Below are 65,366 nucleotides of genomic sequence, written 5' to 3'. Positions count from 1 at the left end.
TTTATGGCCAAGTCTGGTCAAAGTGTGCATGTGACAACAATATCCCATGCACTCCACAAATCTGGCCTGTATGGTAGGGTGGCAAGAAGGAAGCCATTACTCAAGAAAGCCCACCTTGAATCTCGTTTGAAGTGTGCAAAAAAACACTCAGAAGATTCTGTAGCCATGTGGCAAAAAGTTTTGTGGTCTGACGAAACTAAAATGGAACTTTCTGGCCTAAATGTAAAGCGCTATGTTTGGTGCAAACCCAACAAAGCGCATCACCCAAAGAACACCATCCCTACTGTGAAGCACGGCGGTGGCAGCATCATGTTATGGGGATGTTTTTCATCGGCAGGGACTGGGGCACTTGTCAGGATAGAAGGGAAAATGAATGGAGCAAAGTACAGAGAAGTCCTTGAGGAAAACCTGCTGCCCTCTGCAAGAAAGCTGAAACTGGGCTGGAAGTTCACCTTTCAGCATGACAGCAACCCAAAGCACACAGCCAAAGCTACACTTGATTGACTAAGGAACAAAAAGGTAAATGTCCTTGAGTGGCCCAGTCAGAGCCCCAAACTAAATCCAATCGAAAATTTGTGGCATGACTAGAAGATTGCTGTCCATCAATGCTCCCAAGGAACTTGACAGAGCTTGAACAATTTTGTAAAGAAAAATGGTCAAGTATTTCCAAATCTAGGTGTGCCAAGTTGTAGAGACCTATCCCAACAGACTCACAGCTGTAATTGCTGCCAAAGGTCCTTCCACCAAGTATTAAGTATATATATATATATATATATACACATACACTAAAAGTGAACATTACATGAATAACCTTCAATGTGTAGTTAAGATTAAGATTAGTTTGGTTTAGGGTTAGGGTTTATTTAAATCTTAGCCTGGCCTGTCTTTCTGCATCTATGCCTTGGTGCTGCTAAGAAAATTGATTTTGTTTCTGGGTTATAACTTCTAAAACATGGAGTCAGAAAGGTTCACTTTCCAGAACTCTTTTCAGGTGTTTGTTCAGTAAGCAGGCTGGATGCAGGTGTATTGTTCAGTAAGCAGGCTGGATTCAGGTGTATTGTTCAGTAAGCAGGCTGGATGCAGGTGTATTGTTCAGTAAGCAGGCTGGATTCAGGTGTATTGTTCAGTAAGCAGGCTGGATTCAGGTGTATTGTTCAGTAAGCAGGCTGGATTCAGGTGTATTGTTCAGTAAGCAGGCTGGATTCAGGTGTATTGTTCAGTAAGCAGGCTGGATTCAGGTGTATTGTTCAGTAAGCAGGCTGGATTCAGGTGTATTGTTCAGTAAGCAGGCTGGATTCAGGTGTATTGTTCAGTAAGCAGGCTGGATTCAGGTGTATTGTTCAGTAAGCAGGCTGGATTCAGGTGTATTGTTCAGTAAGCAGGCTGGATTCAGGTGTATTGTTCAGTAAGCAGGCTGGATTCAGGTGTATTGTTCAGTAAGCAGGCTGGATTCAGGTGTATTGTTCAGTAAGCAGGCTGGATTCAGGTGTATTGTTCAGTAAGCAGGCTGGATTCAGGTGTATTGTTCAGTAAGCAGGCTGGATTCAGGTGTATTGTTCAGTAAGCAGGCTGGATTCAGGTGTATTGTTCAGTAAGCAGGCTGGATTCAGGTGTATTGTTCAGTAAGCAGGCTGGATTCAGGTGTATTGTTCAGTAAGCAGGCTGGATTCAGGTGTATTGTTCAGTAAGCAGGCTGGATTCAGGTGTATTGTTCAGTAAGCAGGCTGGATTCAGGTGTATTGTTCAGTAAGCAGGCTGGATTCAGGTGTATTGTTCAGTAAGCAGGCTGGATTCAGGTGTATTGTTCAGTAAGCAGGCTGGATTCAGGTGTATTGTTCAGTAAGCAGGCTGGATTCAGGTGTATTGTTCAGTAAGCAGGCTGGATTCAGGTGTATTGTTCAGTAAGCAGGCTGGATGCAGGGGTATTGTTCAGTAAGCAGGCTGGATTCAGGTGTATTGTTCAGTAAGCAGGCTGGATGCAGGGGTATTGTTCAGAAAGCAGGCTGGATTCAGGTGTATTGTTCAGTAAGCAGGCTGGATGCAGGTGTATTGTTCAGTAAGCAGGCTGGATGCAGGGTTATTGTTCAGTAAGCAGGGAAAGTCTTAAGTGATCGTCAGCAGGTTTTTATTCACATACAGTTCTCTTTTGCAACGCTTTTCTTTTCTATTGTTTGCAACACACAGACAAAATGATTAGGGAAGTGGTTTTGCTTCCTCTTGACCAGAGAGAGAGAGAGAGAGAGACTTTTAATTGTTGTTCTTACAAAATATTTTTTTATCTTAGTTTTTTTCTAATTATACAATTAAAACCACATTTTTTATCTCTTTTAATGTCTGTGTTGTTACATGTAGTATTAATTTAACGGTTAAATTGTTCATTTGTCTGATGAATGCACTATAGAAAAATGAGAATTGTATTTAAACATTTAGCTAATATTTGAAGTAAGCAGGCTGGATTCAGGTGTGTTGTTCAGTAAGCAGGCTGGATTCAGTTGTGTTGTTCAGTAAGCAGGCTGGATTCAGGTGTATTGTTCAGTAAGCAGGCTGGATTCAGGTGTATTGTTCAGTAAGCAGGCTGGATTCAGGTGTATTGTTCAGTAAGCAGGCTGGATTCAGGTGTATTGTTCAGTAAGCAGGCTGGATTCAGGTGTATTGTTCAGTAAGCAGGCTGGATTCAGGTGTATTGTTCAGTAAGCAGGCTGGATTCAGGTGTATTGTTCAGTAAGCAGGCTGGATTCAGGTGTATTGTTCAGTAAGCAGGCTGGATTCAGGTGTATTGTTCAGTAAGCAGGCTGGATTCAGGTGTATTGTTCAGTAAGCAGGCTGGATTCAGGTGTATTGTTCAGTAAGCAGGCTGGATTCAGGTGTATTGTTCAGTAAGCAGGCTGGATTCAGGTGTATTGTTCAGTAAGCAGGCTGGATTCAGGTGTATTGTTCAGTAAGCAGGCTGGATTCAGGTGTATTGTTCAGTAAGCAGGCTGGATTCAGGTGTATTGTTCAGTAAGCAGGCTGGATTCAGGTGTATTGTTCAGTAAGCAGGCTGGATTCAGGTGTATTGTTCAGTAAGCAGGCTGGATTCAGGTGTATTGTTCAGTAAGCAGGCTGGATTCAGGTGTATTGTTCAGTAAGCAGGCTGGATTCAGGTGTATTGTTCAGTAAGCAGGCTGGATTCAGGTGTATTGTTCAGTAAGCAGGCTGGATTCAGGTGTATTGTTCAGTAAGCAGGCTGGATTCAGGTGTATTGTTCAGTAAGCAGGCTGGATTCAGGTGTATTGTTCAGTAAGCAGGCTGGATTCAGGTGTATTGTTCAGTAAGCAGGCTGGATTCAGGTGTATTGTTCAGTAAGCAGGCTGGATTCAGGTGTATTGTTCAGTAAGCAGGCTGGATTCAGGTGTATTGTTCAGTAAGCAGGCTGGATTCAGGTGTATTGTTCAGTAAGCAGGCTGGATTCAGGTGTATTGTTCAGTAAGCAGGCTGGATTCAGGTGTATTGTTCAGTAAGCAGGCTGGATTCAGGTGTATTGTTCAGTAAGCAGGCTGGATTCAGGTGTATTGTTCAGTAAGCAGGCTGGATTCAGGTGTATTGTTCAGTAAGCAGGCTGGATGCAGGTGTATTGTTCAGTAAGCAGGCTGGATTCAGGTGTATTGTTCAGTAAGCAGGCTGGATTCAGGTGTATTGTTCAGTAAGCAGGCTGGATTCAGGTGTATTGTTCAGTAAGCAGGCTGGATTCAGGTGTATTGTTCAGTAAGCAGGCTGGATTCAGGTGTATTGTTCAGTAAGCAGGCTGGATTCAGGTGTATTGTTCAGTAAGCAGGCTGGATGCAGGTGTATTGTTCAGTAAGCAGGCTGGATTCAGGTGTATTGTTCAGTAAGCAGGCTGGATTCAGGTGTATTGTTCAGTAAGCAGGCTGGATTCAGGTGTATTGTTCAGTAAGCAGGCTGGATTCAGGTGTATTGTTCAGTAAGCAGGCTGGATTCAGGTGTATTGTTCAGTAAGCAGGCTGGATTCAGGTGTATTGTTCAGTAAGCAGGCTGGATTCAGGTGTATTGTTCAGTAAGCAGGCTGGATTCAGGTGTATTGTTCAGTAAGCAGGCTGGATTCAGGTGTATTGTTCAGAAAGCAGGCTGGATTCAGGTGTATTGTTCAGTAAGCAGGCTGGATGCAGGGGTATTGTTCAGTAAGCAGGCTGGATTCAGGTGTATTGTTCAGTAAGCAGGCTGGATTCAGGTGTATTGTTCAGAAAGCAGGCTGGATTCAGGTGTATTGTTCAGTAAGCAGGCTGGATTCAGGTGTATTGTTCAGTAAGCAGGCTGGATTCAGGTGTATTGTTCAGTAAGCAGGCTGGATGCAGGGGTATTGTTCAGTAAGCAGGCTGGATGCAGGGGTATTGTTCAGTAAGCAGGGAAAGTCTTAAGTCATCGTCAGCAGGTTTTTATTCACATACAGTTCTCTTTTGCAATGTTTTTCTTTTCTATTGTATGCAACACACAGACAAAATGATTAGAGAAGTAGTTTTGATTCCTCTTGACCAGCACTGCAGCACACAGCAGAGCAGATCCCAGGATCAGACACAGCTTCACTTCCTTTTAGTGTGTTAGTTATGGACGATACCACATATAATCTTATATATATATATATATATATATATATATATATATATATATATATATATATATATATATATATAGACTTTTAATTGTTGTTCTTACAAAATCTTTTTTTATCTTAGTTTTTTTCTAATTATACAATTAAAACCACATTTTTTATCTCTTTTAATGTCTGTGTTGTTACATGTAGTATTAATTTAACGGTTAAATTGTTCATTTATCTGATGAATGCACTATAGAAAAATGAGAATTGTATTTAAACATTTAGCTAATATTTAACTGGCCAGAGAAATCTGAAGTTTGTATGCAAATGAGCTCTACCCGTTTTGTGCTTTCACGCGATTTGATTGGCTCTTGTAATGCTAATCGGTGAATACGGACAGTTCATCATTACAAGAGCCAATAAAATCGCGTGAAAGCACAAAGCGGGCGGAGCTCATTTGCATACAAACGCCAGATAAATATTTAGCTATATGTTAAATCTTGTAACTAGATTTATAAATGATATGGTAATGGTACACATTAAAAAATATATTTACTGTATTTATTTTCACAACATTTATGAATCTGGTGGAAAAAATACAAGATTTAAGCTAAATCTGGAAAGACATGTTAAAATATTAACTCTTAAATTTTACACACCCCATAGCAGTTCGGTAGCGTTTCGGTTCTTTATATCCCATCTCATCATGGGTCGACACAGGAGAAAACAAAAGCTGTCACTGTCAACTTTTCTGAGGGTAACGAGGTTCCTGGTAAAAGCAATTTAAACTCTCCTTGTTTCTGGTCAAAAATCCGAGATTAATTCTAATCGGATCCGTGTACTATCCGGCCAATCGCTTTTGCATTCAGAATCGGAAAACCAGAAAACGACTCGTTTTTCATTTTCCAATTTCTGAGTTAAAAATACAAAAACGGATTCAGGCTTGTTTTCCCCATCTTTCATTTTGGTTTCTGCAACAAAACATTCGAAATGGAATAATCTGTAATACAGAAATAAATAATACACTGTAGGACGAAAAATGAAATCAGCCTCCAAGAGTCGGTGATACAAAGGTAGTCTTTAATCGAGCAGGTATCCGGAGAGACAACATTTCACAGGCAATCTGTCAGTGCTTCTCTAACAGCTATACTCTTAAACAATGCTAGGCATGCTAACGAATCGAAGAGGGGCAGACCCATTGAACCAAGCTCTGTAAGATGCTGACATTTGCTCTCTCCCTGCGCTTTGCAGCTCTTGCAAAAGAAGGGACTGCGATACAGTGTGAAACAGAATTCACCCCACCCTTCACCATATTCTGTGACAAAAGACCCCCCCCCGCAGCATGAAAACACCGCAACATTAATACCTTTAAAAATGATTGAGCTCCTTCAAGACCTTAAAAAACATGTTGACACGGCCAGCTTTTTAGCAGCTGTTACAAAATACTGTATTACAATGCAGCCGTAGGTCTACTTAATATACTAATCATCCTTGTATCACTCAGGTTTATAAATTTAACTGGATTATATTAGCATAGCACATTTGTCCAGAGTGTTCACGTAGGCTCCCCTTTCACACTCGACACGAGTACAACACAACTTGGTAATTTTTTAATGGTCTGTTTTTTTTAATTACAAATGATTACAGATAATTCCATTTCGAATACTGCGTTGCAAAAACCAATATGAAAAATGGGAAAACGATCCTGAATCCTTTTTTTGTATTTTAAACTTTGAAATTGGAAAACGAAAAACGGGTCAATTTTTTGTTTTTATAAAAAAAAATAATAATAATAAAAAAAACGTTAGGGAAAAACGAGTCGTTTTCTGGTTTTCCCATTGTGAATGCAAAAATGACTGGCCGAAGTGTACACGGACCTGACCAGGATCTCTGAAACCACCCGTTAGCACAAGTCTTGGAACATCCAATGTTAACACATGGGTGGGCAAGACTGGTTCTAACGGGGGTCAGTGAAACCAGCCGATGACGTAACACAGCAGATGACGTAATACAGTGAAACGCCACTGAAAACGCAACAGGAAGAAGAACGGGGCGGACTGTTGAGTTGCAAACGGAAGAGGGCGGGTGTAGCGTGGTAACACTGTATCCAATCCGGGTGGATGCGGAACGAAGGACATGTGTCCGTGTGACACACCGACTGAATTAATTAGAGTAAACTGAGCGAGAATGAAGAAGACATGAACGGGGTACGACAAATAGTTCTGGAAAGAAAGTAGGCGTGAGTAATTGCATGTAAGTAGATGGACTAGAAGAAACGAGTAGGCTGTTTGGAAAACTTATTTATAGTTGCAACGTTTACACATGTGCAAACGGATCTGGCAACCAAAGTTACCCTCTGAAAAAAGAAATAAAAAATATAGCACCATTTCTTTATATATATTTTTTGAAAAGCTGGAAAGTACGTATTATTCGTCTGTACTACTAGTAAATTGACCGCAACAAGTGTAGATAACACTTGAAAACACGTTCTACTGCAGGTAGCAAAATAATAAATAGTGCTTGTAAAAATACCGACAAGAAGACACGACCCTTTAATTAGCAACTCTACAGTGCCGTTATAGTTATATGGATGTACTGATAAAACGGCGTGTTAAACCAGTGTAAGTGAAAACTGAACAGGCTAACAAAGTCTGACCCCTTTTTATATGTGATTGCTGTTGAAAATGTGGGTTAATTTAATCTTTTTTTTTTTTTTTTTTTTGTTTAGTAAGTGTTTGTGTCTGTCGCGCTCTTCTGGACAGATTCCGCAACTGCAAGCTGTTTGTACAAATGGGGTTCCATTCAGCTGATACCTGCGGTGACAACAGTAGTATTGTTTCTTTGTTTAGCAAATGTATGTATTACCGTGGTTTCAAGAAAGTGTGTCTTTTCTGATAGACTTTTAATTGCCAAACATTTTTTCTTTCTTGGTTGAGTTTGCGCTATACAGACCGTCTACTCACTAAGTGCTGTTTATTTGAGCATTTTTAACTGGCCTCTACCTGCTATTTAAATGTACTCTTTAACTGTGTGGTTATGGTAACTCACTGTAGTTTTAACTACAAAAGTCAAGTCTAAACGTTTCAAATTCCATAAGTACAGCCTGTGTTGTGATTGTTTCAAAGGAAAAGGCATTTGGTGTTGACTGGGTTCACTTGTGTCTGGATGAACTCCTATGGCACTGCAATGTGTTCTTCTACATTGATTTCTCCCTGCATTTCTTTTCTTTCAGTTTACAAAGGTGTACAGCTGAACCCTGCTGGCTCTTGCATCGAAGTTAATGACTGTAAGAAACAGCATTCTGAAGTCTGAACACCTGTGCCTGTGAACTCGGGGGAGGGGATTAGCTGTGCTTTCTTGTTAATAATCTATTAACCTGTGTCTCTGTTAGTATCCGTTTTCTTACTCCTTGAGTTATTTCCAGTAATTCTGTCCCGCAGCAAGGCTGCGTCTCCCTCGCAATGGGCAGGGCCCCAGATATGTCAGACTTTGACAGGGGGCTGATAGTGGGTGCTCGGTTGGCAGGTGCTTCAGTGTCCAGGACAGCTAAAATCACTCATTATTCACGGGGCACGGTCTCCAAAGTGATGACGGCATGGAAGACCACGGGAAAAACATCATCGGCAAAGCACAGTAGCGGCCGCCGGAGACTTCTGTGCGAGTGGGAGCGGCAAGCACTCATCCGCATTGTCGCCAGAGACAGCATGACCACGGCAGCCAGAGTGTGCGCCGAGTTCAACCAGGGCCGCCAGCACCCCGTGTCCGTGAAGACTGTGCGCAGGGAGCTGCACTCGGCTGGGTACTACGGCAGGGCAGATGTCCCCAGGCCTCTCCTCTAGAAGTCCTGATACGAGCCCCCTGCCTGCTTATGGGGGACAGGCAAAACTGCCCTTTATTAGACACACCTGATATTCTGAGAAATGTGAATGAATTGAAAGAGCAGAGCACTGTTACCCCTAAACTTGACACTGCATTACAGATTTCTGAATTAGTGGGGTGGGGGGTCCCCACTGTCTGCCCCAGCATACAAGCTGCCATTTGGAGCGCAGGGTGAATCATGACTGATCTTGCCTGGGAACCCACAGGGAGATCTGCGTTGGGTTAGGGAGAAAAAACACATGGCATCAACCACTGCTGGTGAGGCTCCCCCTAGAGTTCAGGCAGTGAATTCCCAGGCTGGGACCAGGTCTGTGGGGCTCAGCAGCTCTTTAACATGCGTTGCTTAGCAGATGTAAAGAGGAGACTGGCCACCTTTTAATAATGTCATTGCACCCCCCTTAGCATTTTACTGAAGGGTATATTTTAATTTCATGAATGTTCTGTGGTGAGATGGAGATGTTGGGGCCCTTTTCATAAAACAATTTAGGCAAGTTTTGATTAATTTAATCAAGTTTTCAATATAGACTGTTGTTAGCTAGCTGTCAAAGCACTGTGTAGCCTTGCAGAATATATATGAACGGTCCTTAAGGTGTTTCTGAATTGGGCCCTAATAAGCAGCACATTACTTTTAGTGTCTTGTGCACGTTTCAGTAGTAAACAGCAGAATACATTTCTGTTAACGCCTACTTTGCTCAATGCAGTTTAAGGAATGCTTTTCTGGTGCTACAAGGAGCATGTTTGTGTCTGTGCAAACAACTAGAGTGCACTGTGGGGTTAGGCTGCTTTAAGAAATCTGTTTGAATGTGCTGTATGGCAAATAAAACATGGTGAATCTCACCTTTACCCTGCTATGATGAGATTGTGTTTAAAAACAAAAACAAAATCAGGAAGGCAACAGCTTGAGCCAATGGGCAAGCAGTGTCACATTGTGTAACCAATCAGGAAAAAGTGTAAAAAAAAAAAAAGTATTATTTGTAAATAGTTCTTCTGAGTGTAACTGTAACAGCAGGAACTTCCATTGGCTGCTTTGGATTTTACATTTTACAGTATCCTGAAAGCTGACATTGCTTCTGGTCTGCTGTTAGGTGCTCGCTGTGAGACGTCATAAGGAGTGAGGCGGTCTCAGTCTCGGATCTCCTGTTGTTTATCAAAGATTGCTCATTTGCACGTACAGGAGCGGTAAAGCTTGCAAAGTACTGTTTTTGATTGCACGTACAGGTCAGCTGCTGTCAGTCCTAAATAAATAGTAACAAAAGAGCTTTACGTGAATTGTGCTGATCCAGTCATACGAAAAGTTTCCTGTACTGTATATGTTTGTATATAATACAGGTAAAAGAATGCATAATAAGTGACTATTGTGTGTTTGTTTATTTTTGTTTCTGGGTGTGTGTGTGTTTTTTTCTTTTTAAACGAGATGTTCTCCGCACCTTCACAAGATTGCGTTCTCCTCTTTCTTCTGCAGTAATAATAAAAGAACCCTAGTGTAATGTCTGCAATGTGCCTGATCTGGGCACTCTGCCAGCAGGAGCCCATGTGAAAGGCTGTTTGCTTCCCACAGCTCACTGCACCTGTGTTAACCCTTCCAGTACTGCAGAGCAACAGACACCTGACTCTTCAGGAGTCTTGAATGGTGCCAGCTGCAGTAGGTCTTGCTGGCTGCCACCTTGCTTCAGGGATTGGCTGTTGTCTCTGGTTCCTTGTTCTTGACAAGCGATGCCACCTTTCAGAGTTGAGAGGTCACAATGTCATATGATTACTAAAGTCCAGGAAGCAAAACAGTTGCACAAGCACACTGTTAGACTAAACTGTTCAAAATGATGGCAAAGATTATAAAATTGTACAAGAAGGGTTAAAAAAAATGTGTTCGAAGCTCTATGTATTTGAAAAAGTATTGTTGTGGTAAATTTCAGTGTACAGTGTTAGGACCAACTGCTGAATATAAACTATATGTGTCTACATTGGATTTATCTCTCTCATATGGACATACTGTACAGTTAGCTAGATGCAAGCTGTTCCTGAGAAAATTGAATGGTGTTGGGATACCAGTGTATTACCCTGAGGTACTGTATGTGAAGAAATATTGCCCTGAAGAATAACAGAATACCTTGAATACCAGATGGGATGATACTAAACGCACTGTGTTCTGAGTGCAGTGCAGGTTGTGCCAGTCTGTATTCTGAGTGCAATGCAGGTTGTGCCAGTCTGTATTCTGAGTGCAGTGCAGGTTGTGCCAGTCTGTATTCTGAGTGCAGTGCAGGTTGTGCCAGTCTGTATTCTGAGTGCAGTGCAGGTTGTGCCAGTCTGTATTCTGAGTGCAGTGCAGGTTGTGCCAGTCTGTATTCTGAGTGCGGTGCAGGTTGTGCCAGTCTGTATTCTGTGCAGTGCAGGTTGTGCCAGTCTGTATTCTGAGTGCAGTGCAGGTTGTGCCAGTCTGTATTCTGAGTGCAGTGCAGGTTGTGCCAGTCTGTATTCTGAGTGCAGTGCAGGTTGTGCCAGTCTGTATTCTGAGTGCAGTGCAGGTTGTGCCAGTCTGTATTCTGAGTACAGTGCAGGTTGTGCCAGTAACTGATAAACAGGTTACTGAGGGGCTTCATCATACAAGCAGAGGTCTGTTTCACTGAGGGTTGGGCCATGTTAGTATTCCTGGGAACTTGCCTTTACAATTAACAAAGTTAATAAAGCCCCAAGCAAGGACTATAATGTTTGAGACAAAGAAGCACAGTTAAGCTCCAGGATTCAGGGATCTGGTGTCATTTGGCACACTGTAGTATAGAGAGCACCACAACGTGCACGGTCTGAACAACTCAGTATTGCCTTTTTTATTATTTATTTTGTTAAACAGGAAAAACCCAGGCTCACTTTCATTATTAGGGGAAGGGGACTGGCACTGCTTGTGTACTCAGTGTGATTGTCAAGATGCGAACAGGGTTGAAATGTAATTAGCTACGACAATAAACAGCCTGAAAAACACTTGTGAAAAGTGGGCGAGGGCTTATCTATTATACTAGCAATGAAAACATCTGCAGAGTGACTCACCAGGGCGGGGCACATACTGGAAATAAAGACCTAGGTGTGTTCTTAAAGCCCATTAATTATCTTTTAGTACCCTATCCAGTTAAGTAAGACTATGCAATGTATAGTATGTAAAACGAACGCTCACACAAGTGACTAAAACAAGCCGCTGCACAGCATACACGTTTAGGAGCAACTTCCCTTTTCCTGCAAATCAGCCCTTTTGAAGACGTTGAAAAGACTTCTAGTCGAAACGTTTGTCATTTTTTCACACATTGAAAGTGTTGAGTAGGTTGTTTAAATCAAACTAAAAAAAAATCCCATTTAAATGCATCAAGATTTCAGGTTGTAACACAACAAACTGTGAAAACGTCCAAGGGGGGCAAATACTTCCTATAGGCAATGTAAGAGAGTGGGTTTGGTCATCGAGTGTATATCTAGTTTTGTGAAAGCCATCTTGCCCTAGTAACTTCTCCTTCATGCTCTCTCTGTCAGCCAGGTGTTTAAGCCCTGGTTATGCAAACTCATTAACCTCTAATTTCAATAACCAGTTTTGGTTTTTCATTTCATTTCATTACCAGCCTCTTCCTCTCACCCCAGGGCCAGTTCTGTCAGCCTCTCCTTTCAAAGCCTGGTTTCTCCTGACAGCAGCTTGCTGATATATAACTACTCTCAGAATAAAGCCTGGAGACCTCTCTCAAACCTGGACATGGTTCCACGCTGCAAACAGACATAAATCTTGCCAGCATGTTTCCATCAAACTCTTACCTTGCTTTAAATTAAGAAGATATGTACTGTCTAAAATAGTAACAGTTGTGATTGTGGCTGTCCAGTACACTGCATTCTGGGTACAGTGTGGGAAATACAGCTGACCTAAATGGTTGGTCAAGTGACTCCACACCGTGACTGAGCTGTGTTGCTGTTAGGCTGACTTTCCAGTCCCAACTTGACAAGTTTTCATTTTTTATTTCCTCATCGCACACCCTGGGTTAGTCAGGCTTTTTTTTTCTCATGCAATTATTTGTACAGATACGTACCTGGTAGGCAGCCCAGGGCTGAGCTTCCCAGCCTGCACCTGCCTTTCAGGTTGCAGTCGTGTCAGGAGCACTGAGAAAACTGTCATTATTAAAGATATTTTCTTGCGTGTAATTTCTTCCCTGTTCGATGTAATTGTGTGTGTTCTCAGTTGTTGCTTCTGCATGCATGCCGAAAAGCTATTTAGCAAAAAATACTTCTGGAAAGGCGCCACATGGCTGATTTTGGGGAACTGTGTTACGCTGCGCACTAACCCTTGTTTACCACAGTATTTTTGCACTGTATTTTTGCAGTTTTACCATGCCTTTCCCATGGCTATACTGTGCACTTACCATGTTTATTATTATGCTTTACTATACCTCTGTTCTTCACAATGCTGACCTATGCTTGACCATGTTTCCACTGTGCTTTATTACACTTTTTCTGTGCCTTTTACAATGAGAAACTGTTATAAGGGAAGCCTATAAGTGAAGGACTGTGCAACTCCGATATTCTGTCCCTGACTTATTTACCCCTAGTCAGCCATGAAAAGGTGTTTTTTTTTATTTTTTGCAAGAAAAATTATTTAAGTGGTCTAGGATCATAAAGAGGTAAGACATTTGAAATGAGGAAATGTACTTCACATAACATGTATTTTTTAACCAGTGCTTTATATTGTGTGATGGGGAGTAGTGTCCAGACAACTTGCCTCTCTTATCCTGGAGGAATTTATAAATGAGTCCAACACTGGGCACTGGGATTCTTTTGACTAGGTCAAGAGTCCCAAAAGATTCAGGCTTTCTACTGTACTTTAATGTGTAATATTTGGTACATGATGTGATCGTTTCCAATCTGAGTGTATGGGAGGGAGCAATGTTCTCACAAACAGTCCTCTAATGGTAAATGCACTGAGCCCAGACAGGTACAGGTGTTGGTACATTGCTTTCAGCAGTAGGAATGAGGAAGTGGAAAAAGTAATTAAAAGGAAAAGCAGGATGAAAACAAGGATGTTTGTTCTGTGCCGCTCTCAGAACTGAAGAATAATCATTTTCTTCCCACTCTGTTCCCTTTTGTTTTTTTACAATTCTAAGGACCAGCAGCCAAGTAAAGGACAATATTGATTTTCATTAGACAATAGTTATTATTCAAATTCACATTTTATTTGTATACTGAACTTCTAGTAATACATATAATAGGTAATGCATTTATCTCATTTCTACAAGTATTTCCACAAAGTGTCTTTCTCCTTCATGTCAGAATGTTTTACTTTACATATGTATGTGTGTGTGTGAGGCAGAATGATGATGAAGTAGTTTGTAATAGAAGATGTTCCTAATGCTCTTTTCACTGTATCTAGAGGACTGCTGACTGTCAGGCAGTTGTGTGGGAGATGGGAGTCATGTGACTTAGCTTGCTGATTATGCAAGTTGTGGCACGACTGCACCACTGCTGACAGCCTGGCCCAACAGCCATCGCAAGGCAGGATCTCCACCCTCAGCTCTTTATTTGTTTACCTGTTAGCTTTATTGTTACCTGTGAAGACGCGTGTTGAAGTGTGCCTCCTGTCCCAGTTCAATTCCAGTGCTGTAGGCATGGAGACCCCAACTGACCCCACATGGTTCCTGGACTAGAACTTGAGTCTCGTGGGGTCAGCTGGGGTCTCCTGCAGCACATTGGGAGTGTTGTGCCAAAGAAAGTACAGAAACCAAAAAAATATGTACATTAATAATTAACTTTGAAACTGTTGTGAGCTAATGAAGACAGACAGGTTGGTCCGCCCAGCCCTAGATTTGGATATTCTCAGTAAAGGAATCAGGTTTTATTCGTTCTGAAGTGATACATGCAAAGGGGGATAATAGCTTGCTGGAACCAGTCTCATCCCTCTAGGGATTACCTGCTGCACCTGTCAGGAGGCAGGTATGCCAAGAATTCGTGGCTGAATGAGTGGAGGAACTCTGAGGCTCTTCGTTGACCCAGAAACAAGAGCTCCAATGTTGTCTTAATCTGATTCGGGGGTGGGGTGAAGGGGTCGTATTTCTCTGAATCAAAAAGTTTGTGTTTTGTTTCTCCTGAGGGACAGATTAACAGGCAGAGGGTTAGCTCTGACTGGGTTTGTTGTGTCTCTGTATCCCTGAGGGAGCTGCCACTAGCAAATGTCCCCAAGCAGCTCACACACTGCGGCTGCCAGACAGAGCTGTTTGGATCCTTGAGAGCCTGCAAACAGAATGAATCAGCCAACAGGAAAAACAATAACAGTGTATGTTGCAATTCTGTTTGTGCACAAATGAAAACACACCCTTTTTATGCAGGTATTTAAGAGCTTGTGTTCCACAGTAAAGATATGTTACAATATAGTAGTTTTTTAATAAAGTGTTTCAGTCTTGCCTTTTTTGCTGTTTTTGCATAAGATGCAATATATTCCAAACGGCATGCTGGTCCTTGATATGTTTTCCTATTAATTGTGTTTAATATACAGTACGCAACAATTTTGTATACCAATAGGTTTTCACAAAGGACCCAGTGTTTTATTGTAGCAGATTCTGTGATTCGTGTTTGTGTGCATCAGTCTGCAGACAAACGGATATTGAATATGCATTGTTCTTCCCTTGAATTCCTCTCAACACATGCTGTTATATGCCCATCTACCACATTTATTTTGCATACTTGCACAGAATAAGCACCTTCGCCTGTTATCTACCCTTAATAGCGTGTGTGAGATATTATTATTATTATTATTATTACATTTTTCCAGAGCTGAACCAGACTAGATCTTTTCAATCTGGGATCTTTCGACCTGCCTACAAAGCAGGGATACAAAAAAAACCTGAAAGAAAAGCACACAAAAGGTTTCTCCGCAGCATTGTCCAAGCGAGCGCTCCCACCCTGCTCTGATCACAAGGAGAGGGGCGCGCCCTGAGTGAACGAGAGATCCATGCTGCTGATTGGATCGGGAAAGGCCTTGCTGGCTGGCTGGGGAGTTGCCATTAAGGGTTTATCTGAAGAATTTAATCTAGCTTAAACAAAACGTTCATTAGCAAAATACTGCTCATCGACAGACTTTAGACAGTCAGAATTTAGACAGTTTCCTGAGCTGAAGACATGGGCGGGGGTCTAATCCCAGGGAGAGAGGTTCCAAATTATAAGAGATTCACGTTTTAAATTGCAATTCTGATCTCTTTCTGTTATGTTTACAAGACGTGAGTGATCGCTATAAAACGAGACCAAGCTCAAGCTGTTGATGCTAAAGCCCGTTACACTGTACAGCACAGCAGTCCACTGATCACTCTCGGCGTTTGTCATCTTGGCACCGCTGTATATATGTGTGTGTGTGTGTGTGTGTGTGTGTGTGTGTGTGTGTGTGTGTGTGTGTGTGTGTGTGTGTTAACCCTTTACTGCCCAGGATATGGTAATGCCTGTAGTGGTTAATACCTTTTTTCTTAATCTCAAATATATTGGACACTGGCCAGCAAAGTGTTATGAGACTTGAATCTTATAATTGAACCACTTCTAGCTAAAACCACTTATTTCCTGTTAGGTTCCTAATTTTTTTTTCTATAGCGACTAAACTAGACAGATGTGTAACCATGTCATGTTCAAGATCAGAGAATTTAAATTCTGTGATTCTCCAGCCGAAAGGGAAGGTTCTATTGGCTTTCACACTGCAAGGCTAACCATAGCTATCACTGTGTCACGGTTCTTACAGCTCATCATTATTGCATTACCTTAGGAACAACAGCAATTCATACAGAAATGAAGGCTGCCTGCCATTGTACTGGATAGTGCTGCTCATCAATGTATGTCTAACAGGGACAAGGAGGCTGATTGTCTAAACTGACACTTACCGCACTGAATTATTAATCACAACACATCTGACACAAATGAACGCCATTTGCAATTTTTGAAAACAGACGTGCAGAGTTTCAATGCCAGCCTCAGCTGGGTTCAGAGGCATCGAAGCTTCTGAACCTGTGTGCACTTCAATCTGACTGGTCGATTCCAGCGCGAAACTGCTTGACATGCAGAATTCATAGAGGATTGCACCCTGGCAAGAGAAACCACAGCTGGGATTCATTAGAGCATTGTACAGCATCAGGGAATCACCCTGCATTACATCAACTGCATGTATTACCATTATAATCAAGTGGTTGATGCAATCCAGGTGCTGTAAAATACTCTAAACAATTCCAGCCTATCCTGGCAGAGTACAATCCTCTATGAAGTCTGCCTTTAAACTAGTTTCCAGTTTAACCAGTATAAATGCCAGCAGGGGGTATTCCAGGAGGGGTATGCATTGATCAAATCAATCCTGAAGTCTACCAGACAAACCTTTCAACAGAAGATAAAACAAAGTCAAATGAAATATAAATTTCATTAAAAAATACTGCTAATTCCCAACACGCAATTTCAAGCATTAAAAGCATTTTTTTTAATACAGAAAAGGTCCTGAGAGACCCAGCATTATGAAATACTTCAGCTAATGACTGGGTGTCGTGGTGGACTACACTTGTACCAGCTGTAGAGGTCATTACTGTACGGCAGTCATGTTGACAAAAAAGGAGGAGAAACAAACAAAAGAAGTGTGCCTCCTAACAGCAATCGTGTTGCTACTCATCCAGTCCAGTATGCAGCCAACATCTTACCCACCTCCCACCCTGGGGGACTGTAGAGCTGATAACACCACCTGCTGCAGGACCCCTCCCTGTCCTAACGGAGTGTAAAACAAGACCACTAATTATAGCAGGGCTGGCTGAAGCGGGCCCTTCCACGCCTGGTCTTTGTTCCAACCCTGCTCTAAATTGTTTAAACCCTCCATCCAGACCCTGAAGTAGGTCATTTTACTTTAACCCTGGGGTGGAATGGCCCTCCAGGACCGTGCTTGGACACCCCTGCCTTACAGGAGACCATGTTCATCCAGAACTAGGTGAGAATCACCTACTGCATGTTGTACATATCTGTAAAGCTGCCTGCACTGGCCTGCCATTACAATATGCGTGCATTATTCGCTAGTCCTGTTCCAGAGCTGTTATCAGAAGCGAACCCCCCCCCCGTGAAAAGTTGACGTGCCTTTGTGGAAGCGTTTCCAGTAGCACTGGAGAGTGGGAGTGGGGTGTTTGCTCAGTCCCTGCCAAGCTGAGCTTGGTTATTGTATAACCTGGGAGCATGGCGCACAGGAGACCTGCCACTACAGGAAGTGCCTGCCTGTGACAGGACAGTGACGTTACAGTGGGCACTTCACAGGGCAGCATGCCACGGTCCCATGCAATACAACACAGGCAGACAGTTTTGAAGTTCACAAAGCAGAAGAAAGCCCTGCTAAAAGTTTACAACACAGCACAGCAGACTGCAGGGCAATAAAGCATGGTGCCTGCATGGTGACAGCATGGTGAATCCCATGAGTCCCACGCAGCTATGGGAATTCATGGGAAATGAAAACCTGCTATGCAACTGGACATTATTCTTTTAACTTGTATGATAAACTTGCCCAACACGTTTGTTTCTGGTTTCTTTTCAGTTGTATTCAAAGTATAGATATGTTTGTATGCGGACAACTAGCTTAAGTGACCAATAACTCTATGATAAAGTCCTGCATTACCAACTGCATTAGACTGGAAATATCTCCATTCCCTTGTTTTTTTGTTTTTTTTTTATGTAATCCTATTAAGTATTATTGTTGTTCTTAGTCGTGTGATGTTTTTTTGTGAAGTGTAGCTATTTTAAACTAGAATTTCTATTCCTAATAGATGTAAACCTGTAACCCGTGTATCATGCTATGTTCTGTATTGAGCAGAGATGTATGAAACCCAACACAATCAGTTTGGCACTAGTTATTCTACACATTTTATGATTCTGGGTATGTGAAATGTTTCCTTTATTGCATGAATGGACCTTGCTACAAATGATAACCATGTTGGATACTCAGATCAACCAAAGTAAGTATCCATTAATCGTGCTGCTGTCCTAGTACGTTTTTAGACAAGATTGTATTGTACAGTTTTAAATATGCCCAGATTTAATTTTACAAACACAAAACAATATTGCTTCACAAAAGGATTCTAAAGATCACATAATCCGTCATGGGCAAAGATTATTATACAACTTAAAATGGTTCAGGCAGGTGATTTAAATATTGTATTAGGTGAAGGTGATAAAAAAAAAATGAAAACAGGATAAGGCTACTTCCTGGGAGCCGTGAGCCAGAGAGAGAGAGAGAGAGAGAGAGAGAGAGAGAGAGAGAGAGAAAGAAAAAGTTTCGTAAAAAGCCAATCAGATTGGGTTACACAGTTGCGGGTGTCTGGACGTCACACTCTTACCTTTTGGAAAGAGCCAATGGCCTTATCCTCTTGGGAGACTGACTTAAATCACATGGGCTGAACCAAATGCAGGTAACCAAGAGAAAAGTCCTCAGCGCTTGTCATGGTGTCAGAGTGAAAGGGTCCCGAAGCGTTTTTTGTTTTGTTCATTTACCAGTCAGACCAGAAACTCGGGAACAGGAACACACGCACACGAGTCTGGACCAGGTAGAACATTCAGTCGCGCACTCTTCCTATTCTCTTTGAGAACTCTTCTTTTGGTTTTGCATTTAATTTCTAGATCTTTTTTCCCCCCTTATCACTTGGATTAAAGGTGACCCTCGTGTTGTTTTTTTTGTTTGGTCTGTGCCTGTGATTGTAGTTTTCTGCCTCTTGTGGTCCCCTGATGGCTTCGCACAATGATACTGTGGTGGTGTTCTTTGGGGCAACAGCTGGTGCAAATGGGGTTAAACTGGGTTCGGATGAGAGGGAATTAATTCTCTTGGTGTGGCAAATTGTGGACCTGCAGAACAAGAAGGTACGGACCACCTGAGCTGATTCATGGTTTATTTATTTATTTATTTATTAATTTATATATGTTAATTTATTTGTCTGTTTTTTACAATAGCTATATGTTCTTAAAAGTTTCACAATGGTTTGACCTATAACCAAAAGGTACCGTTTTCCCGTTCTTGCATTAATTGGTTTCACAAATTTAGGCACATGTGCGGGTAAATTCGATTTAGCTGTAAGATTTCGTTTTTGTTTTTTTCAATGTGAAAATATAATTTGTATTTTTATTTAGACGGTGTCACAGGTTAGCACCTTTTATTTAGTTTAACTGACACGAAAACTTCATTTAAAAAAAAAAAAAAAAAAAAAAAAAAAACTATTGTAAAAGGCTTTTGTGAAAAGGTAATGGGTGTATAACGCTATCTTTTATCTTTTAATGTTTTTGGTTATAGCTGTAAAGGGTTTATGGGTTTAAAACTGAACGTTAAGGTTAGCAACCCCTTCGTTTACAATTAACAGCTTTGCTAGCAGTTCGTTTGCTGTGTATGTGTTGCGCGTATCTTTCATAGTGGCTTGTGTGGTAAATAAAGCTGAATTTTTTCGGTGCTTTAAAACAAAAAAAAAACAGTTTTTTTTTTTTTTTTTTTTTTTTTAATTTCTGTGTATATATAAATATCTTAATTTATAGGTGGGGAAATTACACAGGTGCCTGGTAAAACCCGACAGCCTGGAACTAACAGAGCAGTGTAGAGAAGACACGGGTCTGAATTTGGATGACATTTCTAAAGCCGAGCCTTTAGACGACGTTCTGCAACAGGTGAGTCCACTGCCTCGTAATGACTGGGAGCATTAAACTGAGCGGGCACGGCCGCTGGAACAGAAAGTAAACCGCAGCGACGGCGCTGCTGCTTTCACACTAACACCACAGACCGGGGGTGGGGTTATGAATGGAATAACACCAGGAACTCGCGTTACACGATGGACATTGTTGGCATAGCTTACGAGTAAAAATGCATTTTATTCTGCAGTGAATGACACCGGCACGAAGGAACAGGCTTCTGATACAAACATCAAGCATTCTGTCTTTCCGCATGTAATCTCCGCACTGGTAACGAGGAGTGGTGAATAGTTAAAGTATGTTGTGACGATGTAGTTTAAATAATGAATGATCTGCTGCTTACAGAACATGTCTGTTTACATGCACAGGATTCACTATTATTGAAATAAGTCTTGTCAGTAATTAGTTCACGGGGTGTTTGTTTAAATCGTTTGGTGCTGCTATTACTGGAATTCTAAACTACAAAAATGCCACCTCAGCTGCTCCTAGTTTAGAATTGGAGGGCAGCAATTCATTAAATCTCTCATACCCTCGGACTACAAGAGACAACAGTAACCCTGTCAATGGTATGCGCCACACTTATTTTAGTCTGTTTGCTTCATGCTTTTGGTAAATGTAACTCTTTCAGCACAAAGTAACTTTACAGCAAGAATGCCCTGGTATAACTAATTGGTTTGTCAAACAAGTTCTACTTTTTTATACTGGGATGGTTCATAGGTATACATTGGCATATTAGGCTAGTTTCGAGTTTTGGGTGGAGTTCTCTTTCCTAGAGCTGTACACAAATCTGCACTGGTGAAAGAGTTAGTTAGTTTGGTGTTATGTGTTAGTCTCTTAAACCAACAACTGCGATCTAACATTTTTACTAATATGAAAATTCCTCAAATGAGTGCAAGCTTTGTGATAAGGACCTGATGTCCTGTTTATATTTTAGAAGGTTAGCTACAGGATTGTTTCACTGTTCCAGTATTGTATAGATCATGCAGTGTGTAGTTTAGAAATGTTTTACAGATCTCCCAGAGGAATACATTTGTGCTTAGTTATGAACCTTGCTGTTTCAGTTGGTGGGACTGTATGATTAGTATTTAAAGGGGGGTGTAGCCTATTGCACCATAACAGGATTATTCTAAAAACAAACGCAGAGTACGAGTAAAAGCCGATTCCTCTTAAAGAGCTCACTTTCTACCGTGGTATGCAAGACCCCAGAATATGCAGTTATCTAGAACAGACCTCTGTGTGCAGCATCCACAAGAAGCATGTTTCCTGGGTGTTTGCAGTTAGCTGGAGTGTGCAGTTATCAGCTATAGAGTTAGGCGGAACACTGTTTGTATCTAAGCAATTGTTCTTGGTGCTGGCGATTAGCACCCTTTGAGTTTCAGTCAGTTTAGCAGAACAGTGTTTGTCTTTAAGGAAAGATGTACGATAGGGATTGTGAGTTTGAATTGCAGCATTCGGTTAGTCAGTGGTGGTGATGATGACTCGATCACACAGATCACCAGCAGGTCCGGTCTTGTCCCGGTTTTCTACTTTGCAGACATCTGGAAGACGGAATGTTTACTTCGCAACACGCCCAAACTGTAATTACACGCTAGGCTTTTAAAGAGAGGGGGAGGGGGGTAGAATGCAATTGCTTGCACTTTTCAGTTATCAGATATAAATAATACCTCTCTCTCTCTTTTTATGACCACAGTATAGTTTATGATCATTAAATAATCATAATTACATTTTTTTTCTCCATCTTTTGTGATTTGCCTTACAAGTAAACTTGGATGGAAACCAGAATAATACCTGGATGGGCAATTGCTGGACAGTGTAGCAGGTATAGTTTTAAATGGATCTTTTTGGTCATCAATCAATCCTTTAATTCAGTGTTTCAGTTCTTGTATCCCTTTCATTTTCTGTGGATTGTTTCTTGGACAAGTGAGCAGCAATCCCAGCTCCTTTCACAATGTTATGGACAACCACACCTCTAAACTTCCATTGGGACACTTCCTTTGCTCATGGTCTTTAGCTTGAAGTTTAGTGCAGATTTTATTCCTTTTTACTCTTCCTTATTTAAACCCATACAAATTGCAAATATCTGTGTGTCTAAGTGGACCTGTCTGGTACATCCAAAATAATGTTCGATAGAAAAGTGTTCCAGTAGAGAAACTTGTTTAGAATTGTTATTGAGCAACAACATTGCGTGACTTGGGTACTGGATGAATGTGATTTCCTCTGAAATGAATATGATTTATAAAAAAAATTAAGTTTCTAGGTTTTATTTTACTTACTCAATTGAACATGATATCAAGGGCGCTGGAACTAGGTGGCTGTGCATGGCTTCTGTCATGTACAGGGGCTACAGTTTTGTTCAATGGCTTTCAGCACCTGCACTTTAAAAATCGTTCCAGTGCCACTGCCTGATATTGGCAGCTTATTTTTTCCTGGCCAGATTTGTAGTTCAATATTAGAAGTGGTTGGAGTTTTAGATACACACATAACTCTGTTTAGTTTTATTCCTGTCTCTTATTTGCTGCCGTGGAGACCTGCTCTGCAGTCAGTGTGTCGGAGGGAAGGGGTGTACATGTGAAATAATGAAGACTTGTCACACCTTGTGTAGGCTGTCCTGAAGCAAGTCAAATCATGTTGCTGCTCACTGCAGGTCTGCAAAATAATGGGGTTGCATTTTAACTAGCCATCTTGGTTAATTGACTCATAAGCATGGGGTACTCCAGGTGATGGGATGTAACTGGATCACTAGAAATGCTGCCAGAGCTTTTCTTGTGTGTGTGTGTGTGTGTGTTTTTGTGTGTTTTATCTTGTGCTTGGCACACCCCCTCCCTGAAAGTTGGCTTTGTTGTCCAACTGGTTCTGCCTTGCAGTACAAACAATGTTAAGTAAATAGCCCTATCCAAGAGGTGCAATCGATAGGAATGGGGCTGAAGATCACTGCTGCTGCTACCAGGAGTTGCCCTTGGTGGGTATCGAGCAGTGGAAAATGACATTTTCAGTTTTTAAATGAACCACGTTTCTTTTTTAGATTTCAAAAGCTTTACAAATGTGTTTGTTAGTTCTAAGGTTGGCCAGTTTTAATTCAATATTTGTTTTTATACATGGTTATTTTTCCCATGCAGATTCCTGGAATTGCATGTATCCACCCCCACCCTCCATGTTCAGTCCTTGTTTGACATGTGTTGTTATTTTACTAGTTAACATCTTACACATGTATTGCATTTTTATGTTTGTTTTTACCTTGCAATCCCTTTCCTATGTTGAATTTAAATGAATATAACTTGTACATTTCCTTTCTGCCATTTGTGTGCTTTTTATATTCGAGTGTCTCTGTGGCAGTTGAGTATTTTTTTAAGACGTTTATACAAGGTCAGTGGTTTCGTTCTTGCTCGGGGAGGTTAGCCTGAATCCTGGAGCCACAGCATTTCTCTTCATACAAGTAGAAACTGGAATACTGGGATTAATGTCGGCACACTCTTTTTCCCTTGGGATTATTACATAGTGTTTGCCTACCAGACAGTTCCCATTGTGTTCTGGGTAGGGTTGGAGGAGTCGTGATCCCATTTGCAGTTTAGATGGACTGTTTGTTTTATTTTTATAGGAATTTTCCATCATCATCGCCTCGTTTTTCAGAACAGCAAGAAGTTTCATTGTTTTTTCACGTTATTTTGGAGACTCATTTACCGTAACATTGTTCCAACTGGGCACAGAAGCTGAGCAGGGAAGCAAGTCAGATTACAAAAAACAATCACTCTTACCTAACCCCATCTAAGGCAAGTGACTGAAATTTAAAACTGCAGTCATGTGGGGTGTGCCTTTTAATGCTGGGTGTGAACTGACGTTGAATTTGTTTTACGTTTAAACACCAGTATATTTTAGTGCTGTAATACACCTGACATCAAGTACAACCGGTTTGAAGATGGCAAAATACCAAGAAAACACAGGGACCGCAAGAAAGGAGCTGTCATTACCTTGGTTTAAAAAAAAAAAAAAAAAAAAAGTAATTCTGTAACAGAGACAAATTAGGAAGGTGGAAATGTTAGGTGTTCACTGGAATTTAGTGAGAGCCTGGCTTCATTGGAAGGGTTTTTCTGTGAATGTGTTTGTATAGTTCCTAGCTTGTCTATTTACAGACACTTGAACCAAGAGAAGAGTCAGCAATGTGCTCCCTCTTTGGTGACCAGTTAACCTGGGTAAACTGCCCTCTACAAGGCATGCTTTCGCAGACTTCATTTGTATATTTTTGTTGACCAAAAGTGTGAAAAATGTATTGAGAAAGGTTCCAATAAAGGGCTTCCTATTGACCAAAATATACAAGTGCCTGGTCTAAGGAGTCCAGCTTAAAGGCGGTTGTATCGACCATTAAATTAATTAATTCAGGCAGGTTTCACAGACCCCATTAGCCCTAATCTTGGACTAGCTCATTTTGTTTTAGGTTGTCAGAACGTTGTTTATTTAAGTGCATGCTGTATTGCCTGTGTCTCGCACAGTTTTGTAAATGTGTTTCAATGTGTGAGGTGGTCCTTCAGTTGTCCTCCTTTGTGAATCTAGCAAGTGGAAGTGGACCAGTTTGCATCAGGCTCCTAAGTAACAGTGTTATGGATTCAGCTGTTCTTTTGACATTGGAAGTAATTGAGTGGAAAGGTGACCTGTCTCTTGCAAGACTGTTGAGGGTGAGTGAGGTCATCTTTAATCCACCTGCTTCACTTCACAGCATGTTGCAGTTAATCATCTTTACACCAGTGTGCCTTTACAGTGAATCATGAGAACTGTTTGATTTATGTGTAGACTGTGTTTTCTATTGTCCATCCATCCATCTTTGTAGTAAATGGTTTTGTGTGGGCTGTACAATGTTTGATAGACTTGTGCAGAGTTCCCGACTCGATCACCGCCACCCATACTTCAATAAAGTTAAAGCCACTGGTGCACCATGGTCTGCTGTGGATGTGACTAAGCTAAGGGACCACAATGTTTCTGGCTGCTGTCTTGTGAAATCAGGTTACCATTTGTGATGAAATACTTGGAAGTAGAACATGTAGTAAACCTAAACAACATTGCATTGAATTTCCAGTGGAAGCTTCGGGAGGAATGGAATAAATCTTGGAAGAGATGGCAAGGATTGTCATGTTAGCTCACGGAACAATCCACCCAAGATTCTGGTAAAAAAAATCTGCACAAAGATGCTTTGCTTTTTTAACTGAAATACTGAGAATGAAGCAGCGATGTCAGGAATCCACAATGTAGTACCAACAATTCAAAAAGCACTTCCAAATAATACATTAGATATGTAGTGGGGAACAGAAACACAAAAACACAAGGATTGAATAAGGGCATTTCCATGGGGCGAGGGGGGATCAAACATATCGCTAACTCTCGGTTGCGTTCTCAATTGGTGTCGATTTGTGGTTACCGTTGTGTTGGTTTGCTATTTTGTAGATGTAAGGTGCTGCTTTGCTTCGTACCATTGTTGGATTTCTTTTTCTGAACGTGTTCCATGAACCCAGTAACCCCTGCTGAAGGTGACCAGGAACAGGCAGGTAGCTGACTGCTAAACACTAGACACTGAAACAGGCGTGGCGCTTCCCTGAAAGCTTTTTTTTTCTGCTTGCTATCTGTTCTCTGTTCTGTTGTGTGTAAACTGCACCTACCCGCATGTCTCTCTTTCCTCCCGGGGGCGATCCCAGATCCTGCTGATTTGAACTTGTCCACCCGCTTCATTTTTTCTTGTGCAAACAGAAACCAGTCTGACCAGCTTTTCTGCTTATTGCTAAGATGGAAGTAAAACTTGTATTTGGATAGCTTCACTAAGAATAATCTAGATGGTGTCTCCTGCACTTCAGAAAAACAAGTAATACTTGTCAGGTTTTTTTTTTTGTTTTTTTTTTATTATTTTCAATTCCTTAGTGTCTGCTTTTGTACTAAAGGGAATATCTCTAATCTCTGCAGTTTCACCAGTCCGTGTTGAACGAGCTGAAGGTCCTGGGTAGGAGCTCATTCACACTCTGCACAGACGGGCCCTTGCTTATTAGACAAGTCTTCCATCCAGAGGCCTCCAACAAGGTACGATGTGGAAATCAGGCTGTCGGCATTAACACACTGTAACCTTATGCATTTTTTTTTTCTTTGTTCTCTGTTTATCTGTGGTCATGGTAGAGCTCTGAAACCTGTCTCGTCTCAAGTCATCTTGTACATCAGTCTTAACCATTTAAGCTGAAGGAACATGAGGACATTCTGTGGCTGGAACTTGGTTTCAGGAGACTAGGTTTCAGGCCACTGCATGGCACACCAGGGGAGACTTGGGGTTTAATACAGCAAAGTTGCCTCAAACTAGGTCTCCTGGAACCAGTTTCAAAGCACTGTTCCTGAAAAGTGCCTTGGTGTTCCCTCAGCTTTATCCTGCCCTTTCCTGTAACACCCTGCCCCTTGTGATTGGTTAAAATACCGCTTTTGTTCAGTGAGGTATCTGTCACTGACATATTCTTCCATCCCTCTCTCGCTGCAGAATCTGGTCCTGCCAGATTGTTTTTATTCCTTTGTTGACCTGCGGAAGGAGCTTCACAAATGTTGTCCAGACTCCGGCTCAGCACAGGACCAGACCCTTTCCTCCATGGCAGAATGTATCCTTTGTGTTCTCATCCCCAAGGCAATCACTTTCGCCAAACCAGCTTTGAGAAGACGGGAGAGCTGAGCAGGAACCAGACCCCTCCATATGCCTGTGTATTTAACTCTCTGTTGGTTCCTGCAGTAGTAGTCATTTTGATGTGCATGCTCATGGCTCTGTGTTACCAGGTCACAGCTGCCTGTCTGTTTCTGAATTTTTTCTTTAACTTCAGATGTTCAGATTTAAACATCCCTACAGAAAACACAGAGACAAGCGCAGGGGTCTGGGAGGTGAAAACTATGGCAATGATTGTTTTGCGACTTCTTTCTGAACCACACAGTAAGTCTTTTTTAAAATATTTCTCCTAAATATCAAATAGTCTCTCCTCCAGTCAAAGACAACAATTGCAATGTTCTGGCTTAATTTAGAAATACAAAAATGAACAAAATGTATTTCAATGGCAAACATTTTGAGTAGAAGCTTTTTTTGACTTCGAGTTTAAACCCTTTCCATTGTAATACATTTTCTTTTAAAACTTCTAAATGTAGTTTTATTAATAGTACTGGATAATTTGGACACTTGAAACTCGCTGTTCGGTTGCCCCTCTGTCTGAAGATGTGTTTATTGCAGTGACTCCTGGCAGAGCAAGTAATGCATTGCAATCTTTGATACGTTGAAAATCAAACTTTCAAAGATGACCATCTGTACGGTTTTTTAAACTACGCTGTATGAATTGGTAATCCCATGACAAACTGAAGACCATTGTAACAGCCCTAGTGTGTCAACTCCATATCTTTCCATTGCAGATAACAAATTCACAGACTTTGAGACAGTGAAGTACAAGTTTGAAACCGGCGCCTGGTGAGTGTTGCCTGTGAATCTCTTCTCTGGAGATGTAGGAATAGCTTTGTATTTGATCGAATGTAGTAAAACAAAAGATGAGCTTTCTCTTCGCGTGACACGTAATGTAACAAGTACTTTCCTTTTAAACTTCTTCTTTCTTTATATTTGCAAGATCCTTCCTGAAGACTTTTGGTTGCTTGGTGAAAAATGATTTTGTAAAACTAATGTGGCTGCAGTCTGAAGCCCTTTTGGTGTATACTGCTATCCCGCGACAGTCGCCTGGCCTGGCCCGGCCCGGCCCATGGGGTACCTAACAGTTTGTGTTCATCTTGCAGCAGGAAGTTGGAGGCTGTGGACAGTGAGACAGTGATCCGAGCCAGGGGACTCCCGTGGCAGTCTTCAGACCAAGACATTGCCAGGTTCTTCAAAGGGCTCAACATCGCCAAGTAAGTGTGCGATGGGCAGGGCATTCCCCTCACACCTCGCATCACTGCCTGCTTTTGAGCTTGGGGAAAACTCCTGATTTTGAGTGTTGCTTGATCCAAGCTCTCCTCTTTCTCTCTTGATCTTGCACCATTTAAGAAAAGCATGGGTTTTTATAAAATGAACGTGCAGCAAAGGTAATCTCAAATCTCCTTGCACTCTGTGCACAGTGTTTTTATTGATCTTTGGTTCTTAACTCCAGCGCACTTACAAGCGCCTCTGAGGTTCCAGATGGTGTATTTCTGCAGTGATTGCTCCATCAAGGTTACCAGAGCTTGAGGTTCCTTGGCTGGGACAGTCCTCCCTGGTTACCAGGGGCAGAGTTCCCTGGTTTTCATGCTCTTGTCTCTTGCAGGGGCGGGGTGGCGCTGTGCCTCAATGCACAGGGCAGGCGGAACGGAGAGGCACTTGTTCGGTTTGTCAGTCCGGAGCACAGAGACCTGGCCTTGGAGAGACACAAGCATCACATGGGCAGCCGGTATATAGAGGTGAAGTTGTAGTTTAGTTACAATGCCCCCAGATTGTGGAACCCCTTGCCCTTTTCTATGAGAAATGCTGCGCCAGTCAATATGTAAAGACTATTAAGATTAAAGACTTGCTTTTATAGTTTAGTGTTTCTTAACCTGACAAATATATAATTGTTTTTATCTATTTTATTAGTTTATTTTTGTAATCTTGTGTTTTTATCATTCTTAATCATTTCCTGTTGTCTTCAGATGTTGTGTTTAGTTTTTTTATTGTTGTTTAGTGATATTATTATTGTTGTTTAATTATTGTTACTTTGCCATATTTACTACTTCTTGATATTGCCAAGGATCAACCCTAATTTGGTTTTGTACTTCACAGGTTTATAAAGCTACAGGAGAGGAATTTCTAAAAATAGCAGGTGGTGAGTTGCCTCTCTTTTGCAGTAGTTGTAAGCTGTATTTAATTTTGGATTACAGACCCATATACATGATAGATACACTTTCATTTATCACGTTTCATCATAGAGCATTGCTTTCATCTGTCAGTTCAACAGGAAGGGATGGCTTGCTGTACCTGGGGGATGTACAGTTAAGGCAGCTATTGCTTTATAAGGGGCTCCAGTTCCTTTGCCCAGGCGTACATCCCTATACATTCGTGAATGAAAGATTGGGAGTTTACTCGCGCTCCTGACATACATTAGAAACATAGCCTCTATCACAGTACTCTGTAAAGGTACTGTTTCCATTCCCTGGTTCCTAACCAGGGGCCGACAACAGAAGCTAAGAGTATTGCTGTAAATCAACCTCCCGTTCACTACCTGATCTGGATACGGGATCACTCTCTATGCGGCTATTGGGAATACAGTTCCAAGCTATGCATGCAAGTCAGCAAACCACATGTGCTTCTCGGAATACTAGTACGTTTGGGGTATTCTGAACGCGTGCTGAGAAATCAAGTTGTGGGGATTGAATTCAGTATAACTGAGGCCACATTGTGGGCATACGTTAATGAGGATCGTCAGAAGGGTGGCACAAAGCAGCTGCTGCTACACTGGAGAGTTTTGCCTTGTGATCCTAAGCACCCCTCTCCTCTCTCTCTGTCTCTCTCTCTCGCGCAGGCACTTCCAATGAAGTCGCCCAGTTCCTGTCAAAGGAGAACCAGGTGATCATCCGCATGCGCGGGCTGCCCTTTACCGCCACCGCGGAGGAAGTGCTCAGCTTCCTGGGTCCAGACTGCCCTGTGACGGACGACAAAGAGGGGCTGCTGTTCGTCAAGTACCCTGACGGGAGGCCCACGGGGGACGCCTTCGTGCTGTTCGCCTGCGAGGAGTATGCTCAGAACGCCATCAAGAAGCACAGGGAGATCCTGGGCAAGCGCTACATCGAGCTGTTCCGCAGCACTGCGGCAGAGGTGCAACAGGTAGCGGCACATTTCACCTCCTCCTGAGGTCTATTTTTAAGCTGTCGACTGGAGACAGTTACAGTTTTACACTGGCTAATACCGCAACAAAATAAAAGGATGTACGTTTTAGCTGTTGTGCTGTAATGTAGGTCTCCTCTCTCTCTCTCTCAGGTATTGAACCGGTACATGTCCACTCCTCTGATCTCCACCCTGCCGCCCCCCATGCTGCCGGTGATGCCCCAGCCCTTCATCATGACAGGGCCGGCACGGGACTGCGTGCGGCTCAGGGGCCTCCCCTACACCGCCACCATCGAGGACATCCTGGAGTTCATGGCCGAGTTCACGGTGGACATCAAGCCCCACGGTGTCCACATGGTCCTCAACCAGCAAGTGAGCATCCCAGACAGCTCCTACTGCATAGCGGTTTGACTCCTTCCAGGTTTTACTATGACCTTGATTAACCACAGTGTATAGTTAACATTACTTTGTGCATGTGTAATGTGTACATCACATTTGAGTTCACATCTAGAGAACTGCTTGTCTGATTGTGATGAAACTTGCTTAGGTCATTGTTTTAATTCTTGAGTGAATCTGAATACTTGGAAATGCCCATCTTTACATGCATGTGTGTGGCACACATTTTAACCTACATTTATCTAGATGTTCTGTCTTTTGCACACGTATGCATGCCAGACACTTTTTTTTTTTTTTTAACCTAGAATTTTGAGTATAGAAATCAGGCTTTTTTGGGGGAAGCTTTCCATACGTGTTTTAAAGTGGCAGTCTCCCGTTCTGTGCCAGGGTCGCCCATCCGGGGATGCCTTCATTCAGATGAAGTCCGCAGAGCGCTCCTTCCTTGTGGCTCAGAAGTGCCACAAAAAGATGATGAAGGACCGCTACGTGGAGGTGTTCCAGTGCTCTGGGGAGGAGATGAGTTTTGTTTTAATGGGTGGCACTTTAAACCGTAGTGGCTTGTCGCCGCCGCCATGTAAGTTACCATGTAAGTGTGAAGATCTGCTGCTCTTCCTTTGCTGCTGAGGGGTGTTCTGCGTGGAAGGGGCTGGAACTCGGTGGCCTTTCCCCTTTGCATTGGATCAGTAATGCTGTATATTGAAGTTGATTTTTGAGGGGGTGAACGGTGTGGGCTCCTCAATGAAGGGAACACAAATTCAGGGGATTTTCTGGGAATCTAGAGCCAGGGTCTCCAACCCCAGTCCTGGAGAGCCACTGGATCTGCTGTTTTTTGTTTTAACCAAGTTCTTGGTTACTTAATTGCACCAATTTTTGGCTTATTGCTGGTTAACAGGCGTTCCAGATCTTTAGCCACTGATGATGTAAAGACACCTATAAAACCTGCAGGATTGGGGCTCTCCAGGAGTGGGGTTGGAGACCCCTGCTGTAGGGTGTGCAGTAGATTTATAAATGCTGGAAGGGCCAAACACTGTGAACACAGTTAACTGCCAAGTCAATCCACTGGGACTATATGTAAAGGGGTGTCTGATAAATCAAGACCAGAAATCGGTTCACCCATGTTGTGCTTTAATTGTTTATGTAATGAAAGGAATCCTGAATTTTTTTCTTTTTTTCTTTTCCCAAACACAATTTTTATCTGTCTATAAAGACTTTTGCCTTGTTGGGGGAAGTGGTAAAAATAAACACTGTTTAGTTTCCAGGGATAAAAAAAAAGATTTAAATATGATGTTGATGCAGTATTTGAAAGTATTGTCATTTTTTGCTAAGTTAGTGTTACTTGACACACTAGTTTTGAACTGTAGGCACCCTCTCCTGTTCACAGGGAAGGTAATGGTTCTGTATTCATCTCTCTGTCTTCTTGCAGGCCTCTCCCCCCCTGGCTATGCTTTCCAGACCGCTGCCGCAGTGATCCCCGAAGCAGCGCTTTACCAGTCTCAAGCTCTGCTGGCCTCTCCCAGGACCCCCCAGCCCCCTGCCCCCACAGCACCCCCTGCTATCGCTTACTACTCCACGCAGGCCCACGCACACGCACACGCACAGGCCCAGGCCCAGGCACAAGCACAGGCACAGCTGTACATGAACATGAGCATGAACATGAACATGAACTACACTGCGTACTACCCGAGGTGAGCTCCCAGTAGAGACAGAGAGTGGAACAGCTGCTGGTCCTTTCTCTCGTTCTCATCCTGCAGTTGTATTGGATGAAACTTGGTCAATGTTTATATGGCCTGCTTAGGGGAATTCTGTAATGTTCTCAATCCTTAATCTTTTAATAATCTACATGTATTTGTTCCTGTATTCATAGCAGAAAGACTTGCCAGGCTGTACATAACAAGATATATTCAAAGTCATGCTAATTGTCATTCATAAGTCCAAGGTGTTGAAATCCTTTCTATTCCCTGTTCTGACTCCCTGTATCTCTACCCCTCCACAGTCCCCCTGTCTCCCCCACCACAGTGGGTTACTTCGCTGCTCCTCACGGCTCCATGGTCGCTGCCCAGGCCTCCCCCAGCGCCATGCTGCCCCAGCCGGGGGCCCTGGTCCGAATGCAGGGGCTGCCGTACAACACCGGCGTCAAGGAGATCCTCAACTTCTTCCAGGGATACCAGGTCAGTGCTACACATGGACTCAGGGCTTGACATTGACTTGAAGCTTCAGAACCCCACAGTGGACCGCAAGCACCAGACCCCATACAGAGGCAAGGTGTACTAACGAAGTCCTGTTCTTCTCTTGCTGGCTGTGTTGAATGAATGCTGCCTTCACCTCTGTGTTGAGGCTGCAGTGCTGGTGGTGCAGCATTATATATAAATAGACTGTTTAGATGGGTGCTTCTGTCATAAGCAGTGTCCAGGGAATGTATCGTTTTGATATCGGATTCTGTTGTGGATGTCGTCTGAGCACCGTCGTGCTCCAGATCTAGGTTCTAGGTAGTCTAAGTTCATATGATGGGAACATGCTTTCCTTTGACCGGATCTTCTCTCTCTCGTTGGCTTATTACATTTTACATGCTGAATGTTACACCTGTAGATGATGCTTCTTGTGTGGAGGGGTGACTGGGTTTCGGAGATGGGGCAAATGCTAGCATCAAATATATATTTTATAATTTACTTGGATCAGTCTTCAGTTACATCTGAAGTGGCTGACCTTTTATTTAATGTTCTTTTTTTCATTTTGAAAGTGACTCCTACCAAAACAGGTTTATATTTGTTGTAAAGTAAACAGTGTATGTTTGGCAACACTTCCTTTTAGAGTGCTATTCTTTTTATTTATTTATTTATCTATAATAGGATTGGGAGATCCTTGTTGTAACCTAGGACTTTAGGATCTCTGTGTGATTTGGCAAAACGTTGGCTGAAGAAGCATTGCCAGTTTAATAACAAAGCAATTCACTTCACAGATCAGCTGCTGTTTACCCCACTGTCAGAGTGTTGACATGTTTTTGACAGATCGTGCCATCTTAACATAAGTTAATATAAAGATGATTATTTGTTAATTTATTTAAATTGCTGTGTCTGTTAAATATATTTAAAATATTCATCTTAACTGCTTTTAGGTTTTTTTGGGTGATTTTTTTTAAATTGCTATATTCATGTGTTGACTGTTGCATATATGTGTATCACACTTGTACTGTAGTATGCACCCGATGACTACAACAGCCTTATTCAGATGAACGATCAAGCAAGGAGCTTGTTACAGCCTCCCAAAGAGTGGGTCTGTTTGTAATTGCCCCACCTTTCGTTAATCCGAGAAGGTAAGACCAAGCATGAGCTGAGCTGACTGCAGAATAATCCGGTGGGAGTGTCTGGGGGTGGTGTTTCTGAAAGTAGCCCTGATCTTCTCCAAATCCTTTTCCTATCTTGCTTGGTTTGGGAATTGTTCTCATCTTCCTTGCTCTCGTCAAAATCAGCTAACTTGGTTGAGGTTGTGGTAGCCGTCGTGATTAACACTTTCGATGAGAGATCTCTAGCCTTCAGTGTGGGTGGACCCTCTGGTGTTAGAGTATGACTTGAGTCTGTGTGCCCTGTGGAACCTTGTTGCATCATGAAGGCAGGCTGGGGGGGTGTGCCGGCTGCCAGCACCAGCATCTGTGACAAACCACTATTAAAAGCAGGTCTCAATTGACCTTTTCTATTTTTATCCCTGTTATTTAATGTGCTTTCTTGCATCAAAAAAATAAATAAAAAATCAAATTCTACCAGTAGTCTATTTATTAAAGCAGTTTTTCAGATGCTTTTCTTGACCAAATATCTTGACACCACGCTTTAAATGTCAGCCAGGCTGCAATGTGCAAGTCTGTATTATATGATTCTGTCACGCTCCAGTTTTCCATTGCACAAGTTATGTTTCTTCATTATTTGTCCCAGAAGGTTGGAGATCGCTCACTTGATATGCTTAGAATTTCTAGAAAAACACTGGAGGAAATGTCCGAAGTCTGATTGTGTTTGCGAGGACAAGCCCTCCTTGCAAGGTGTCTTGCATGAGATCTATAACAATTGTTACAGCTTGTTTTTCTTTACTGTTGCTGTTGGTAGTGCTGGTTTGAAGTATGTAAAAAAACTGTAATGGGGGCCTGTTTTTTTTCTAGGTCTTTATGCTGAAATGCCAAAAAAGAAATCTCAAACTGTTAATGTAACAAATCTAGCAACAAACAACACTGGAGGTTAACTTAAAGGGATTGAAAGCGTGCTTTTACTTTTGTAACATTAACAGTCATTAACTTTTTAGTGGTTGCATGTTTTATTTTGGCATACAGCACTGATGTTCTAGAAATCCTAGATGTTTCTACATGCATGTCAGATAACTGTAATTTTACTGTCTAGATCTGTCTGACCCAGTGGAGGCTCTATGCACACTGTATAGCAAGTCGATTGAGTGGAAATCATCACATGTCAGAATGGAACCCGGGTCTCCTAAAAAGAAACCGCTTCTAATAAACTACTGCACTCCCTCTTCTGATAATCCCAGCAGGCTGCTGCACTACGCCAGGAAGCAGAGTGGCTCATTTGAAGCCGGGTTCCATTGCTGAGTGTTCTGTGTCCTCTCTCATTGCAGCTCCACCCAGACTCTGTTCTCGTGCTCTACAACTTCAACGGCCAGTGCAGCGGGGAGGCGTTGGTGACTTTTCCGAATGTTGATGCGGCGAAGCAAGCTGTGGCTGAGAGATCGGAGCGGACCCTGGCCGGACGCTACATCAACCTCTTAGTGGTGTAATCTGAGAGGGGAGGGGGGAGGGCAAGGGAAAACGAGCCGACAAACAAAACGGAGCACTGTGCCTTTAAGAGACTGTAATGGAAGATCCTGTGTTTGTGTTTTTTTTTTTATTTCCTCAAAGTGCCTTAGAATCCGTGGACTTCAGATTTCTTATTTAAATGTGTGTGTTTTTTTTTTTTTTTTTTTTTTTTTTTTTTTTAAAAGCAGTAGAAAAGAGAGATGAGAAAAAATGTACAATAAATAAATCTCAGGTATCCACTGTCGTGGTGCACTAACCATCACTGCACTGCAGCCTGGTGCCAGACATGCTCATCCCAAACCAGCATGTGTTCATGACCTTGGCCTGCGCTTGACCCTGGGGGGCTGGGTGGTAATTATTAGAACAAATATAATGAGATATCCTGCTCTAGTTAAAGTAGAAACCTAAACCTAGTCAAGAGAGCCAGCAGCCTCTGTGTGCAGCACATTATTATTATTATTATTGTTTTGATTTTTTTGCAAAGCAGTTGGGAGCCCAGCAAAATCTTTTTTGTTTAAAAACACAAAGGAGTTGTCAGAACAAAATGTGAATGAAACCATATATGATGAACTCTGGGTCTACATAGTAAATGTTGGGCTGTTCCGGTCAATCTTCTAAAGGGCTGTGTGCTTCTGTAAGCCATAATGAAGATTCTGCCTTCACTTGCCAACCTGAGTTCATGACCACAGATCTTGAAAAGGCGCACAAAAAACAAACAAAAAAAAACAAAAAACCTACATTTTTATAACTTATATTTTATTTAAGAATATTATCTTTAAAACCCAATAGTAGGCCATGTTAGTTTGGGCCACATTTAAAATAAACTAATACCTCTTATTTTAAAGCAATTCTTTTGAAACCTGATTCTTTTTTTTTTTTACTTGTCTACTACTCAAAGCAGTGGGTGGGTGCCCTATAGTGCTGCAGGAATCTGAAGAGTACTCCTTGAGAGTGTTACTGTTATGGGTGCATTATTCCTTTTTTTTGTCTTTTTAGTTTGGATATTTTTTACAGACTCCGCTGCAGTCCGTTTACAGATTGTAGTCTCTCTCTCTCTGGCTCAATTGTTGCAGTTCCTCTACTGCCCTCTAGTGTAGGAGAATTGGAATTGCCCACCCAACACAGCAGCACCAACAGTTGCTATGGGAGAGCCTCCCTGTACTTGCTGTTCCACTTGTTGCTACCAGCAGGATTCCAAAGGTGGGGAAATCTCAATCCAACTAAACACATCTTTGTATGTATACTGTTCACAGAACTGTTTTGGCTATTGATTTACTTTATGGTCTAATGTGCATCCAAAGAGATAAGCAGAGTCTGTGTATTCCTGAAGGGGGAGGCGTCTGTTTTCAGTTATTGTGCCAGCTAGAGCATGTTTATTGTAGATTCTTCTTGTTTGTTGTATATGCCTGTAACGTATATGAATGTGTTTTTACATGAGCTGGTTCCATGTGTGAATGGCTTCTGCAGTCCGAGCACTCGTCCCTCGTGCTTTAATTAAACGCAGTGCAATACCAGCAGAAAAAAGTGGGAAAGATCCTCGGGAGGTTAAAAGCTGTATAGTTTTTTTTTTTTTTTTTTTTTTTTAAACAAGTTTGAAACTTGCATGGATTTAGAAAGATATGTATGCATCTTATATTAAAAAAATAAATAAATAAATGAAAAGATACATGGCTTCTCAGTTCATTGTCCTCTTGCATGTTTTAGTTAACAGGCTGATATTCTGCTTTGAACAGGGGTGCAAATCTGTTTAAAAAATTGGTGCTGAACTGTTTTGCAAGTTTAGCACTAGAGCACCTACTGGTGCTAAATTATCAAGATCTCACGACTTCCCACACAGCACACCTCTTGTCCTGTGCGTTCGGTTGAGCGGAGGGGCGGGACTGCCACTAGACCAGACCTAGTGAGAAACTATCAGCATCTAAGGGTGCTAGGAAATAAAAATATATATATATATTAAACATGTCTACTGGCACCAGAATGTAATGCTGTTGTTGCTTTGAGGCCAGATTTTGCACCTCTGACACACACACACAGTACCAACTGCAGCACTGAGACACTGACGTGCAGGTGTACACCAATGTGTATTTGTGATGTGATTCGTTAAAATGTTAGTAGAGCTTACCTCACTCGCACAAAGCCAGTAAATCAAGGATATTGTGCTGCTTTGGTCACTGGAGTGGTTGCTGGTAATGGTGAGGCATGTTAACACCCCTAAACAGCAGTGCTAGCTTTGCCTATTTAGGAAGGATTGTCACTCCTGTTGTTTCATAGGGGAGCTAGTACAGTAGTAGGGGATCTGAAAATTTACTTTGTAATGGAATGGCAATAAAACCATTTAACTTTTACTGTTTCTGCACTAAAACTTTGCAAAGTCAACCAGCTAGAAGTGGAATTATTTCTGCTACACAACATAAAAAAAAAAAAAAAATTGCATGGAGATTTTTTATATCAATCTATAACACTCAGCTTTGTCCCTGGTATTTACCTCATAGACCTACTGTGCAATAGGTTTGGTTTTAATAATCCCTCCCATCTTAAGTAGCATAAAATTGTGCAATATGATCCACAATTCTGAGCTCCAGAAGTGTGCACTTGGAAAAGCAAAGTTATTCTCATATACAAGGTTGGTCAAGAACAAGTGGTGCAGTGGGCTAATAAAATAATTGGTTCATTTACCTCATACTCAGTGTGAAGCACAGCTGTAGGAGCTGCTGCTGCAGTGGGCTAATCACATGGCCATCTCTCCCTGAAGACAGTGGTTCAAATCCAGCTCCTGGAGTTGAGGTCCTGTGATAAGCAATGGTGGTGGACTTGGAGAGAGGACCTGCTCATGCGAGTGTTGGTGTTGCTGCCTGAGAAGAGGAAGGTGGCAAACTTTCTTTTCTGCATGCATTCAATAATTCTAGACTGATTAATTGTTGGGTACTTGCCAAAAAGTAGTTTATCACCTTCCTCTTTCAAATACCAAAACTACCACCATAGTTGAACGATCCATCGGCGGCAGAGTCACTTACAGCAATATCTCACTTGAGGGATGGAGTACAAAGAGGTTGGGTGATTTGCTCAGGGCCACACAATGAGTCAATGGCTGAGCTGGGATTTGAACTGGGGACCTTGTGGATACAAGCCTGTTTCTTGAACCACTGGACCACAGCCCCATGCAAATACTTAGACCCTGCTGTCATTGTTGAGAAAGGAAAGTGCAGTTACATTTGCTCGGGTGGTGCCGAGTCAAGCAGTCTTTAAAACAGTTAAATGAGGTGTTAGTAACTTTCGTCACACAAATGTAATTTTCCCAGAAAATAGCTTTTTGTTAAACATACCATTTCCATTTCATCCTTTGGCAGGACATTGATGCAAGAGTGTGTCTTGGTTTTTAACCAAGACATTTGAAGATTAACTTTTATGAAGTTACTTATTTCCAAATTCCTGTTAAAATCTTTACAGTTTCTCATAACAGTGGTTACTTATCCCTTCACTGCATTTTTGTAATGTCAGTACAGTAAGTGCAATGCAGAGACCCATGAATGAAGGTGCAGTGAAATTCACTTTAAGGACAGTGATCGTGTGAATACAATTGTACTGAAGTGTCATTCTGGCCCCGTGCTCGGGTAAACACAATACAAAACGCACATCGTTTCTTTCAATTACTAACCCACTATTGCAGTGCAGGTTGCAGACGCTTATCACTGGATCGGGGAGGGATTGAATTTCACTGCCTGATTTTTTTTTTTTTTCTTCTTCCTGTGACTGGCCTTTAATCTTTGTAAACCATGTAAATCCAATTTACTTGACCTATAGTAGAACATTTATTCTGTGACGTGTTGTAATGTTTTTACATTTATGAATATCAAGAAACAAGTGGACATAAGCAGATGTTTCATGAACTAAATGTATCAGGCTTGTTTTTTGGTCCTTATTAGTGATAATAATGGAATGAAGAATTATCACTTTATTTATAAATATATATGTTGAGAAAATAAACCGAGAGTAGTGTCCATTATTACTTATAAAAGATCCAGAAAATAAACGTGTATTATGCCATTGTAATCACTCAGGTGAAAAAATGTAATTTGTCCAAACATCAATATTTTTCAACAACTTTCAGGGAGTTTTGTATTAATCCCGCAGGTCACAGAATAACACATTTTATACATGTATCTCCAAGCAGAATATATAACAAAAAAAATACATATATACTATATATAGTTGAAAAAAAGTAAAACATTTGTATGTCTTCTGAAGTACTTTATAATGTTCCCCAGTGTTCTGAAAAGGACACCAATGCTAAGATGCTACTGTGCAAAATAAATTTGTAGTGAATTTTTATAGGAAGACTTTCAGCTACAGCAAGTGGTTGCATAAGGGAGTTCACCCTGAACAATCACAAGGAGAAAATTGGAGTCAGCACCTTATTAACCTGACCAGTATTGTCTATAGTGATCACTTTGATGGGTTCCCCCCACATATGGCCAGAGAATATTTGGTGAGAGAGACTTAAATAAACATCCATTTGTCTTTAGTCTTTAGTTATAACAGATCTGACTCAGCCTGCCTCATCCACACATTGGGAATGGCGCACTTCACTGATGCATATCTTTTTCTCATGTAAATAGGGATTATTTTTGCTTTTCTTATCAGACCCTAACATGTCAATTGTGCCCTGCAGAAGTCAGTTAATTGGTTTTTACACATTCAGGTCTCAGGGAAAACCAGAGCTCTGGCACACATCACAACCCCTTCACTGAGATATCTATTACAAGGCGACCAGTGGTTAAATGCAAATGTATAAAACTGATGTGTTACAAGTAGAAGAGATTTTAAAACTGAAAATCTTAAAGTACAGTAAAGAGCATTGTTCCACTGAATGGGATTTCTTAACACAGCATTATGAGAAGTTGTAAGTTGTCAAAACTTGTTCTCCAAAGATGAGACCATATTTGGATATGTGCCACGGGCAAAAATGACTCGGCAAGCACAGTAATCAAAGTTGTCATCAGCTCCTCCGACATATGTAGGGAAAATAATGTTTACTATTTTTATAGCCTTGGAATTCTTTTTATATGTATAGTATGTAAACATTCAATTGCATCTAATACAACAGCATCTGATGCGAACATTTAAAAACAATTACATGCATTCGCTGTGCAAAACATTCCCTTAAAATGCTATAACCACCTGGCATTTAATTAACAGCAGAAAACAAAGCACAATTGTAACTTGACCTTGAAGCAACAGATAATAAACATTGTGAGAGTTCTACAGTTTGAGTTTTATTTTTACACTACAAAATTAAGAGCCTAAGATGCAAAGTATTCCCTTTGTATATCTCCAAATAGCACTGCAATCTTAAAAATTACAAAATGTTAAAATACAAAATGTACATGAAATTACAATACAAGGCTCTGTAAACATCAGCTAAACAGTTGTCATAACCTGTATTTCTCTTCCTGTTTTTACAAAACTTGTTTTGTTTTATTATTATTATTATTATTATTATTATTATTATTATTTATTATTTATTAAATTATCATTTTCATTTAATGATCCCCCCCTACCCCCCTCTCGAAACTTTAGGAATGACATCCGTCTTAGAGTATCAAAAATATACTTTTAAAGCACATATTCACACTAGGAAGTAAAACTTGTATTGTTTTCTTTCTTTTCTTAAATCTTTGGTTATAAAACATGGCAGGTCCATTGACACAATGAAGGGGGTGGGGGCATGTTTGCCATGGTTTTAGTTTCCCAAGTTGCAGGTTTCACACTAATCACTTAAAGTTAACCACTTTCTTTTTTCCATTTCTACCTGGTCTTGTTTTCTTCATAGATCTCCCTTACAAGCAATCATCAAGCTTACTTATACTTTACTTAACAATTAATGGTTTTTATCTTAAACTTTACAAGTACACACACAGGGCATCAGATTACTAGGGATTACAAAATATACTATATACCTGTATACATTTTTTTTTTTTATTATTATTTTGTTTACGGGTGCCAACAAATGTACCAAATATCACAATGTGGTTTTGTGAATTTCACTTTGCATAGCCCAATACTTTGTGTGCTTCTCCACCATTCAAATTAAAACAGGATCTTGTATCTACAAATTAGCATGAACACAATAATTAAAGAAAAAAGTCTATTAAGACCCTTGTATTGAATTCTTTTCAAGGCAGATACACAGAAAAATATTCTTGCAATTATTATTATTATTTAAAACCACAGCTACAGATTGAACAATATTTAGTAATATATCTAAGCTACATTAACAGTTTCTAAGGTCTCTAGGCATCAAGGGTTTTGAAAGGCATCAGAAAGGTTTTTGTGCATAGCGTTTTTTATTTTTATATCTATTTCTTTCTTGATTGTACGGGCATCAATACTCTAGCACATTACTGCATTACCACCACTCAATTCCAGAGGATTTGCAAAGAGAACTAAGGAGTGGTTGCAACAGCCACTTTTACAAAGCACACACATGCAAAAACAGATTTCAATAAAACAAATAAGGCAGATCAATCTAAACCTGCATAGATCTGTTATTTAATAATCCCTGAACATATTCAGCAACAATGAAAAACATTTCTTAAAAATACACATGGAGTAAATGTGTTTAGTGAAACCAGAATGCATGTAAAAGGTTTTGTTTATAAACATTTTTTCTTTTTTTTAAATTGTCAAGAAAACAGTACATATATTATTCTGTTTATTTATTTTAAAAATTGATTGTCTTGAGGTTTCAGTAATTAATCATTTAAAAACAAAAAAAAAGGCATTTAATCATTATTTAAACTGAATTAACCGCCAAACTTCCAAAAAATCTTTTTTTCAAATTGTACCGTAAGTTACCACTTAGATACAAGTCACAGAAGGGGCATGGGGTTATGCAACAGTTTTCACCCTGGGGACTTTGTTCCTAGTGCTTTAAAAAAAATATTGTTCATGGTATTTAAAAAAAATAAAATAAAAAAATATAAATTCAAAATGTTTTATACAACAAATATGACAACACAAATGACATAATTTTTTAAGTGTACCCATTTATTTATATATATATATATATATATATATATATATATATATATATATATATATATATATATATATATATAAAAACTTAAAAGGCACATTAAAAAAGTTCCTGTTAACCAGGATACATATTGCATGGCTTAGATCGATCTAAATTACAACAATAAAAATGTACCAATGCAAAACAGAGGGAAATATAAAACTGCAAAATGACCTCAAAAAAGGCTTAGAACAGTAATTCTACCTCTATCCCTGTTTTAACCTCTCCAATGATCTGGGGATAAATGGCTTACTGCTTTGTTTGTTTTTTCCTGCATGGCTGTTATAGATGATTCAGGGCATCTATTGCAAATATCAATGCATTACACGCGGTAGTAACAGTGCCCAACACACTTCATAAGAATTTGAAAATCCTCTGCAAACTGTAGTTTTGAAAACTATCCAAAAAATGGCTAACTAAATCTACTATAAAATGTAACATTTATTTTCAAAGCTTCCTTCTGTATATTTATAAGGCATTTGTGCTACCTGAAGTACAGAAAAAAATATCTGCAGATTAAAAACCCTTAATCCTGGAATGTGGTATTTTACAAATCAACACATTTCCATGATGGAATGGTGTAGCCCTCACCCTGACCGTCCAAAAAGAAAAAAAAAAAAAAAAAAAAAAAGTTTAATTAAGTGCAGCTCTACATTTGGCTTTGCTGTCTGTTAAAACTATACATTTTATTTTATTTTACTCTCCCTTCAGGACATCTTTGTTGGTGTGTTGACTATGGCTAGGAAGTTCCTCAAGTCTCAAACTCTCTCCTCAGCAGATGTTTAAAAAGACAACTAAATCCAGCCCAAGACATTCATTACGGACATTCTCTTACTGTTGGTGCAGGGAATCAGCACACTGGAGGCATTAAACTAAACCCCCTGCTATATGTAAATGTTTGTAAGACTTCTAACAAACAGCCTAGCTGAAGCAGGTTTGTAAAGGACTCTTACCATATACAGTAGGCTACTTTAACACAACTAGATCATAAAAAGCACTTCACCCACCCAAATGTACACATATTAACACAGCATATGAAAACTAACAAATGTGTTGCTTCTCAGTACTTTCACAAAACTCTTTTTTAAAAGCATCGAAATGACTCGATCAGATATTCAGCGATATGTGTGTGTGTGTGTGTGTGTGTATATACACACACACACACACACACACACACACACAACAAAGAAGATCTCAAATCAAGTCTTTTTCATACAGTATATACAAAGCAGGGAGTGAATGTTCCAGTTCATAAAGGCCACTGAATTGGAAGCACAGTAGAGGAGGTGCTGATCTCTGGAGGCACAGGTAGCTTAATTCAGATGGAGAATCTGCCATTTGGATCAGGTAACTGCTGCTGTCGAAACTCCATCATGAATTCCCACCTCCAGGCATCCAAGGGAATCCAGGGCTATGATTGACTGTGTGCTGCTGCCCCATGAGAGGCAGGGGTCTGTGACATGTCTCTTCCTATTATTTCATTGACTGAGGGAGGGGGGACAAACAAAAAAAACAAGATTTATTGATATTGTTACAGTAGAACCCCCATTTTATTAAACCACAACACTCTTAATCAAACTGGAAGCATTATCATATCCTGTGGCGGGACAAAACAGAGAGAAAATAGTACTAATAGCTTAATTTGCAAAATCCTCTTTGTCCAACACTTAATAAAAAATGAGTCTGGGTGAGTTCGGGTAAATGGATAAGTTATTACTGAGTTCTCATGAATGCCAGTGCCCTTGTTTAATGACGGGCCTCGATTGGCGTCTCCATATTGTGACGCAAACATGCCGCCACCCTGTAAAACGAAACGTTCCTCTTTACAATAGCGGGGCAGTTTATCCAATGTCTTATAACTGCAGGGTCCTACTGGAGCACGTGGTGGCTTCGGTGGATGTCTTTGTTATGCTTAGAGCCCAATTAAGCTTATCCCGAGCAGTGACCAGGTTTGATTGGATGGACATGCCATGTACCAGAACAGTCTGAATAGACTTTCGTACCATGTTTGTTGTTATAAAAGAAGCTTATGGGACAGTTATAGTAAATGAAAGTAATCCTCGTGAGGCAGGGTTCTGGTTTGTGGAGTTGAAAAATACAAAACCCCTGTTTGAACTCACAGGAAATACAGCAGGATGATGTTCCAATAACAAAATGTACTACAAAACACTTTACCTGGGTTCTCAACCTCTGAAGTTATAGGAAACGTTGATGCTGCGTGCTAAGGACAAGTGTGTGAATTCCTAGAATCAGAATTAAGCGTGGGTGGTGCAAGCAAGCACTGACATCAGCCTCAGTGTTCTGTGGTCTATCAAGGTCAACTGTGGTCCATGACAGATACGAGCGAGAAGACATCACATTTCTTTACTTTTTTAATGAAAGCATGTTGACAGTTAAAGAACAACTCATAAACCAGATAATACAGCTGCTTGTGAATCCACTTTTTTACATATTGCCAGTAGGAATAATAATATATGTGTGTGTGTATATAAATAAAACTATAACTTACTGTACTATGACAAAATAAAATACAGGTACCCAGAATTGGCAATACTAAAACATGCTTCAAAAATTAAATACAAAGAGGCCAATCAAAAAAACTTTACATTGGTACTTAAAAATGGACTATTCTAACCTAATATTAAAACATAATTCTCACTTGTAAAACAGGCAAACAAAAAGCACTACAGTTCAGTTATTTTTAGTTCCAGCAGAGGGCCCTGTTGGTTTTGGCTTCATAAGGTTTGTTGGTACATTCTGAACACTGACATTCTTGATGGATTGAAGTCCAAGCATTTGAAGCTGCAGCTAACAAACTACTTAAGATATTGAGAGTAATAAGGTATGCCCTTTTATTATAATTATTATACTACATTGAACTGAAATATGTATCCATACAGTACAGAAAACCGCTGGCTTACTATGTAGGCTAGCTCTGAGAAACAACGGAAAAGCTTTGTAGTGATTTATACACCTGGAATTTGTAGAGCCAGAAGGTTACTAATGCAGCACCATTTTGTTGCTTTTTTTACTGCAAATGTTTGTTTGTTTGTTTTTCCCTACAGGTTACAATTTGGACACTGGTATCTAGAATTCACTCAATATAATACGCCTTCTTAAAAAAAAAAAAAAAAAAAAAAAAAAAAAAAAAATTGAATAGTTTTGGTTTTAAAAACTAAATTATATAGAGAATACTGATGTGGATAACAACAAGACAGTGATGATATAATCCACTCACCTAAAAAGATACAACAATTCAGAAAAATAGAATTCAGTATAGAAGAATAAAGTACTGCTATAGTCTTCTTATACATTCAGGGAGCACAATCAAACTTCTGGGCAACGTTGAACCAAAGCAACCTAATATAATAACCCTGCACCCATTCACCAAGCATTTCAGCCAAGTAATATGCTTGAATGAAAACAGGTTATACATTTAGTATAGTTTACAGACAGAATCTTTGTCAACCCACCATAAAGGGACAAGACTATAACCATGTTAAATGTCTGTATACTTTACTTTAAGGATTTTAAATCCTACAGATCGACACTGAAACTCCTATTGTTATTACTCTTGGGGATGACATTTACTTCTATCTGGGGCAAACAGGGTTTGAGGACAATATAAATACACACAATAAACAAATTGCATGTGGAGATTTTTTTGTTGTTGCTTTAAATTGATAAAAAAAAAAAAATTCCACATTAATTTGGTTTAATAAGTCTTCCCCCACCCCAGCTAAAATAATTGGGCCCTTGGTTGGAATATCGGTTGTGTATCTGAGAAACTGATTCACATATATTTAACATACAGATGTTATGTACACAGCCAAACCTAAAAATCAAAGGGAATACTTCCAGTTAATGGCACATGGTCATGGAGTGCAGTTGATTTTTAAAGTGCATGAAATAAATCACACACACAAAGGCTCTGTCAACAGTAGACTGTAACTTAGAATTAATCAGTGATGCCATTAGTCATCGGAGTGCAGAATGGTATTTGAAAAATAAACCCTGCCCTTGGAATGCAGATCAAGAGCATGCTTATGAATGTGCTAGTTCTTTTTAAACCTGGCTCTGATACAGTTCATACAGTAATCCATACCCCTGCCAGTCCCCTTTAAAAGGAAATGAGTCAAACAGTATAGATGTGTTGTTATCTTTTCAATGCATACTTAATTTTCAAATTGCAATTAAATCATACTTTTGATAACATAAACAGAGCTAGAAAAAGAACACTGGTAGCTTTGAAATCAAAACAGAAGTGCACATGCTACCAAATTAGAGCCTATTAATAGCTCTTTATAAATTACAAATTGGACTATTTTACATTCAGATTGGAAAGCAATAACTGCAGGTGTAAGACAATCACAGGACGGGCAAATAAAACATCTGCACCTGAGAAAATTAATTGTGTTGGCACTGAATTACTTATTCAACGGTACCTTTTATTATTATTTACTTTTTATCTCTAGCAGCACCTGCCTGCTATTCAGTCTTCAACATAGTCACACTAGAGATACAGTATATACTAGTACAGTACAAATAAGAAATAGATCATCAATTTAATTAGGTGTGGAATAAGTGAATATAAACTGCAACAGGCCAGTGGAAAGTCCTTGAATAGGATGCAGGCATTATCTCTGGGATCTTGTTTATGGCCCATAACAACTAGAACTGCTATGCAGTTACAGAGAAATACAGGTACTGTATGCATGTTTTTAACTATACCTTGGTATGCACATTCCACAGTGCATTGTTATTAATTATTAAGAACCACCCCAGCCCTCACAGCTTTAGTAAAACGTAAACTAGGCTATACTACATGGAGGATTGTTTAAAGTGTGTTCCAGTAGATTAGTGCATGGGAGCAATGAATAATTAACTTGCATGAATATGATTAGTTTCTTTTGTAATGTACAGCATCACAAATAAATGGTATGCAAGGACTGATCACTGTTCAGAGAATTAAAGACATCTGCATAATAAAATCTACATTTATGAGTTAGCAGGAATTTGAGGTTTTTAGTAAAATGTTGTAATAGCCAATAAAATTGGCTATTAAAAAGGGCTAATAAGGTGTTTATTGAAACCTGAAAAAGCTTCTAGTCAGGTTTCCGGTTGGAAAGAAAAGAATACTGAGTTCACAGAGCTTAATCATATTCTAATCCATGTTATTGCCTTCGCTGTTTATTTTCTGCAGCCAAGTGCAACATCAATATAACTACAAATATCAACACTCCTACACTCTGCCACAGCCAAGCTTTTCAAACCTCCAAAGCGTGCTTATTTCCAAAATAATGCTTAAAAATACAAACAAATTCCTTAAACATCAAGCCAACAACGTTAAAAAAGGTTAATAAAACAGATATGGATTAAATTGTGACTAGATGATATGAATAGTAATAAGATAAAGACAATACAGTGATCCCTCGTTCTTTCATGGTTCTATTATCTACAAATTCCAGGGCGCGAAATAACCGATGGCAATTGCCGCAGTGCCCAGGCTGCTTGCCTCAATTCCTCTCCAAAAAAAAAAAAGGAAAATTTCTTAAAAAATATATATATATATATATATATATATATATATATATATATATATATATATATAATATATATATATATATATAGTAAGTTGCCTGTAAGCCCGGCCCTCAGTACCGCCGGTGTCCCTTAGCACCAGCACATCTGATCTATAACCCATTCACAAACTTGCTCAAGACAAACAAAAATGAGCAAGGAGCTATGACATGGTTCAAGTACCAGCTCCCTGCACCATGAAATGACTAGGAGAGATAAGGAGAGAACCTTACATAGTTCTGCTTTTTAAATAGTAAAATCTGTGCTTTCACAAAATGTGTATGCTTAAAACAGTATACCTTCCCTGAATCGTGTCCAGCAATGCATCATAACAAAACTGTAAATCCTTTGCAACAGAACATTAAGAACTGTGAAACTATATAAAGTCTCTCAAATGTAAACATCTAACATTATGTACATCCAGCTGTTCAGCACTGTGATGCAAAGCACTCTCCATTGCCTGTTTCTATTTCAAGTTTTTTTTTTCAAAGTTGTTTGTACAGGTTTTGTAACAGTGGTTAGCAAACTACAGTTGGCAGACACTGCAGACTGAACAACATATTTGATCACTATCGTTAAACTCCAGTCATGAATAAATCTTCAGCACAGTTTGCCTGAAAATCTATCTTTGTTTTTTTTAGTTTTTTTTTTAGAAACTTTCCCTTCACTGACATCTCCTTATTTGTGCTGTTGTATCGCTGAGGCTGAATCAAAGCCTCTAGTCTAATCTATGTATTCAGTGGTGTGTGACCCGAGTTTAGTAAAAAAAAAAAAAAAAAAAAAAAAAAAAAAATACCATGAATATTTTTATTTTTGCCAAATTAGCCTTTGTATTTTTTCATTATGAAAGTTTGTTGTCTTTAAATTGGATTTTTAGACCATTTTACTTTTACAATGGAAGTGACCTACATTTTATTTTTGTAACAATTAGTGTGTGAATTACCCAGAAAACATTGATTTGTGTTTGTTTCATCAACATAGTAGGCTATCTGCATTTCTTTTTTGTTGTTTTGTGAATGAGTATGAAATTGTCTTGGTGCTCTTGGGTTGGATTTATGTTTTGCCCAATAAGGCAGCATTGCCTTGCCCTTCATGACCTAAATGTCATGCCCTGAAATTCTGTTAATTCATGTTAACAATACATTGTACATTTACTTTGAGCATGTAAGGACCCTTCACTAACTCACTGCCCTCAATATTTTCTTAAACAGAAAAAAAAGAAAATGACAGACAAACAAAGTCCTAAAACAAATGCAGTTTTTGATAATGGCTTTGTTCCTGCAAGAATAAAACCTGAAAACAGAAACCCAAAACATGTTTGAAATCAGGCAAAGGTATCAATTGTTCTGCACTTTTTTGCACAAAACCTTGATTAAATCATAATATTTGCATACAGCTGTGGCCCTTTTACCAGATCATAGCTTTTATCAAACACTATCAAGTCATTCTGTGATATGAAATTATGATGCAACAGTTCACACACAAACACACCAAAAACAAAACAAACAAAAAAAAACAACCCTTGCCTCTGCATAAGCAGCAACGAACGTTATTTGTCATTTTTGACATTTGTAAAAAGGGGAAGATCATTTTTCGGGGGGAAAACAAAAATTCTGATTAATCAACAGTTACTGTCAAGGACTTAATCATCCTTAAAAAGACTGCATGACCAATAAAATGACATACTTGCTTCAGAAAACGACATAAGCCTGATCACAATACTAACGCTCGCCCGCTCGCCCGAGGCAAAGTAAAACAAATGAGGACTAGTTGATGTCTGTGTCTCTTTCTTACATTATTCATTGCTGTGGTTTAACTGTGAACTTTTGGTATTAACAAAATGTACTTTTTAGACATCAAATCAGTATAAAACTCCCATTTCTTCACATTGTTTCATTTTTCAATTACATAATTCTTTTTTTTAAAAGATCAATTGCTTTAACACAACACACTTATTTGATAGGTTGATCTTTACATTAGTGTAAAATATTAAAGTGTTTAAAACTATATAGCTTTAAGGGATGATTGCTTAACTATGTCTTCTTACCACTGTAATCGTATTACAAGATTTAATGTAAATACTATTAGAACAACAATTTCATATGGTTCGTAATGTGAGAAAATGGCTATTCACTTGAGCTATTTTGTGTTTTGACATTTTTACTGTTTTGATGTCTAAAAAGTAGATGTAGTTTATAATTGCAAACGTTTACATTTAAAATTACGAAAATGAATAGTGTACTGCATCTCTGAGGTAAGTATAAAGTCATTTTACAAAAATGTGGCGTTTTATACCAGGTTGCAACCTCCCACCACAAAAAAAGAATAGATGATTCGCAAACACAAGGAATATGACAGAAAAGAGACTTTTCAAGTAACCTGGCTTTCACAATTTGACTGGCTGCAGTAAGTCTACACCCTCAGAGAATAAGATGTACTGCAAGGTGTGTGTTCACGACGAAAGCCAGAGTGGCGCATTTGTGACTGGGCCGTCTACCCTTAAGATAGACTATTTTAAAGTGCATGAAAAATCAAGTAATCACTATAACTGTGTGAAACCGATGAAGGCAAAGACTGTCAAACAAGGTACATCAAAAGCATAACAATTACGACCAGGGACAGTGGAGACATGGAACTCTGTTTTCAATTCCCTGGCCAAACTCCTAATGGAATCATTTTTTTTTCTCTGCATTTATGTATTTATTTACTTCTCAATGTGTTTTCAAATGTTATGTATTTTATTTACTTTTTCTCTCCTTTGTATATGAGCTCTTATCACTTACTACACACCATAAACACCTCTAAAGCTAGAAGTGCTTTTTAGAACAGCTCAAGCCCTTGCAAAGCATCCACGACCGTATTCTGATTCTGAATGGATTGACCTGGATGAAGCAAAAGGATTACAATGTTGGGAAAACCTATAGAAATTCTAAACAGACACAGGAGTGTATACATGCTATTGCAAAGACCCAGCATGAAGCTAACCAGAATGGCAACTGCTAAATAATTTGTCGGTTAATCTCGGACGGTTCTACAGATAGTTCCATTACTGAGGCAGTGACATGATAAATGAAGTATGCTGTCAACACAAATTTCACTGAGGTTCGCAATACAGGGAAGGCAGATGTAGAAACTCAAATCAATGGATTTGGGAATGTGCATAAATGTTTACTGTTTGTTAGTTTTTTTTAAAACAAAAAAAACAAAAAGAAATTTAGGGACTCCAACAGATGTTGTTGATTCCGACTCAGGAACTCTACACACAAACTAGTAAGTTTACATAAGAACTAGCAAGTTTTAATTTTGTTAGTTTCTAACCCTGGTTTACGGCTGGTTTCACTGACCCCAGAATCTTGGATTACTTTATCTAAGGTAACATTAGGCAAGATATTTGCTAAATTAGGGTTGGTGAAATCAGTCATTAAAGAGATTCAGAGGGGTGCAGTTTACAGATCGCTCATTTATAGTGAGCTACTGCTCCAAACACGTGGCAGCTACCGCAGGTAGAACATTTTAAAAGCGAGTCCTGAACCGACAGGAAAGTTAGTCACATTATTAGGTTCTGTCTGTATAGCCTTTAGCTCTTTTTCACATTGTTGTAAAAAAGGGTGCACCCTAGTGTAATTTATTTTTTTCCCCCAAAACAAATCTTTAGAAGTTAAGCCCTACATCTTTTCCTATTGAGGTGTGTTGGGGAATGAAAGCCCAAGGTTTAATATGCTAGGCCGGGCTCCCTCCCACCTTAGCCTCAAGAATGAGACAACCATCACAAACAGCAGAAGTGTCATTGTAATGAGAGGAAAGGGGATCAAGTAAAGTCTGCTTGACTTATTTTGTTGACAGAATCATTATTATCCCACATTACTACTAACTCCCAACCATCCTTTTCAACCCAGAAGATACTGAATCACCATTATACCATGAAGCTTTGTACCACAGAATATATAATTTCAGTTATTTTAAGATTTTTAGGTTTAATTCATTTAGGAAACCACTAAAATGACCTGACAACTACACTTAAGACAAAAGAGTTTTGGGTTTTTTTTTTATTTTTATTTTTAAATAGAGAAAATGACTCTAACAGTTTTTCGGTTGTGTTTTTAAACTTAGTACCAGCATGGTGTTGTCACCACATTATAGCAAATATAAAACAGCAGCATACATAATGTCAAAGGTCTTCCAGGAATTATGAGATTCTGTATGAAATGAAAGTCTCAAATGAGATGCAAAGGCGCTTTGTGTTTGCGATTAGGAGTTCATGGTACTATTCAAACAAGATTTACTTTATTTAATTGCTAACGCATTATTTACAGCAAGTAATAAAAACATATAAAAAAGTTAGACACTATTTTCTGTAAGGACAACAGTCAAACCTGCTCATGCGACCATATTTATTAAAAGACCACCTGGTCTAAGTGACCACTTTAAATTCCTCCCGGTGATATCTGTGCTTTAAATGTACCTGTATGAAATGACCTGTCTAATGTGACCAGTGACACAATGGACTCAAACCTGTATTAAGAAACCATTTTAGTGGGCTTTTATCTGTAATAAACAAAACTATTAAAACAATGCTATCTTGTAAAAGGAAGATAGAAAACATGGAGAAACTAAAGGTCCTCTTCACCGTGGAAGACACAATTAAAGTTACTGAACTTGGAAAGACAAAGTAGCAGAAAAATTTGGCGTTGGAAAGGTGCAGATACAGTACATTTTGAAACGGAAAGCATTCATTGCTTTCACACAATAATTTCTTTGTAAATTCATTATCTAAATGAATGTAATTCAATTACAGTACGTCCTTTTGTTCACATTCCATCTTTGTGTCTTTTACAGCATATTTTAAGCATACTTACAGAATTACAGGAAGGCATGTCAGAGACACAGAAAATGTACAGGCCCTCTAAGAGGTCACCTGTGTTAAGAGGCCACTATTTAACTGTCCCTTGAGTGGTCTCTGAATATATTATATATATATTCTGACTGTATTTCAGATGGAGCCAGAAATCTGATGTCTTTTTTTGTAAATGCAACAAGAAGTATGACTTGTATGAACCAAGCAAACATTATTAAAAACGAATTAAAAAAATCAGAAAGAGTACTAACAGTGCAAACAGAGGTGTTTTTTCACACGGCAGTGTCTTTCTTTCCAGCTCATGGTTTTGTTCAGTTAGCTGTATTTGGTTAACATTCTTTTTTTAACCACTGAAATTTAGTCTATCATGCTTAATTAAGTGTTGCAAGAAACTGTGTGAGAAAAACTAGAGGACAGTCAGATGTATATATTCCATTGCTGTTTTTGTTTTCAGAAACAGCAATAGTATATATGCATGTGCACACACACACACACACACACACACACACTGACTAGACATTAATTCTGTAATTTAGTAAAGAATCACTTCTTTTATGGTTAGGGATTCCCCCAACCCCCAAACCCCCCCCCCCCCCCCCCCCCCCCCCCCCTGCACGATCCACCCCCACCCACTGCCCTAGACGTGACCCACGTAGTGGGTAGCAAGAGTCATAACTCAACGTATTTAAGAGCTTTGATTATTTTTATACTGCAATGTATGTGCTTCAGTGGCACAGTACAAATGTCCTTGACACTGACCATTACCTTTGGGAACTGTTTGAACACGTCACACAAAAGCACCACCACAATCGCCACAGAAATAAAAATGGCTGGGACCGATGCTCAGACTATTGCTGATATGCGATTTAGTTTATTCACTTCTGTGGGTTTATGAAGCACAGACACCAATAAGACTTTATCAAAGCGTAGAAACTGCCTTGGAAATACTTCAGTGGATGGGTCTCTCAAGTTCACCGATATGTCTCAAGGGATGTGAAGGGCAGTGAATATTGTATGCTTCCCCTGATAAGAGCTGGATCGCTTGTCATCTCCATGCAGTGCTGTAACAGCTGTGGTAGTGTTGAGAGCCCCAGTAACTGCACCAGATTAGCTTGTGTGGTATATTTAGCCTTGTCTGTGACTGCGCACAACCTGCAAGTGGAACAGTGTCAACTTTCACCATAGCAGCAGGCTGTGCCTATAATTAACCCAGATCATTCTTATGAGCGGTGCAGCAGCTGCGATTCTCGGCTGGAGCACAAACAAAGAAAGGCATATGGTAGATATGGGGGCTTGGCTTACACAGAAAGAGTAAACAGAATACAATGAAAGGTGAGTAATGCCACAATAAAAAATTTAGGTTACTGCCACAATCATAATTCTTCTGCTGGGATCACTTACGATTAGTTCTGCCATTTAAAAATTATTTGTTTACTGTACATGCATGCATGGAAGCTAACGAGGTCAGGCTTTGTCCGATTTCCTGGTGAACAGGGTGATTTCTCCTGCAAAAGACTAGTTTCTGGAGATAATCCCATAGACATTGCACAGAGTTCATGACTGGGCTCTGTGAGAACCAGGGCAGTCAGAATAGTCTTGTCTATGCCTGACAAGAAACTCCTTCAATGCAAATTTAGCAAGTTGACCTGCGCATGTAAGGACTTTAGATTTGTATTTTAATCTTCAGCCCTACGTAATAAGGATAGAAAATAAGGAAACTAAAGAGGATTAAGGAAAGGTCAGTGGAATTCCATACTGCAAAAAATAGTCTGATAAAAAGAAGCAAGCATTTCAAGTCTTAACACAATACTTCCTTACAAACACTCAAATTACAAGACTTCCACTGTAGTACTGTAATAATGTGTATCCAAGGCTTCAAACTTTACTGTAGATATCAACTTTACATAAATATAGTTCATACATACATTACCCACACCTCAATAAACATAATTCACTGCTGTGAAATGCTTAATGAAATGTCACACTGTTAGTTACTATTTCTAGCATCAGATTTAAAAGTATAATCCCATAAATAATCTGCTTGCCAAGTTATGTATACAGAATTATTCAGATACTATAATATTGTAGGCAAGTCACCTCTGAGCATTCAATATGCCGAAGCAAATTATTTTAAAGATACGCTTTACTCCAATTTAATCTGAACATTTCATTGTCTCTATTGTGCACATCTCATTTTAGAGAAAAATCACCAGAATTAAAAAAAAAAGAAAGTAAAAAAAAAAAAAAAAGAAGAAAGAAAGAAAATCCAGAAGTAATATTTAATAAACCATGACAGCAAATACTTTAGAAGTTTCTGATGTTGGGCTGTGACTGCAATGAGAGTTGAACATGTTCTAGGTGCCACAAATGCTTCTCCTGGAGTTTGACACCACATGGAATTTCAAATGAAAAAGCCACTTACTCCAGTATGTACTTGCGTGGATGGCTATAATTACACAATATATTTACAATGTAATTATACATTACATTTGGGTGACAGGAGATGTTGAAAAAAAAAAATATATATATACAAATGCAAAATGACAACTCAGGACTAGGACAAAGTAGCATCCTTTGTTAATAATCTTTAAAACATGAACAAATATTTTAACAGCCCTATATTCAGTAAAGAGTTAATGTGTGGGTTGTAGCATAATTTTAAAAAAATAATTTAAAAAAGTAGGTGTTGCATGCTTATTTGATCTTGCACATCAAATCTCAAGGTCACAAGCATTTTCAAACACGGTGCAACATGATTGTTAACCGATTTCTTTTTTTTTTTTTTTTTTTTTTATGTGCAGCAACCCTCTTGAAGTTAATTTCAATCCGTGCAAAAGTTTGTAAAATATTTTTTTTCTTTTCCATTGTGGCATAGAAGTTGACACACAACACAAGACCCTACTCATTCCACCAGTTCTCTCAACACTCGTCACAGGTTTCAAAAACACTTAAGTTTCAAAATAGTCTGCTGTGCTACTTACGAAAACAGCAAAAACTCGAGACAGGTTATTTTTTGTCTTCCTTGCCAACTAAAGGGGTTCTGAATTTTTTTTTTTTGCAAAAGTGAGAGGCACTACTAATGTTTCTACATACTAAAAGGGCTGTCCATAACAGAACACTCAGTCATAAGACATGTACAAAAACGTGTTTATCAATGTGTTCATATGTAATTAGGGTAGAGTACAACTGAATCAGTTGCTGTTAATCATATCTATCTATCTATCTATCTATCTATCTATCTATCTATCTATCTATCTATATATATATATATATATATATATATATATATATATATATATATATATATATATATATCTGATTATTAACTCAAACCTTTTGCACAAAAATGCTTGAAGTGACACATTTCAGGAACAGTGATTTTCCTGTATAATCATAAAGCAGTTTTAATTTGTTCAGACAGTTGCTAAACACAAAATTTCCAGCAAGTTCCTTTTATTTGTGTTTAAACAAGGTTTAAAAAGCCAACTACTTGCATTATTAATACCGCGTAGATAAGAATAATGACTGGTACAACAATGTACAGTACAAGTCTGTGTATTCTTTATGGTTTTATCTCTATAGCCTACCTCACAGTAACTGTGATAGACACTGTACTGATACACTAGTTTTATGCAGTGGATCTTTGTATCCCAATCCTCTATTGTGCATTACTCTACCATTTACACAAACAGTAATGAATTAATAGGTGTATACTTCTCACTGGGACATGCTGAGTTTATGGGGGTTATAGTTATGTATTTGAAAAATGATTCATCAGAGCACTAACCAGCTCCAGTTTGAAAGCACACTAAAGGGTATGGTGGTTGGCTTCCTTCTTAAGTTAGCAGTTACTTCACTCTGATTACTCCATCTAAAACAAACACAACAGAACATTTAAGTCGGCTCGATTCCTTACCGTCATCGAGCGTGATGTCCTGCAGGCCGATGGACCGGAAGGTAAGTTCTCCATCATCAGATTCCTCCTTTATGTCCAGGTTGGGCCCGGAGAGACCTGCCATTCCAGGGCTGTGTGCCTGTGGGGAGGGTTGCCCAGAGTGTGCCAGGTGAACCATGGGGTTGGCGGATGTCGGCGAGGGAGAAGAAGCAGGCCTAGGGTTGGGCGACTGGTATTGCAATGGATGCATCTGAGGGGAGGAGGGTCCAGAATGAGGGGAGTGCACCATGGGGTGTGGGGTTGTTGGAGAAGGAGAAGAGGCAGACCTCTGGTTTGAAGAGTGGTAGGACATTGGCTGTAGCTGAGGAGACCCCTGCCCCAGTCCCGGGTGGGCTGCTGTTGGGGAAGAGACCTGACCCACACTCGCGGAATGGTAACCGACTGACTGCAAGTGAGGGGAGTGCTGTCCAGAATGAGATGGGCGAGCCAGTGGGTGCCCTGCAGTGGGAGGAGATGTGGATGTGGAACCTGGGTTCGGAGAGTGGTATGCCATTGGCTGGCACCCAAGACCCAAAGGATGAGACGCAGCTGAATCGGGCTGAAAGGGTATTCTTTCGTATCCCTGTGGTGAGACAGAGTTCATGGGAAGACCGGATTGTCCATTGTACATCAAGTTTGCTTGCATAGGCTGGTAGGAAGGCCTCATGGGTGGAGCTGACGATGCCTGGAAAGTCTGGTGCACCACGGGGGGACTGACCATCTGGAAATCTGAGCCTGCACTGATGTTTCGGCCTTGTATGCGAGGCATATGTTGGACGACAGAGGGGACCATAGGTGCATATGGAGCATGCTGCTGCACTGAAGGGACAAGGCCCCTTGGTGAAGTAGAGTGCAAACTTTCATGAGGATGCCCTTGGTCAGGTGACGGCAGCTGTGTCCTGACTGGATGAAGACCCAGCACACTGGCAGGGTGAGTCATTGGGATGGAGACAGAAGGGACAGCAGGCAAATCCAACTCCTCTCTGTGCTCCTGTTTAATTAAAACTGAAACGGAAATAAAACATTTGTAGTTGAGGAGGTATTTTGCTTCCCTTCTGCTTCTGTTGAAAACACAAACAATTATATAGCAAAAACAAAACAAAAAATGTACTTTCATACAATAGTAAAATGCTTTGTGATAGGGCCCTTTCTTAGATATACCTTTATTAGACTCATTTTGTACTTTCTTGATAAGTTTTGTCCTATCATTTGTATATCTAAGCGAGTTCTTTGTTTCGGTAGTACAGGTTACATTTCTGTAGGCACCTTCTCTTGATACTTTAAAAATAGGCTGCATGTAAAGGTCCAACATGGCAGTTACTCAGCTTCAATTAACTTTATGGCACGACCATACCTTCCATAATCTTTGTAAATGATGCTACTAATTAAATCCACTCTATTAGCCATTGTTGATATGACTGACCTTATTCTTGCTGGGCACAGGTTCAACAATTAACAAAAGAAAAAAAAAGTACTTGTATTGGGGGAGAGATAATCTCTTTATGTTGGCACCTACAGCATAACTGTGACTACAACAACTTTGACAAAATAAACAGTTTTGTTAAAGGGAAACATGCAATGAAGGGTGTTTTGTAAACAAATCATGGCACAGCGCAAAGAAAAGGATTGTTACTCCTCTCACTCCTTCTGTCCACAATGGTCTCACCATTCCTGGGGGATGTTGTTTCAGAACAGAAGAGCTGATCAAACCGGAAAATTGGATGTCAAAGGTTCTGACCTGATAAGATAAGAGCTTGTGTTCTGACCTGAATACAAGCATGTTTAATGCTGCTGGCACTAAGGCACTGGACTGATGGAACAGGTTTGAACAGATAAAAGTATACAGAATATGTGCACAGCAATTGGGTATTTGTAATAGTCTCCAGGCAAAACCCATACTACATCTATTGCAACTCATAGAAGAAAAAAAAGAAAAAGAAAATCACATTTTTGTTAACTATATAACAAAATATAGTAAAATATTATACAAAAAAATACTAAACAGATTTTATCTGGTATATGTGCTGTGTTAGAACACAAAGTAAATCAAGAATCAACTGCATCTACAGGACCTGGCCATTGGTACTCATCAAAATAAATTGTCTAAAAAAAGTACTTTGGTGTAACCAAATTGCCTGATCTATAACGCATATGCTATTTGTCCTTGTGGCATAAACTTCTTCTGGGGAAAAAGCTGATCATCCTTGCAGCTGCCAATACAACAACACTGTTATAAACAGCAGGAAAACCTAGATGAGCTTTTTCCCCTCTGGCACATTATTTGTGGGCCATTTACGAGTACCCTTTCCAACAAAAGATGTATCACTGACTAGAGAAAATGCCTGTTTGCCTTTAGGTGCAACACCATCTAAACTAGACTGGAAGCTTAGTGTCAGACACGCCAATAATATGTTTTCTATAAAAATGACTAAAGGTTGACCAATTCCGAACGAGTGCAAGACAATTAAACTGAGCAGCTTTATCTATTACAAGCTATTTGTGTTGCCATACCCTGCCTACGCATTTCGCACCATTCCTATACTTGCTTCGAGTGCCTTTGCCGCCCACATGCTGCCTGTTGCTAATAACAAACACTTTGTCGACGGTTCCGACTCCTGTCTTTGCCACTCTCTTCAGTGAGGAGACCGCGGTTAACAGATAATCAGTGACTGCTGCTTAAAAGTATGAACAGCCACTTCCTGCAGGCACCTGTACTTGTCACTCATTGGCTCACAACATGGCTGTTAAAAGGAAAACAGGAAACAGTTGCACGAAGTGGGTGCACCACGAGACCTGGTGGGCGTTAGGGTTTGGTACAATTTAGCTGCTTTTCTGTAATATTACTTTCAGTAAAAAATGTAGGACATGCTTGCTTTATCACAACTGATAACATCTTCTACAACTGGACTTTAAAAAAATGTATTTCTTCACACTTTTCTTTTTTTACAATTTGCATTTTGCAGTAGTTTTTTTTTTTTGTAAAGGTTGTTTATTATAAAGGTACATACATTTTAATCTGCTGCATGGAATAACTACAACCTTCATATTTCTTCAAATCTATTCTAATGAAATATTGCTGAAATAGATTACTATTATTAGCTGTGTTAAATCAAGCTAATATTGGCAATAGGAATTGATACTGTTTATAACATTAACTGTGATATAAACAAGTTCATCTGAAGAAACTTTTGAGTATTGAAAGCCAGTATTTCTAATTTCCAAATATTTCTCTATTCCTGTATATATATATATATATATATATATATATATATATATATATATATATATATATATATATATATATATATATATATATATATATAACTACTAGTAAACGGGTGCATGTCCCTCAATTCTGAAGCCATTAATTGCAAATTAACTCTAGCAAAATTTAAGACCAGCCCTAAACACTTATGACTATCAGGATATACACATACATACACTTTCAATATCTATTTGTTCTTAGTTACCTGCCAAGTATGTAAATCTTTGAGATTGGCTTCTTTTCCTCTTGCCGTTACACACATAAAACTGCACCTGGACTGCAGATGTGACTGTCTTACTGTGGTAGGGAGGAACCTCAACAACAATAGTAGACTACAAAAAAAAAAAAAAAAGTTAACAGTCAATTGAACTATACATTTTTACAAAATCGATTAAAAATACTTAGCATCTGTTTGATTATTAGTACAGTTTTAAACTTAAATGACACAGCTGATACTAAACATGTCCACAGGTTTCAAGAATCACATTTAGAATTTGGCACTTCTACTACTTACCCCTTGACTTTTCTCCCGTATTATTTTTGCATCCACTTCCCACTGAGGCCGTCCATCTAAACAAACAAACAAATAATATATATATATATATATATATATATATATATATATATAATATATATATATATATATATAGAGACACACACACACACACGTGTTATATACAGGGCTATTCAGAAAAAGCTGTTAGTTACAAAACAATGTCACTTGTTTTTACCCTCATATCTTGACTGAGCCTGACTACTTTTATTTCAAACAGACGTGACAAAATTACGTTAACTGCTCACTGCTGATCCTAATTACATTTCATTCCTGCAGTCGCCTAGTTTATCGTTGTGCTTTTGTTATTTTCACTCGCTTAACAGTGTTGTCCGGACAGATTTTCTTTTCAGAATAAAATACCCAGTACAGCGTGTACACTGATATAGCAAGCCCACCATTTCAAATCTCTTTGATTGTCTTAACCCCAGTCTAAAATGGGTAGTCTTCTCTTTAGGGTGCAGAGACTGCTTAGCTGCTAATTAACATTTAAAAGGGAGGTAGAGATTTGGAAAATAAAAACCAAAAAGTTCAAGCCCTAGTTATATACATATAACCTTAAATCATGCATACAGTATTTCCCATCCAAACTTGGATCATTATGCAATCTTACGATCAAAATGGAACTGCAGAATTACAAATGACCCAAAATAAATTGGCAGTGGGAAATACAAACGTTTTTTTTCAGCAATACTTAATTTACACTTACTTGAGATACATTTTTTAAAGCAAACCCCTTGGCACATTGTTTGCCGTGTATACAACAATGTTTGCCAAATTTACCAGAATTCCTTTTTCGCCCAATTATAAAAGGTTGAAAAAAACAAGCTTTTAAAAATTGGTTAAACACAAAAGTGTCTGTAAAATAAGTTACTCAGCTGCTGTTCTTATTTTCAAATTGTTCTTTAATATACAGCAGCACAGTGCTTACTCTTCTAGGCATATTTCCAGAATGTACTGACTTCAACCTCATTAAGAGAGTCTTTAAATGCTCTAGGCTTTCATCATACTTTGTTCACATAAGAATGTATCGATTATCACAATCCTGCGCTTAAAGACGATGAGCTAGCAATATGGTCAGTTATTTTTGTTGTTTTCTGTATTGGCACTGAAATGGTGTTAGCGAGGCTTACAGAGCTCATTGCAAGTCTTCATAGATAAGCGATTTAAACTATTTCTAACAAACCCTTTTAATTAAACAGGGCAGCTTAGTCTTTTAGAAAGCATTGAATGTTAACTGGCATGTGCAGGTGCGGATATCAAAGGTCCCCCAACCCCCCCCCCCCCAAACTGAAGGGGAGAGTGGGGTGGGGAGAAAGCAGCTTTAAAAAGTATTTTTCCCGATTTTTAATTATGCATTACTGTTATTTTAGAAAATATATATGCCGGTACATATATATCTAATCGGCATACACTCCCTTAAAAAAACTTCCTGTAGCTGATAGCCCTACCTTAGGGAAGCAGTGCTGCGTTTGTTTGTCTTTCTGATTGGAACCTTGCGCACGCTTTATTAGTTTACATGGCTAAACTTTTCTTCAAGGTCACACAAGAGCTGCTATATCAATCATTTTTATATACTTTTATTTTGCTCACTCCCCTAGCTTCTCTAGTAACAACAGGAAGCCTATTACTGTGGGTGTAATTTGGAGGAAAATCCTGCTTTCCTAACAGGAAAAAGGAGGGAAGGTAATCTTATCCACACGTACCGGGGGCCACTTCCAATCCACATGCCTCACCTCTGTCTAAATCACTACATTCCTACCTTCCGCCATTTGATGCCTGGTCCCTGACCTAACACTTTCCAGCAAACATACTGATACAGTAAAAGGCTGTAAACACTGGCTTAAAAAATGCCAAGTTCATAATTAGGGCATCGCACCTTGGGAGCAATTTGTGATTGTCATTGCATTTATCTGAAAAAAATTAGTCAGTACCTCATAAATTATTTCTGTTTCATGAATATGACAGTGCCACACAACAAGATTAATTTGTATAATTTGTTTTAGCTAGTGATCTTTCAGCAATGTGTCTGTGATGATGAATAATTCCAAGTCTAAAGGTTACAAGAACAATTCCAACTGTTGTATAAACGAAAACAAAACATGTCCTGTTAATGTCCTGCACACTGTTCTGATCAATATAGTTTGCTCACTACCTGTACTCAGCGTTTTGCTGATAGTGCATATAGATGGATTGATGCCTTTCAGAGCTCCCAATCCTTGGCAAACTATTGACCTTCCTGACCCAATTGACTGCTATCTCACACCCAACTGCCCCAGGCCTTATATACTGCACAATCCATCACATTACATGCCACATGGTTCAGGTCATGTGCAAAACATTGCCTCATGTGTGACCTACTTTTATTCATGTAACAGTGGCCTCATTCTCCAAGCATCAGTTGTTTTGTGCCATTTTTGAGGATATGAAACATATTCAAAACAGCATATTTGCTTAAAACTTCATTTATTTGAGAATCTTAAAAAAAAAAAAAAAAAAAAAAAGATCCAGGAGAAATACTGTAAGTTTAATTTATTATTTATTTATTATTTATTTATTTTTTAAAGGCAAATCTTGATAAGTATGGCCCCTAGTATGGAGAATGGCTTTGTGACATACAGACAAATAATAATATCACCATTAGTAGGAGCATTATATCATTCACGCCTCACTTGTCCAGAAATAGACCTCTCTGCTGACTGAGCTTTTAGGACTATAAAAGCTGATTCTTTTTTGTTCTGAAAAAGGGGTACTGAAGTAATGGAATCTGGGTCTGAATCTGCTCTTCATCAGTTGCAACATCTACCTTGAAGAATGTTCCTACTTTGGAATACAGAGCGCTAGCAACTGTGGAGGTGCCTCTCCAAGTTTCTCAATGCCAAGTTTAAATTGAAATTAAAGATTTCCCTTTTCAAGGTTACTTATTGAAACATCAATGAATTTTGTCATCAAGCAGTAATTAAGGGCTCTTCCCTGAAGATAACAGACCTCGTCCAAACAAGCATGGCAGTGACGGACTGGTAACAGAATGCCATCTTTGAACTATATCCAATTTTGGCTCGCCTTTACTAGTTTATTATTGTTAGCGAAGCAATGACGTAAATCAAATCCTCAGGGCTTCAAGGCACTGAGAATGAAAGTTTTAATTCGACAAACTACCTACATTCCCAAGATGTTGAACTGGGAAGGGGGAAGAAAAAAAAAAAACTGAGATAAAGTAGAAAAAAAATACAACCTGATACTGCTACAAACGTTTCAAATGCTTCAGATGTTCAGTTCCCATGCATAAATCTGTGTTACTTACTGAACACAGACTTCTCCAGATTACTATTAAAATCTACAAACAATTCTCCTTGATTATCTGATTCACACCTTTTCACAGAAACCTGAATTATCAACAAGATGAGCATACCCTTGTCTTATATAAAAGAACAACTGCTTGATTGAACATGACTGATATGGAGGTTATAAGACATGCAGAAGGTAATTCTCACATATGTGGTTGTAAACACTAGTAAGATGAAGAACTACAAGGACAGCTCAATGTATTCAATGCAGATTTTCATAAGCTGAGTATTAAAGCAAAACTAGACTAAGCCAGGTTTGTATAAACCCACTAGCCGTGCACCCAGTCCTGTTTATAAAACTACCTACTGAAGCTGACATTTTTAATTTTGGTTATTGTAAAAGGGTGAGTTACCTGGCCCCTTCTCCAGAAATATTACTTTAGACTCTGGAAAAAAGTTGGAACCAGTTACAATAATTTCTTCTCCTCCATTGACAGAGCAATTGTTCAGGCTGTATTTCTCAATCTGCGGCAGCTCCTGGGCTGATCGTTGTGCTGTGAAAGACAGTGACAGTAAATCTCAATTATATTCAACTAGTATTCCAACATAACTAGAGGTTTGAGAACTCATGGAAGTGGAATGCCAAAAACAATATGTTAATAATAGATAGGAACATCATCTTTAAATGAACAACAGATTTTAAATGGCACTCAAGGACTAGAAAATGAAGCAGGTCTGGTGGTGTGCTGTTCAAAGACATGGTAAGGTTAGGTTATTGGATTTTCTCATACAGTGAAAACTGATGGGTATTTAGGTTTGCAAAATATGATCTGGAAATACTGAAATCAGGCACCATAAAAAGCCAATCATCTTACCTTAAAACATGACTAGAATACCTGTCTCACTCCTGCAAGGGATTTCCCCAAGTAAAATCAATACATAGCCAGAAATAAAGTGCAGAGGGCCCAGGCAAAGGAAAATGGGTCTGAATAGTGAGAAAAGGTGTACACAGTCCTAAAGTGCCACCATAGGAAAGATTCAGCTAAGCCAACTTCATCATACTGGGAATGTACAGATTCAAGTCTGTATTCTAGTCAGATAAAAGGGGAAGTGGGCTGAAAAGTATATGGAAAAATAGCTTTTATAGTTGTTTTCAGTTAAAACATCCCTGTACTGACGCACAGCTTTGTGCGGCCAGTATTCAAGTTCACACAATATTTTATTACAGTCTGTCCCACCCAATACAGTCCTTGCAACAAATCTGTCTCTTAATAGTCTGTTAAATAAAAATATCACACCAAGCCTTCACAACTCATCAATAAACATCCAATAGGCATTTGTGTGTGTGTGCGTATACATTGCCCATATTATTAACCAGTAACTACTTACCTTAAATATTATTATTTCATATGTACATCAAGCGTATTGCTCTCACAGATGTGCTGTTCTGAACAGATCCAAGATTACAAAGCCACAGCTACAAAACCCCTGTTATTAAAACCAAGCTGAATGAAACTTTACCACAGTTTAAAACAGGAACTCAGTACTCACAACATTCTATAGGAATGGATGAAGCCTGAAGAGACAGGACTTTGCCACTGGGTTGTGGGATGTGCACACGGAACACGACTCTCACTCGGGTATTCTTCCTGCCGATGTCTGTCTCACCTTTCCGGAGTTCTATATC

The 65,366-nt window shown here is 39.5% G+C and overlaps 2 protein-coding genes and 1 long non-coding RNA gene across 6 annotated transcripts in view; 2 read left to right on the top strand and 1 right to left on the bottom strand.

Annotated features, from left to right (window-relative positions):
* The first annotated feature begins 6,691 nt into the window (after positions 1-6,691).
* LOC121325221 lies at positions 6,692-9,805 on the top strand. Its single transcript, XR_005951325.1, has 3 exons — positions 6,692-6,844; positions 7,320-7,445; positions 7,824-9,805. It is a non-coding gene; the product is annotated as an uncharacterized LOC121325221 (long non-coding RNA).
* Positions 9,806-18,898: 9,093 nt separating this feature from the next.
* LOC121325580 (epithelial splicing regulatory protein 2-like) lies at positions 18,899-36,794 on the top strand. 3 transcript variants are annotated; one of them, XM_041268324.1, is made up of 17 exons: positions 18,899-19,014; positions 19,169-19,324; positions 19,988-20,116; positions 26,078-26,191; positions 26,634-26,748; positions 26,973-27,071; positions 27,539-27,593; positions 27,911-28,021; positions 28,414-28,546; positions 28,905-28,947; positions 29,644-29,945; positions 30,099-30,317; positions 30,729-30,927; positions 31,765-32,026; positions 32,335-32,509; positions 33,534-33,651; positions 34,953-36,794. In XM_041268324.1, the coding sequence occupies exons 2-16, from the start codon at positions 19,193-19,195 to the stop codon at positions 33,621-33,623; spliced, it is 2,178 nt and encodes a 725-aa protein (XP_041124258.1). In that variant the 5' UTR covers positions 18,899-19,014; positions 19,169-19,192; the 3' UTR covers positions 33,624-33,651; positions 34,953-36,794. The 3 variants fall into 3 exon arrangements, with proteins under 3 accessions (XP_041124258.1, XP_041124257.1, XP_041124259.1); XM_041268323.1 differs by having other exon boundaries at positions 18,928-19,014; positions 30,729-30,915; XM_041268325.1 differs by lacking the exon at positions 33,534-33,651 and having other exon boundaries at positions 18,928-19,014.
* Positions 36,795-43,393: 6,599 nt separating this feature from the next.
* The window catches only part of nfatc3a (nuclear factor of activated T cells 3a), a 47,877-nt gene continuing 25,904 nt past the window's right edge, over positions 43,394-65,366 (bottom strand). For both annotated transcript variants that reach the window (XM_041268452.1, XM_041268453.1), the window contains exons 5-10: positions 65,231-65,366; positions 64,093-64,233; positions 60,354-60,409; positions 60,045-60,171; positions 56,557-57,579; positions 43,394-43,690 (exon numbers count right to left, since the gene is read on the bottom strand). The exon at positions 65,231-65,366 is cut by the window's right edge and continues 37 nt beyond it. In XM_041268452.1, the coding sequence (XP_041124386.1) occupies positions 43,617-43,690; positions 56,557-57,579; positions 60,045-60,171; positions 60,354-60,409; positions 64,093-64,233; positions 65,231-65,366 (1,557 nt within the window). In that variant the 3' untranslated portion in view covers positions 43,394-43,616. The remainder of the gene's footprint in view (positions 43,691-56,556; positions 57,580-60,044; positions 60,172-60,353; positions 60,410-64,092; positions 64,234-65,230) is intronic.

This window comes from Polyodon spathula, chromosome 13 (genome assembly GCF_017654505.1).
Source record: "Polyodon spathula isolate WHYD16114869_AA chromosome 13, ASM1765450v1, whole genome shotgun sequence".
Lineage (NCBI taxonomy): Eukaryota > Metazoa > Chordata > Actinopteri > Acipenseriformes > Polyodontidae > Polyodon > Polyodon spathula.
The sequence above is the reverse complement of the archived record's forward strand: the minus strand, read 5'-3'. Positions and strand labels throughout refer to the sequence as shown.

Bases quoted from the DNA above. Each gene is read 5' to 3' on its own strand.
- LOC121325580 (XM_041268325.1), top strand. From the start codon at position 19,193: ATGGCTTCGCACAATGATACTGTGGTGGTGTTCTTTGGGGCAACAGCT. The intron at 27,594-27,910 runs GTGAGTGTTGCC...TTCATCTTGCAG, and splicing joins AAGTTTGAAACCGGCGCCTG to CAGGAAGTTGGAGGCTGTGG. The intron at 32,027-32,334 runs GTGAGCTCCCAG...ACCCCTCCACAG, and splicing joins TACACTGCGTACTACCCGAG to TCCCCCTGTCTCCCCCACCA.